Genomic DNA, 71909 nt, shown 5'->3' with positions numbered 1-71909 from the left:
GGATCAGAGGATGTGAGGATCAGAGTAGTAGGCAGCTGGGCTGGAAGGCTCTGATGTGGCATGCACGTGTCCAGCATTTTCCCAACAGGTTCCCACAGCCTGGGGACTGTTAGGAGCCATCATATGTGCTGCAGAAGGGGTGAGAAGCAGCGGCTGTGGGGGAAGCCCCATATCAGCCAAAATATGCATTTGGCTTCAGAGCCAAGAAGATAGGCCAGCACCAACTTGAATAATGCCCTGTGTCATCCTATCAAGGGTTTTCCTGGAAATCCTCCTCAGACTCCCAGACAGATTTAGTTGCTGTCATTGGTGTAGACTGACAGTAGGCAGGTTGATAAAAGTTGAACATTACATAAAGTTTCAGCCGTTCCAAAAGCATTTCTAAAATTAAGAACAAATACTGTGTGAAACATAGAGGCAAAGAATTTAAGAACTATTTAACTTGCTTTTGGCAGGCATGTGCTAAGCTATGGATGTACAGTGAGGGCAAACCCTTAATACCTGGTAATGGTTCCTAAAGCCAATGTTTATCTTTTACTTAGTTTAATTAATAGCTAATGACAGACACATGATGGTGGATAACTACTACCTGCCCTAATCTAAGTCAAAGCTTCACAAGGCTCTTCGTGGTGTGTCTGGCTCACTTGAAGAGGGTTATCAACAGCAATTCATCACCTCTGAAGTGGGGCTGATAGGCAGCAGAGACTGTTCTCAGAAGCTCAGCTCCTGGAGAGGGATGACGAAAGTTGGTTGTGCAGGAGCAGCCCCGAGCTCTGCAGCAGTGCTCAGGAGGCGTTTCAGAGACCAAAGTCCCTGCTCTCCTGCTGAGGGGCTGCTGTAAGATACAGGGCTATAGCACAGCAGAGCCTGTGTCCAGGATGAATGCAGGGAGAAGGGACCACTTTCCTGCTCTTCTGAATGGGATAGCAGGGACTTTGGGAGAACATTCACTGTTCTGGACTCATCTTTTGTTTCATGTTTAGCAACCAGAGGTCTTGACTTTTTGACCCTTTGTTGGTCTTCTAAGGACTCGACCACAAGAATAAGTAATAGCCAGCTGTTCAGAGACCATGATGGCAAGAAGAATAATATACAAGGTCCAAAATGGTACACTTCCTAAACTGAACTTGTCAGGATGTGAGATGGGATAGCAGTTTACTGCTGCCAGTAGTCTTGAAAGGCACAAAGCTGCTTCAGAGCTTAATGCAGCCCTCTCCATTGTTGATGCATGAAAGCATGAGATATTTAAGGAGTAAATAAATAAGGAGTATTGGAATTCATTAATCGGCTAACATGGAAATTTTGGTGATAACTAATGTTAATTTATAGAGGTAGAGGGATCTCTCAATAATCAGATCATAACACTGTTATAACACTCATCACAACCCTGTTGTTTGTATTTGTTTAAAAAATGCCTCCTGTTATACTCCTCTGTTAAAATGATGAGGGAAAAATGAAAAACTGTATTTTTTTCTTTGGTGTTCTTTATTGTCACAGTCTCCATGGTAAGCATTTTGCATGTGAATCATCTCTGTATAATTTTGTTATTAATATTGTTGCTGTTACTGTTTAATTTCTTATCTCATTGTTTCCAGCAAATTGTTCTTACCTCAGGCTGTTATCTTCAACTTTTGTGCCTCCAATTCTCAATTCCATCCTGCCACAGTGTTAAGTGGGAGGGGAAGTGGGATCAAGAGAGAGAAGTTGTTTGAGAAAGTCTTGGTGGGGATATTGATTTGGGGAATACCATTTCTAAACCATGGCACTGAACAAGCGTTCTCCCAAGCTGTGCTCAAAATAGTAGTGCTCCCCATGCACAACTGGTCCAAATAATTTATTTCCCTTAATCATGAGATTGAACTCTTCTTGTTACTGGAGTCTCTCAGGCAGACTTCATGTCTTCTTGTTAAGAGAAAAAAACATGAAGTAAGGATCATTTTACACCCCAAAAGTAGCAGAAGGCTTCTGTTGAGCTGTCCTGTTTATTTGAGTGATTTGTCCACATTCCCACACCAAATAAAGCTGCTCTATAATAATGTTAGTTATGGGCTCTGTGTGGTGTTAGACAGGAAGATTGTTTCGTGGAAAAAATCCAAAGATATGCACCATGCTCTCTAGCCACCTCTGTTAACTCCTGCACTGTTTTATCTCCTGATCTCTTGGAAGCAGATGGTTGGAAACACAGAGACTTAGTCTGAAACCTTCTGACCATGGCAGCTTCCAGTGGTGTGGGAAGCTTTCTGTGATACCATGGATTGTCTTTCTGTGGTGACTGCAGCTAGAAGATGCTCTACCAACCTTCCCATTTCCACCAGTAGTTTCCAATGCCATGTTCCCACTTTTCTGCTACATTTTTTGGAGGAAAGCACACACTGAACCAAGCAGGGGAACAAACTGGGCTATATTATTACTTTTTTAACAGTATTTTGAGATGGCTCAGTTGTCTCAGTCCAGACCCAGGCAGAGCTGTACTCACTCAGCTGAGCCAGCTCTGTCCTGTGTTGTGGTAGCAGAGGTAGGCATCTGGGGGCTTGGGCAGGAGGAGAAATGGAGTGAGTTTCGCTGACAGTGGTGCAGCTGTGAGGAGAGTTAGCCACGGAAACATGTAGCACACTGAAAAGATCAGCTGGGTTTGCCACCTGTGAATGCTGCTTTGTGAAGGGAAATGAATCTGTCAGTGAGCAGAGGAATGGCTTTAGGAGACTGGAGAAACGCAAATTAATTGCTTCAGGAAAAATTCCTCAAGGCTTTCCTTTCTTTTTGAAATCGAGATACACCAAATGGGAGGCGTGGCACTTGGCGATATGTTTTAGGGGTGATTACAGTGATGTTAGGTTGATGGTTGGACTAGCTGATCTGGGGGATCCCTTCCAGCCTTGATGATTCTGTGATTCTAAGCTTGCACAAGTAACTGCATACATACAAGCTTACAGACAGCACTGTCTAGTAGTACATCTTTGTGCAAGGGGAAGGTGTGAGGCTTACCTGAGCCTGCATACCTGTGCTTGCTTAACCCAGACATCTTTTCACACATTGGCAAGGAAGATTGTGAGGTAGAGTACAGCTTCATCTAGAGCCCACTCCTGGAGAAATTAGCATTGGCAGTCCATCTAACCTTCAGGCTTATCTCCACGTGGGACTGAGCTGACAAATGACACAATCACACTTTTGCTGCATTTTTTTTCAGTGGTAATTTAACCCCTCCCTTTTTCTTTATCTGATAGTCCTGGAAAGTGATCGATCTCTCAGGAATGTGATGGTCGCTGGGAGTGCTCAGGGCTGCATTTTGGATACAGAAAGCAGGGAAACTGAGGCAACTAGAGTATGACAGATTACTGTGGTCTAAGTTACAGCTACCACCTTAAGAGGCAGTATCTGTGGGCCCAAGATAAGATAGATGTAGGCCCAAAATAAGATAGATGTAGCCTGACAAGTTAGACATGGGACACAGGTAACCTCCTGCTAGTTCTTTGATTTGTCTGTGTGGGTGAAGTTGTTCTATCATAATTTACAGATGTCATATGTGACCTGCTATATATCTCAGGTCTTCTACACTCTGGGTCCCCATCATGTGCCTGTAGCTATTAACTTCAGTTCTAAAGTGCTGAAGAGCTGTAACAGGCATTTTGTCATTTCTGTGACACAAGTGTCTGAAAGCCTGGGCCCCGAAGTTGTTTATTTATAGGTTGCTAGGCATGTTTGGCTCCCGTTTCCAAAGCAGGCACTCCTCCATCACAGTTGTGGCCATTGCAATCCATGCTTAACTCACACAGTTTGGGTTTTCTGCTCTCCTGTATCATCCCTTAATAGAAGACTTAAGGTGGCAGAACAAGAATCATCTTCTCCAGTAGAGGAGAACTGCAAACAGAGGGCTTTTTATCATACAGGAGAAGGAATTGTGAGGGCAGACCCGGCCATCAGGAGACCCAGCAGAGATGGCCCCAGCCATGGCACTGTTCCCTGCTGGCATACTGCCATGCCTTAACAGGGTTATACAAGAGAAAGGTGTAGGTGGTTCCTGCTGCAAGAGCCAGACTTATCACCTTGCTGTGTGCTTATAAAAGCACAGCTCTGGGGACTTAGGCATTGCAGAACTGATGGCTGGTGAAAAATGCAGACTTTTTTCCAGGATATGAAGTCTTGCACAGTATTAACTGACCATTCAGATAATGTGAAATCATAGTTTAAAATCATTGAAGCATATAGATAGAAGTGGTTTAATTTATTTCAAAATAAAATGTACTGAAGGGTGACAAGAATCCCCAGTAAAACACTAAAACCTCCAGCAGAGGCCTGAGGATTGTTAAATCATGCCCACAGGTGAGGGGAGTGCTAGGCTGAAGAGCTCCTGCTGGGAGCATAACTTCACTGTGGAGAGCTACCTGCCTCTGGTCTGACAGGAAAAGAGCTGGGATCAAATGTGAACAATTCAGTGACTCCCTCCCAGATTCATCTTTCAGACCACCCTAAACTTTTACTTGAGAGTCCTCAGGCTAAGTGTCAATAGCTCAAGGACAACAAATGACTAAGTTTTGCTGGGCAGTGACTTCCAAATTATGAAACTGATTTCTCTGGAACCAATTCCTAAAGTCTTAGCAAGTGCCTAAGATCCTGGGCCAGAAAGGATATAAATGTGTGTGAATGCTCATTGGCTGAAACCTGCCATAAGCATGTCCAGTTCTCAGTGCTGAAAACAGCTTTTTGAGTCTTCCTGGGACTGCTGGATCATGGGCCCAAAAACTAAGTCAGGGAGCTGATCCCAGCGGGGCAGTGGGATAGGCCAGGATCCAGGTACTAAAAATATAGTGGCATCCTTGTCCTGCAAACAGAAAGTCTTTCCTCCCACCCACTTGGTACCGCTTTGGTGCTGGGTGAGCCTTACGTGGGGAATGAGGACGCCGCTGTCTGCAGGGACACAGGGCCAGCAGTGACGAGGATGCAGAAGGAGGACATCCCTGCAGAGAGCCATGGCTGCCAGTCTAGTAAGTGTGTGGCGTTTTTTTCTATTAAATCCCTATTTATTGTGTTTTAAAGGATGAGCTCAGGCAAGACTATGTTATAGAGAGACTCCTCGAGGCAGCTCAGGTAAACTGTATGATTTAAAACTTCTGCTTTTAGTGTCTTTTTTTAAGATTCTCCTGACTTAGCAAATAGATCACATTTTTTAATGTAAGTGTGACTGAGATTTGTTTAAACTAGAAAATGCTTGGAAATTCAGGTTTTGATTATTATTTTTCCTCTTCAAATTAAGCGTGGGCTATTAATGGCAACACAGAAGTTCTTGTGTGATGCAGTTTAAGCTGGATGCTATAAACCATTTTAACATAGAGGATCACATTCACCTATATACAAAGGCACTAAAGTGATAGGAAATAAAATTTAAATCCTGCTTCAGACCTAAACATTTTCATTAAAATTATTGTAGTATGTGTCTAAGCCAAACTAATCTTGCAAAAAATGGTTTAGTGTATTTAGTACAGAATATTTACATGATAACAGATAAACTGAATGCATCATTTTGCTAGCTATTAAAAATACTTAATGATTCCAGTTGGAGCACTCAGCTGTAAGAGTTGCTTTCCATTTCAGTGAACTTTATGCTGTGGAGAGGAAAGAAATGATTTCTCCACATGGCTGAGCATCAGGTTTCTTTGAGCATGAAAGCGGGCTTGTAAAGGATAGGTGTTTATGCTTGCTTGTTTCCATCGGGAGTGTTCTCTGACATGCAAATGACCTGCCATCCGCTAGCAGGCTTTAAGCAGATCTCCTTTAAAACCTTCTGCTGCAAGCCCACGTCACTCAGACCAACATGTGCACGGATTAGCTTTGTTTTAGCAGGCAGAGTCATCGTTTCTTTAGTGCTGCGCTGCTACAGCTGGGTGAAAAGCACTGAGTGGCAAAAGGGAAAAACTATTAAAGTTATCTGTGGATCACAGGTTCTCTTGCCCTTTTCCCTCTCTGAATCCACCAGGGATGATTTCCACCTGAAAGTTGACTTGGAGCAACTCTTTTTCTGAAGTAGTCTTTAGAGTGTATAAATATCTGGAAGGTTTTGTCTTGTTTTGCTTCAGCAGTGCTCTCTGTCTAAAATAATGAATATGTTTAAAAAGTGAGGATGTCTCTACACTTTCAGGTAAGCTGAATAGTGCTTTGGGCTCCATGGGTTGTACATGGTGCCTGAGGTGATTCACTCAGCCAAAAAACAGACACAATTTTGAAAAAAAAAAATTATTTCAGCCTAGCGGGGGAAGTAGTTTGTGGGTAAGAATGAGCAGCCAAGACCAGGATGAGGCAGCATTTATCTAAGACATCTGATAATATTTAGCTAAAAGATGTCTGGCAGACGACATGTTAAAACTGACCACAGTGTAATCTGGAGCGAAGAGAGAGGCAAGAGAGGAAAGCCAAAAGGAAGAGCAGGAGGTACAAGGGCAGTCAGGAGTTTCACCCAAGATGTCTGATACACTCATTTTTGGGCAGCTACACGTCCCTGCTTCATGGAGTCTCTGAAGTATAACATGATATACCTGGGGAGCACATGGAGCCACTGCAGAGTGCCCTACACCGCAGTCACACCTTTTTTACAACAAATATGTCATGCCACCATTTATCTATGCAAAAATGACTGAGTGGATGTTCTGAGGGGCAACTAATGTTGCAGTACACTTCTGAAAGAAAATCTATCCAGGAGAGCATTGCATAGTAAAACAGCAGGCTTCCATAAATAATTAGGAAGATAAATCTTTGTCTTTTGTCTTTCTCACAGTGACTGGAATGTACCTCGCTCCCTTCAGTGGTTACAACTCATGCAGCACTAAACCCAAAAGGTATGCTTTTTTACATGCCTGATGTACACCCCTACACCCACCAGCATTGCTCATAAATATCCTTTTCTTTCAAAGATGCCATGACCCACTGGCAAAACCTGGAGACTCACCAAGTATTTGCTTGAAATAGCAATCTATTGTTAAAAAGAGGAGCTCTTCACAAAAGACACATCTGATATTTCCAAGGAATGAGTGGTGAACTGGAAAGTGTCTGCTGTGAGCACGATGGAAGAAAGGGTTCAGAGTAATATTTTGTAGGCAGGAAGAAGTTTCAGCAGAGGCCTTACTCCACTAAAAAAGGAGCTGCTGATAGAAGTCAACCTAAACCAGGCACTCTATTTATTACCATTGTTAGCAGTTTTTATAATAATAGCAGTAATTGTAACAGTAATGACAGCACTAGTTGACCAGTGTGTGTTGGGCTGCCCGCAGCAGGGAAGTGAAGATGTGAGGTGATGGAGGACGAGCCCTAGACCACTCTCATTGTCTTGTGATTTGTGTGTGTATACTCTCAAAATAAGTGGTACCAAGAAGAGGAATTTTGACAATGGTTGCCAGTTATCATGGGGAAAAAAAAAAAATCTCTTCTTTCTTATCTTTGCATGTCTCCACCTATGATGCCACCACTGGTTGTTCTTTCTAAGTACCTACAACACAGCTGGCCAGATGTTCTTCTCCACTTTTCTAAGTACCACAACACAGGTTGAGAGGAAAACCTTGCAAGAGTTTTATTCCAAATCAGCCTGGCACGCTATAGAAATGCACATAGCAGGTGTTCATGTTGTCTAACCCCTACTTGTGCTGCCTCCAGCCCACTTTCTGGAGGCCTCCACTGACTGCAGAAGGACTCATGAAGTTTAATCTGTGGATTGAGCTAAAGATCTGAGTCAGGCATGAGCAAAAAAGGCTGACACAGTTCAGGAAGGCTGTTGAATAAGAATAAGATAGCATTTTGTCAGGACATCTGTCAGAAATTGTATGTCTACAGCTGATCTTGCCCAGGGGCAGAAGATCCAGCTTTGTTTTCCTGTGACTCTGTGGTGTTCAGTGAGTCCTATGGTCAGGAGGAGGAAAGCTGGAGGAAATAACACAGAACCTGAATTTCTCAGGGAGTTGTAACAGCTTAGAAAAAAAATATAATGAAAAAAATAGCTTTGGGGAAATGTGAAGAATAGCAGAAATTTAAATTTTGAAACCTGCCTGAGGCATCACTTCTGGAAAAATCAAGCTGATATAGCAAGTAGTGGCTTGATGGGAGGTTATCCTTACATCTCTGTGATGTCCATTTTCACTAGAAGATGGTGCTAAGTGAAGTGGGGAGTGCATATTTTTTGGTACAAAATTGCCTTTATGATAGACCCCTCATGAGAGGCTTTGGCAAACCTTGCCCTTGTGCCTGGCACATACTGTACTGAACAGAGCTTATAAAGTCACAGGTAAGATTTTTTGCCTTCACCTCAGCTATTTGTAAGCAGAGTTGGCCTAACATACAGCAATTTGAATGAATTAGAAGGTTTAAAATGTTTCCCATCCCTTTATCCTCTACTGCTCTGTCTTTCTGCTTGTGAAACTATTTTTATGGCCAGATCCTTATCTGCCCTCTTTAAAAACCTTGGTGCAAGGGGTCAGATCAGTAAGCACTCAGGTCTGCAGAAGTTTATCTGATTGTGGCATCGGTCAATGTCTCATCTCTGAAGTTGCCATTGAAATTGTGTTATCCAGGGTTGTTTGCAGATTGGAGAATGTAACAAAGTCTGACTGATTAAAACATAGATAGCCTGGGCAATATGGACAGTTTGGTAACTATTCAGAGATTGTGCACAATTCTTCAGCCTGACCAGAAGCAGGGGGTTATCATTCAGAGACCTATGGTGTTACTAGGTGAAGTGTCTCATATGGTGCAGCTCTACTGCTAATAGCCATTTCACTGCTGGAAGGAAGCCAGACCTGTCCTCATTTCTGAGAAGAGGTTCATCTTCTGGATCAGAGACATTTGCTCATGCACTGGAGAAACAGGGAAAGGGAGAGAAATATTTACTGAGCTCTGATGTTTGGCACCTGTAGAATGTGGATATTTTCACCTGGAATATAAGGCAGAATACTCACGCTTTTTACCACCTTGCATTTGGGGCTTGATTAAGAAACTTTGGAAAATTTTCACTGACTTCAGGAGAGTTTGGATCATGTCCCAAAGCTATACAACAGCCTGGACGAGTAAGAAGATAAATTGACTCTTTCTCCTGGAGAGATCCAGTAAAAGAGTTCAAGAAAAATATTTAAGATTCTGTGGCATTTAGGAAGTTTTGGGGGTTTTGTTGCTCATGTTGTTTGGTTGGGTTTTGATTCCCCATAGCAACTCATAGTCTAATGCCTGGATTATTTAATGTTACATTTTTCCTCCTGTTTTGATTTGTAAGGAGGACAGCCCTCAGGGCCTTTGGCTGCAGGGCCCATCAGGCAGCTGAAATGGAGCAGCAGGAGCTCCTGCAGAGAAATGCAGTCCACAACTGGGCTGTCCGCCAGGGCTCCTGAAGGGCCAGGAAAGCAGGAAGCCCTGGGGCAGGATGGGGTCCCAGATGTCCCCTCCCCAGAGCCACGCTGGACAGATGCTGCCATGAGGGGCAGAGGGTGACCAGCATCTGGTGCAGCAGCACGAGGTAACAGGGTGACTCCTGAGCCCACAGACTCACAGGGGAGTTGCAGACCCATGGCAGCCCTTGTGACTGTCCCAGGAGCTGGTGAGCAAATCACGGGAAAGGCAGAGGTTTGGGCTAACGAGAGCTGTGATTTGTTTTAGTCTGGACCTGGTCCAAAATCAGTCTTTATAATCTGGGTTGCGTTCAGGCTGAACTGAGCTTTGCTTTTCCAGTTTTTAGAAAGCCCAAAGAGCAGCCTCCTACTGTGAAAGCCCTATGAGCCAAGCTGCTGATGTGAAACAAGTCTCACATTTGTTTCCTTTCACATCTTTTGGTTTAGAAACACACAGATGCAGTTAACACACACCCTAAAAATAACATCCTCAGAACAGTTGGAAAATCAAGTTTTTTACATTTTAATGATTGCCTTTAAGCAGCCTGCTTTATGATCTTACCTTAGAACTGGCAACACATAACTGATCAGCCTTAAAAAAAAAAAAAAAAAGAGTTTTCACACCTTGCTACTTTAAAGATAAAATGCCTTTTATCGGCTATTCTACTAATTAGCTGCCATGACTTCCCAGTCTCTTGGTAGAGGCTCTTTTTAAGGTATGTCAATATAACCAACAATAATTATGGTCTTTTATTCAAAGTATGTTGATTAGGGATAGGCAAACATAGTGGCGCTGCTTTCTCCCCACTAACAGCCACCTTCAGCTGTGCCACTTCAAATATCAGATCTGTTGTGCCACCCTCCTGCCTGGGCAGAAGCTGCCAGGAGGGCTGAGGGTGGGGACACTACTTGGTAGAGCTGAAGTGGCCTGGAGGATGGAGCAGGTGGTCATTGCTGCAGCCCTGTTACAGAACTCTCTGCCACTAAAGCACAGTGGAAAGCTCAGAGAAAATCACACAGCATAGCTCACCACCTGGGATACAGTGGATTGATAAACCTTTCTCAGAGGTGGAGAGTGTTATGCAACTGCCATGATGCCCCTTACAGCTCTCCTCTTTCTCACAGGATAGCTCTTCAGATTGAGTGAGGTAAAAATAAACATAATTCCAGTAAAGAAAAAAGCCATCTAAGTATAAATTAAAGGAGCCAAAACCTCCCTAGCTGTGGCTAAGCTAGTCTCTAAGCATCTCCATCATCTAGATGTTGCCACCAAGAGTAAGCCCAGGTCTTGTGCTCTCCCTCTTACAGATGGCTTTGCTCATGCAGTATCAAGCAGTGGCTGGGCTAATAGCTAGAGTGGTTATTGAGGGAATACACACAACCTCAATGAGGAGGAACAAATCACCTGGAACGCACCCTTGGATGCCCATTTTAAAATAAACATTTCCAGCCTCAGTTCTTTGGCAGTCCACAACAGAACCAGCCTAATGCCATAGCCTCAGGATTTGTCAACTTGGATAACACTTAACATCAGCCTATTCTTATGCTGCAAGCTGTTTGATTATCCCTAGCTAACACAATTATCTGTGCTCATATTTTCCATGCAGTCTCAATACAACACTCAGACGTTTCAAACTGGTAGTTTAATTAAATGTGGCAATTGGGGTTATTTCAGTTCCAGGAGTATGTGAGGCAAAGATGGTAAGGATAAACACAGCACTTGCGCTTCCAGGGGAGTGGGGAGATTCTGTTCTGTGGGAATATGAAGCTTTCAGAGGACTGACCTTCATCAGCATTTGAATCCTCTAGAAATCATGGTTCTTTTATGTCTTTCAAGTTGGACATTCCAAGATGGAATCCATCAAGATTACTTGTGGAAACCTGGTCTTACACATGCAAGCAGAATTGGAGATCCAGCTAATCCTCTGTGCTTAAGAGGTATTTTTACTTTGTTTAGCTATCCTCTGTGGAGCCAGGAGTGCCAAGACAGCACGCAGCACGGCTCCCTTTCTGCTGACCTGTGTCACCAGCAATGGGCATTTTCTGGGCATGGGTGTGTTTGTCTATCAGTAATACATGCTCAGCCTCACTACAGGCTGGACCCATGCACACAGAGCTGCAGCAGCCTCACCTGCATCCTAAAGGTCATGAAGTACAGCTAACCCTAGCACCCTGAACTTGACGGAGATCCTTGCTGAGGCACTTTTCCAGCTTTCCAGAGATAAAGACTGTGTCCCAAGAGGATGTCCTCTACAAGCCTCATTATCAGCTTTCACAATGTCTCATGCAACTTGTGGAAAAGCATCTGGCTACTCCTGACTTTGTATCTTTTCTAGGAGAACAGTCCACCACTTTACTGAATTTTGGCTTATATGGGAATGGAATGATGGTGGCTTGCCAGTTGTACTTAAATCACTCCTACCACCAGACAGACTTGGAGATAAAGTAAGGAATGAATTTATTCAGGAATCCAAAGATCAGCATTACAATCTCCTTATTTAGAGGCAGCTGTGCATAAAGTAAAGAAAACTTACAGCTGCAGACTGATTATTCTGTTATCTGCTTAATCCTGTTGAAATGCTCTCAGCATGCTTACATGCCTTTCAGCTTGAAACTTGTCTTTAAGCAAGACCTAGTCCACAGTATGTATTTCATTGAAGGGATGTTTATTCAGGGGTGTGCATGTCCTTGCACACCTCTTTTCTCCCCTGGGCTATTTTGGTCCTCCTCACACCTCTCCCACTCATGCCATTGTCTGAGCTGGGAAGCTTTGGTGCCTGATGGATTGGTGGGTTCTTCTGCCCAAACAAAATATCTTGCTGCTTACCTTAGTGCATGCTGACTGTGAAGAAGAGCTTCTCCTGAAAGGCAGAGCAAGATTCAGACCTCTTGTTATTAATTTTTTATGTAGTGAAAATACCAGCTAGTATATATGAATAAGCTAAAAATCATAAGTAGTAGATATAAGCAGGGATAATACATGTAGTTAATTAGATCTTGACTGTATTGAGACAAGGATTAATAGCAATCAAATTATTTCAGGGTGAAAATGACCTGAACATGCTTGTAATGAACTATGCCCATGCAATACCCCAAGATGACATCCTCTTCCTTCAAAGGCGTCGATGTACGGAATGAGATACTGCTGGAAAACATTAAACCCAAAAGTAATTTATCATACTCCATTCTATTAACACAATTTTATTTTTCATCTGCTCTCCAAAATCCAGGTTTCACATTAGCCAATGCATCAAGCAATCCCTGTGTTTAATTTTCATTATGGGACAGTGGTGAAAATCCTCACTTACGAAGTTTCAAAATTGGTTGCTGATGGCAAAAGTTTTAACTTCTTTTGGAAGGACTGTAGATATCTTTGCAATGGCCACGAGAACAGGAGGAATAATTTTCGGTCACTTGACATTAACATGATCACATCTCTGTGAAAAATGATTTTGACTTAGAAAATAACTGTTGTTTTTCCACAAGCAATGCTAGCTGGACAGTGTTATACAGAATGGTTGACCTCAATAAGAGTCTGGCATTCATATCTACAGAGCTACCAAGAAAAAGCTGAGAAATTCAAGTGGTTGACATGTTTGAAAAGGAGCAGAACTGCTGTAATCACACTGAGAAGTGATGCAAGTAATTTTTCATCATGGCAGCAAAGGTCCCACATGTAAAAGGCTTCTCAATTCAGTCCTTAGCACAACTGTGCCAGAAAAGGTACTTTGAGAGCTGTGTTTCTGGGGTCCCCTGGCCTTTCCTTCCTACTCCTTCTCTTCTTTCTCCTCTTAGTCTTCATCCCCCTTCTCCTCATCATCACTATAATCATCAATATCTGTTAATGGTCAATATCTGGTTTTCTTAATATTTGAATTCCAGGAGGCAAAGTTGTCTCCAGAGCCCTTCCTGACACAAAAGATCAAGACCGGAGCAGGATCAGGGTCAGAGAGTCCACAGGTCTGGGATCCAGTCTTGCTTTAGGATTTGTTGAGGTGATATGCAGAACTGAATGCTCTTAATGCATTTCAGCATGCAAGGCAGAGAGAGCAACTTCTTTTTCTTTCTACTTGTTCATCTTCCTTAGTTCTAGACTCTTCAATGCAAGGAGGTCTTTCTTTTCATATTTCTTTAAATTTGGCAACTATTGAATCTCTTCAGGCCCAAGAACAATTTCAAAGTACAGGTGAAGCCCATGGCTCATGCAGAGACTCAGAAAAACACCTTCTCAATACACTCTAGCAGAAGAGCAGATTCTTCCTAAAAGACGGAAAGAAGCACTGCTGTCTGCCGAGCAGGAGCCAAGTTTAGCATGATCACGGATCAAAGAGAGCTGCAAACCTCTCGTCTCCATCTCGGCAGGGTGCTGTCCAGAATGTTTAATATTTGTGCCCAAAAATTCAGTGGCAGATTTGTTTACAGAAGAGTTTTCCAAGAGGTGCTTGGGTTGCGCTCAGCAGCTGCCCTTGTTGCTGTAGCTGGGCATACCTGACAGGTCTGGGTGATTTATCGATTTCAACTGCTCCCTGCAGCCCTCCTGCTTGAGAGACAGGGGCTGCTCCAGCACGGCAAGGAGCCATGAAACAACAGCTGCAACAGATGGCCACAGCTCCTGCCCTGGTTTGCACACCCTGCCAAAACAGGGCCAGACACGCACACTTGTGCGGGCCAGATAGGTGAGGAATATCACAAGGACATTTGTCGATGGCAAACAAAAAGAAAGTGCTGTAGGGAAATAAAGGAGGTGAGGGGAATGAGGAGAAGGTGAGAAAGAGCAGATGTTTTGAGGGAACATCTATTAGTCCTTGAGAGGAAAGAAGTTGTGGCAAGGACGCTAAGGAAGCAGCAATTCAAAGGATTACCTTGCAGGTTTCATGGCTTGAGTGGAAAGAGAAGGTTGGAAGACCACACTGCTGACCCTGCAGATGTCTGGGGTGGAAAAGAAGCAGTGGAGACAGGTGGTGAGCCAGCCATAACAGGTAAGAGGAAAAGAGGTGGTGGAATTATGGAATGAAATGCATAGAAAATTATGGTAATGTACAAGATGGTCTAGTATTACACTGGATGATGATTTTGCGAGGTATGCATACGGGCAGCATTAGAAGAAGGTCAGCAAATTCGTCAGGATATATGCAAAAAACAGAACTCAGAGTTTGCATAAAAAACCCTCTTATCTCACTGTCCTCCAGTCACACTGAATGTAAATGCATCTTTTTTAAGCATAAAAAAGGCACTGTGGGTTTTTCCCCTATAATTGGAAAATTAAAGCACTATTTGTGCATTTTGATTGGTGTGTAAAAGTGTACCTAGTCTTGGCTGAGAAGGCCATATCTTGATCTTCAAGATCGATGATCTTGATGGTCTCTTCCAACCTAGTCATTCTGTGAATTCTTGAATTCTGTGAAAGCCTATGTAGAAGAGACGCCATGTTTGCTCAGCATGCTTTGATTTTGATTTCTGCACCCCAACAGCTTAATAGCTGAACATGTCTGTCAAGTCTTTCAAATTAATGTATATCCATAGAGGTGATAAAGTGTCTTTGAATTGTTTTGGGAAAATCTGAGCAGCCCCAATGATGTCAGAAGTAGCTATTGTTTAACTGAGGTGCCATAAAGAGCTGTCCTACTGGACATGTCATGTTCTCTTTAAATCTTTACCATAAAATTAATGGCAGTTTTAATATATGCAACTTTTTGATCCACCAGTGAAATCACTATGAGCCCTCACAAAAGGTATCACTGAAACAAATGAAGTATGAATTCAACCATCTTCAGAGTTTTTATATTATGGAGAAGAAAATGAGTGACCCAACATAAAGAGAAAAGAAACATTTGAAGTTTACTGTAGTCACACAGAGGATCTGGGTAAGGGGCAGTGGCAGGTTGGACATTAATCTCAGCACTTGAATCCAGACTAATCTAGGCTCTAGAGTGAAATTCTTCTCACTGTGCTAAATAGCCTAAGAGGTACACATTAGCTCCAGGCTGCACTTTTTTCAGCAATGCTCTAGCAAAGATTGAGTTACCTGATGATTGTGTCTCCAGGGGAAGGGTATATTCTGTAACAGCAACAACTGGTCTTTATAAACACAACTTTTTAATATCACTGGACTTGTTTCAAATTGCATGTGATGGCCCTCTTCAGGTTAACCTGACCCACCAGGCTTGCATTAGGGCAATGTCAAAAAAGGGGATTATTGCCCTACTCAACAATCTGCAGGCACAATCCAAGGCTTAAACAGTTTTGTGCATGATTATATATTTATCACCATTTCCAGCTGCATTATCCAAGTTTTTATTTGCATGCTGTTTTGGGAAGTGCCTTTGAAGGTAGTAGAATGCCATACAATTTTATATCTGAAGTCCTACTTTATATAGCCTAAGAACAGCTTATGATTGCAATGTGGCAATGGGTGCAGACAGGATGATTTAGAGATGCTGAAGCACCTCTATTCAGGACCATGTACTCCTCACTCAGCATGAAACTTGAGTTAGATGTGGGGAAAGAGTTATCATGCCTAGTCTTGGGACATTTTGTTGGGAAATGGGCTCCTGACAGAAAGATCCTTTTACTGACTGTGGAGAGGTGGAAAACTCAAAGTCCACTGAGGGCTCTTTCTTTTAATCATCTCAGTGTATTGTTCAGATCTTGTTCTTGAGCAATGATCTCTCTCATAGTTTCCCCTACAAGTGGGAAACCTGAGCCCCTGGGAGCTTAATTTGATTTTTTTTCCAAAGTGCTTGGCACTTGCACCACCTCTGTCTGTCACTGGGACTTGCATTTACTTGCCAGGTTGGATAACATGGACGTGAGTGTCATGTCCAAGGTCACACCATGAATTAATGTCAGAGCTGGGATTATTATTACTTATTATGGGCAGGCTGGTGATTACACCTATGCTTAAGGCAATCTACAGTTTCCATTACAAAAGTCTGCTTTTGTGTTTGTGCGTGCCAAAATAAAACTGCTTAGTCTAAAATTCCTGATCCATACAAGCAGCCTCACACTTGGCAGCAGGCAAAGCCAGCTGGCCTCTTGATTTCTTCATTTTGCCCATGGCAACTCCTGACTCCTGCTGCTGGGGTCACAGCACTGTACTTCTCTGAGATAAGAGTTACCTCAGGAGAAAATTCCTCTCTTCTAAAAGGAGTCCTGAAAAAATTTTTTGCACATATACTCGCTGGTAGAGTTAGAGTGGGGTAAAGGCATTAGTTCAAACAGACGGGTAAGCGGGCAAATGTGGCACCAAAATTCAGTATTACTGAGACTGATTATCTCATCTGCTTTGAACTCAGGAAATCACTTGGATCCTTTTGTCACTATAACACACAAAAGGTTTTATTGTTGTTAAGTGAAGCCTGCTTAGCTTTGTAAGGACTTATTTTGGTGGATTTTGATGACTGAAGTTTTGGATGAAGAAGCCTTAGCACGATCCAAAAACAGCAGCTAAAGCATACTGAATGATTATTTCAGCCAAAATGGGAAAGGGCAGAGATGAAGCCATGAAACAGCTGCTAAGAGCAGTGGCCTTTTGTGAGCTCTGATATTTGCTGGGCAGACAAGTGGAGGAGTGAAGAAGAAATTATTTCTGCTTTTCCAACTTTGGTTGTACTCTGAAAATATACCCAGAGTCCCTCTGGTTTAAGAGTCACCACCCAGTTCTCTCTTCACTCAGGGCATTTGTCAGTGCTGTGTCATCAGGTCTGCAAAGTGAACCCTGAGACATGGGGCCCTTAAATAGGCACAGAAAGTCAGCCTGGGGACTGGATTCATCTCCCTCCGTGTAAGTGGGACACAGGATGGAGAGGGGGAGAAATGGAAAACCTCCCTAGGTTTTCCATGCAAAGTTTGGTTTTAGAGGTTTTGGAGAGAGTTGGGTGTCTGAATTTTCAAACTCAGGCTCACCTTCATCATTTACCCAAATGTGGCATTGTTTGTGCAAGGGGAAGGACTCATGCCTCTGCTCTGAGTGCTGACAGCCACCAGGCCCAAGGGGTACAAGCTGCAGAACTGGGCATGGGACAGAACAAACACCTAAAGTGTTTGGGATCAGAAACAGCAGGAAATTCAGGGAAAGAAAAGAAAAAGAAATCCATCAAGGTCATTAAATATCATTTGCTTCTGTCTCAGAGAGTTCCCAACCCAAAACCTGTGGGAATTCAGACAACTGTTCTGGGATATATATATATATTCACAAGCACAAACTACTAGGTGGAGGCAAAAAAAAATAGGCTAGGTTAACTTACATCTCACACAGCAGAGGAATTTTTGTGGCACACTACACAAAGCAAGGACATCTCATGCTGTGTGAGGCACAGTTGACATAAATTCAGTAATCAGAAGTTAGCTGATGACAAAATTTATATGAAGGAAAGTCTGGTGTGAGCCATCTTCCCTCACCAAGTAGTCAGCAGCAGGAGATAGGCACCTCCAGCCCCCAGAGAAAGCACACAGATAACTGGCCAGCTCCATTTGCCAGCTTTTGGTGGCAAAACCCGTGAGAGGTGGACTGCTGATGAGAGCATCCATGGAAAACATGCAGGCCACAGGGCTCTGAGTGTTTCAACCTGCTCTCAAGCCTGAGCATATCTTTGCAGCAATGACATCTTCTTGGAGCTTCAGCTCAAAACACAGGGCAGAGAGGAAATCAGGCAGAGATGAGGCCCTTGGAAACCACCATGCTTTGCTGTTTCATACAAAAGCACCTACATCTCACCTGTGCTCCACAGTCTGGGCACAACAGTGTCAATGAGAACAGCTGCCCACCAGGAGGGAGGTGGGGTTGGGATCCTCCAGGTACTCGCACAGGTGTGGGGGGCTGGGTGTGGAGTTTTATGTCTAGTTTGGAAGGCACTGGTATGACCTGTGAAGGGCTAGAAGAAGCCAACAGGCTGATGTCTTGCTAACACAGCTGAATCCCGTTCATAACAGCAAATGCTAATCCTGTCTTTCTCACGGTGAAAACATGAATGTGAAGGGTTTGCAAAATATTTACTACCAGCACAATCTCTACAGGTGCCCTCTTCCCCTCTGGCTCTTCTGCTGTTTCTGGCAGTCAGTATCATATGTATAGAACCCACATCTACATCCCCCAAATTAAATTAAAGGCTCAAAAACATCATAACACAGTTTTAATCACTGTGCTACCTACCATGAACACAAATGTCAAAACAGCAAGGGCAGATTCCCATGAATATCTGTTAGTAGAGCTCTTATTTTAGTAAATTCACTACCAGTGCAAGCTGGTTAGATTTTGGTTTGTTAAACCTATCCTGAACATTTACACTCTTCTTGGATGCCACATTGGCATCTTCTGTGACTTGCAGAGAGTGGCAGGGTGAATCCTGATTGCAAGGAGTTAGTCGTAAAACCTTTAACCTCACTGCAATGGATGGCTAATGGCACCTTGGTATTGTTTCCAAGGGAGCTGTGCTTTACAGCTTGCAGCATTTGATTTCCATTTCTAAAGCACATTTGGACTCAATGATCTTAAAGGTCTTTTCCAATCATTCCACTAAATGATTCAGTGATTCTAAAGCAGCTCTTCTTGTACACACACATCCCATTGCCTTGGAGTAGGAAACTGGTTGAAATTCTTGCTTTGCTTCTTGCCTGTGCCTCAGTAATGGAAGCAGCAGGGCTGGCTCTGGGGCTACAGCCCCATGGAAATGGCAAGGGGACTCCTTGTGCCAAGCAATGCCATCACTGCTGTAGGATGGAGAGCCTCAACCCCCATCCCTTTTCATAAAGGCTAAATTCCAACACCACTGTATGGCTGAGACACCTGGAGATATCTGCTTCTGACAACATCCACAGGAATACCTCTCCTCTACTGTTAGCCTGCCACCCCTCTGTACCTTGGAAGTGCTGGTCCCCTAAGTGTGTGGGCATTTCCCTGCCTGGCTCAAGGAAGTGACTCAGCTGTTACCTGCTGCCAGGAGCACAGGATCAAGGCCTGACATGTTGCTAATGATTTAGCCTTCCGGCAGCATCCTTTTTCAAGGAGTCCTGGTGAGGGTCCTCGAGGGTAAAACAACACCCAAAATGAAACTGGGACAGTGTAACTAGCAGCACAACTTGGGGTGACCAGCTTTAGAGAACATTTGCTCTTTCTGAGGGAAAAGCAGGAAAGTTTGCATTAGCAGATCTGTAATCCACCTTCTCAAGTTTTTAGATTAAGTGTTCTGGAAGGCAACATTTACCCCAAGCTGGTCCCTGGTTGCTGGATGTACACCAGATCCAGAAATGTTCTGCAATTAGGCTGAATTATCTTAATCTTTAGGGGATTAAAGATGTCATTAGTGCCCAGAACACCCTGGACTGGGGCAGGTGACAACCATAGTTTATCCAGGTTGTTTCTACAACAACAGCTGGACCTTTGAATCATGCAAACAAAAAAAAAATTGGCTAACATGAAAAGGTTGAGGCTTTCCAGAGCTGTCCAAACATATGTCTTAACTACCCCATTTTTGCTGCTTAAACAGCTTTTCATAACTGTTTATTGTTCTGGAAAATGTGAAAGGGCTGTTGACATGGTAGCTAAAGAAATAGGAGGCAAAAGGCCACTAAATCTAGGATGAACAATGCTTTCCCCAGGAATCTGCAGGATGTTTCTCTTATCTCCTTAACCAAAATCTCTAGGCTATGCACCTCATCCATGGTGCTTGGAAGCTAGGGATTTCTGCAGGGATAAAAGGAGATGTGTGAAAGTCATTTTCTGCCAGAGGCTTGACTCAGGCTGTCAAATCATGTTGCTTGGCAGAGGCTGAGGACATGCTGTTGCGAGCTTTTTAGTGGTAGAATGAATGCCTCAGATGCCAACTTCTCATTGGTTTGGAGTTAAAATCATAAAACCTGACTGAGCTCCACGTCAAGCCATTAATCAATTTGTCATGCCAAAAAGCCTGGCACATAGTTTGTGTTAGTATCCTGTCTCTGCAGCTTGACCTACACTTGCTGTCCGAACTGCTCAGGGATGAGGTGGGAGGTGATGCTCTCTCCTAAGGGCTATTGCTCAACCAGGACTCTGAAGAAAAGAGAGAGAAGTGGGAGATGAAGGGAATGAGATGTTCTTCAGGACCATGGAAGTAATAAATAAATCAGCAAAGGAATTGAATCCAGCAGTCAAGTACTGCTGCTTCAGCCAGGGGAAGGAGCGATCAGTAACCTCAGTTCAACAGCATGGCACTTCTTCAGATGAGTTTGTTGCTGTGGAAAGGAGAGTCATTTGCCTACACACAGAGTCTGCCTGATGTTATTTCTTTACCACCCCATCTTACAGAGAGGTTTTCCTTTTCGTCCCCTTAAAACAGTTCAACTTTGTACCAAGGACCATGTCTCTGCTACAACTTTCTCTGCAGAAATACATTGAAATGCAGGCAGACCCAGTATTGGCATGGAGGAGGGCAGGTTGTAACTCCAGCTCTACACTAAGCCTTGCTCAGACAGGTTTTCCTCCCCAGCCAGTGAGACTGTCCCCATGGGAGTTACTAGAAGAGGGTTTTTTTTTTTTCCACCTCAAACATCTTGCGCTTTTTTTTTTTTTTTATATATACAAGTGTCCCCTTCACCCGGCATCACACTTATCTTGCAGCAGAAAGCCCGGAGCAGAAAGTTCACCTGAGCTACAGTCCTTCTGCTAACACAGACTTAGTTTGTGATCTCAGACTAATCCCTAAAGCTGCTGTCTTTTGTAGTGAGGTAGCACTACAGCTTCCTGCACAAGGAGGTGCAGGGCAAAAACAAGGCAGGACACAAGACACAAACCACCCTGAAACAGGGCTGCACATCTGGGGTGGACAGACGGACAGATGAAGGAGTGTTGGAGTTTGTTACATCAACAGAGCAGTCAGCACTTCTTAAGGTGTTTCTGTCAATCCCAAAGGCCTGACAAATAATCTGATTGATAACCTAGAGTTGCTCATATCCCAGACAAAATATTGAGCCCTGGAATATCGCCATCTCCTTGGGGTGCCTTGCAGCACCTCCTGAAGGCACTCCCAAACACAGCAAAGGGATGGGCTGGCACTACTCAAGGGCACAACAGCTTTTTTCATCGGGGCCCTCATGCAGCTCTAGCTGTGATGCCTTAAAAGGCTGGTTAGCACAGAAATGCTGCAGCCCTTATCTCCTGCCCATGGCTGCTGCTTTGGAGATATTATATTTATAGCTCCCCTGAAGCGTGGATGCCCAACTGTCTAATTACGAAACATATAGTTTGGGCAATCCAATAAAGGGGCAAGTCTGTCCTGTCTTCTCTCCTTCACAGACTCATGAGCAGAGGCAGCACTGAGCTGCAGCAAGGTAAGATAGTGCCTTGTTTTGGTTTTCACTGTCTTTTGAGCCCTTTTCTCCTTTCCACCTGCCATTTGCCATCACTTCTCGGGGCTCTGCATAGACCTCTTGAGGGGAGTGCTGCTTTCTCAGGGGAAGAGTGGACTTCAAGATGTTTGTTCCTCTCTTGTGGCCAGGGCACACACAGAGAGTTTCCCTTTGTATTCCCAGTCTGCTGTTGGGAACCAGGTGCTAACTAACAGCTGCTTTTTAGTTTCTTCACTAATAATACAATGTCATGTTTTCATGTTCTTAAGGAACACAGCCGTATCTTACTATAGACACTTCCTTGGTTTGAATAGCAAACTGAATTACTTCAGGCAGAAAGCTTTTAATTAGGTTTTGGAGGTTTTTTCTCCTCTGTCAGCATTTTCTTCTTTATGTTGAATGTTTGGAAAATGAATACATAGTGGGGAAAAACATGGACAGACAGAAGGAACATTTTACTTTTTTCTATTCTTTCAGACCATTTTCTAGGGGCCATTAAAGAAAAAAAAAAGGAAAATCACAGGTGACACTTGCTGGTTTCATGTTTTAAACAATTACTTGTTATGGATTACAGCAGCTGAGGGAAAAGGGAAAAGAAAGCAAAGCACTGAATCATAACTGTGTGTCAAAGCAGGAATTCATCAAAACTAGACTGTAAAATAGCATTAGCAATAACTGCAAAATGCCAATTATCAGGATATTGTTACATTAAATTACTTTTTACCTCATCTCATGAGAGCATTAATTTTCAAATGGAGCCAATAAAAGAACACCTCTTAGGGAAAATAAGATTATTTGTGTATGTGTGTACATTTGTTTGGATGCATTTGCAGATAATTTTTTATTATAAGTATTCCTATAACCAAAGGCTTTTAAATCCAAGGATTACAAAATATGACACAAAGATAATTCATTTACTCTAAGCCTAAAAGCTAAAGCCATCACACATTGCACTAGAGTTTGTTTACTATTCCAGTATTCAAAAACTTAAATGAAAGAAAGGTTTTTTCAGATGCTGAGTCATTCCCAGGCTTTGGCAGGATCTCAGGCCCTGGTACCCTGAGGAGCAGGACTCGTGCTCGTTAGACCTGACCCAAAGCCAGTGCTTGTAGGAAAGGACAGTCCACTTCAAGGTGTTTGAGATTGAGGTCAGATCCTATGTGAGGATTTCAAAGGCAGGGGGTCAGATGATTACTTGGTCTAAAGCTGCTGGAGAGACACTGACTTAAGATGAGAGGTAGATGTTTACATTGGTGCAACTGGTGCAGCACTTTGGGCTGGTCCCAGGGCTGTCTCTTGGGCTCTGCCATGGCAACATGTGCCTGGCAGTGCTCCTGCAAGAAGTGCAGACCTGGGCTGTGCCCAGGCCATAACACACTCATGGCCTCTGAAATCAAGTGAACATATCTAAAACATGTCCTAGGGATAGAATTTGCTCTTAGGCCATGCCTAGGGGGGACAGCTCTACACGTCTGGTCAACAGAAGCATAGGTGACTGAATCTCAGTGTCCTATTTGATTTATTTAATTATAAAGACATGGCCTCTGAGGTCACCCCCATGTGTCCAACCTCACCTGTGACGGGCACTTGCTGCCACGGTTGATGTCCTCAGGTAATATGTCATGTCTGGCTTAGCTTTTCAAGGTTATGCTGGTGTGGGCTGTGACAGTCAGTGAGGATAGTGCTGAGACAACATGCTTAGGGACAAGTTTGCTCCACCTTTCATGTCAAGAACAGCACATAACTTAAGTGGAATAATAAAGTGATGTAAAACACCAAATTATCTGCACATGCACTTACCTTATCTTGGGACTTACTGTCCCCACATGGATGCCTTGGAAGGCTGAACATCTCCAGACACTGCAGGCAGCACCTCAGCACCTCCACATACCTCCCTGCTCTCCAGCTATAACCATCTTGCCACTGTGGTCTGGGCAGATCTGCACAGAGCTCCAACCCTCTGCTCCTCAGCACTGGGGAGATGAGTTTCCTGTTACGTGGTGCCCAAAGGCAGATTGTCCCACCAGAGAATGCAGCGTTTTAGAGGGACACCAGTGGGACTTGGCAACTGCCTTGCCTCTTCTGTGTATTACAAGATCTTGCTATTAAGCTAAAGTGATGTGCTTTCACAGTAAATTGTGCAATAAAGAAATCATGTACAAAACTAGTAATTTTTAGTAGTCTCACTTCTCACATACTAGAAATTTTCTTGTGTCCTCAAATTCTTTGTCTATCTTCCAAGCCTCAGGCTAGAACAATAAAAGTGAGAAAATTGTCCTGGTTGGGCACTTAGTGTTAAGATATTGCAGCCACTGATGTATTGAGGGTGTTCTCTTTTAAAAACAAGCAGCAGAAGCAGCATTCCAATCATGTACAGCAAAGCATCAGCTTTTTAAAAAAACTGTGTTGGCCAAAAGTCTTTAGCTGGAACAAAATGCAGGAACATACATACGAATGCTGCGATTTTTTAATGGGATTTGAATTTAAAAGTGAAATTAAACAAAAAGACCCAAAGCGTGTTTAGAAAGTGAAGCCATTCTAAAGGCAGTCTCCAACAATAATACTTTGTTCTCACCTAGCATTTAAAAATATGATTAGTCGATGAATGGCTTTATTTTTTCCTTGCAAACAGCAAGCTATCAGAACAAGGCAGACCTTTGACTGCAGCTGGCAAGAGGCTGTGAGGGGGCAGCTTCATTCAAACACTTCTTTAATACAGAAAATGTAAAAGGCTATTTTACAATGAAGAAAACCAGAGAAAGGAAGTGGATGTGAATACTGACTTGGGAGTGAAATCCTGGCCCCACAGATGTCAATGGGAGTTCTCTCAGATGCATCCACAGATTATTTTAACAAAACTCAGAACTTTCTTTTTCCTCCTAATTTTAATAGCGTCAAATTTGTGTAGATTCATACCACAAAAGTGCATTTGCAATTTTTTCTTACCATTTTTCCTTCTTTGTGGCTATGTGTTGTCTAAACAAACCACAGACACTTCTGACACAGTTGTTTTTCACTGAGATGATTTATTACTGACTGCAATATTTTATCTTTGGCTTTATATCAGTGAGTACAGTTTCATGCTGATAAATCTCAGACTGTTTCACAATGTTCCTCGTCTAATGCTGATCAACTTTGAGAAGCATAGGTCATATTGCACAGAGTCCTAGTTTTTCTGAATGCAGCTGGAGCAATTTTGCCTGGTTTTGCTCAACTCCTTCTGACAAACATGGAAAGAGGGACTACCACAGACATTTCAAAGGGACCCATCAACTTCATAAAACTCAAAATGTTCCTGCTGCAGGTTGATTTACTGGCTACTGTTAAGACATGCTTACCAAGAATAAGTGAAACTGAAAGAGCTAGAAGAAAAAGCATTTTCCCTCAATTTAATTTCATATTTTCAGTAATATTTTTATGAAGCCACTTATACAGGCCCTCTTTTATAATATTCTTTCTTCTTCCTATAATACCTGTGGAACTCCCATATCACAACAAATTACAGTAAAATTTTCTTTTAAAATGAAAATAAGTACTTTGTCATGAGAATAAAATGGGCACATAAGTGGGGACAGAAGCTGTCTCATACACTCCAGAAACAAAGCTTGTGGGCTTTCAGATTAGCATATTCCCTGTCAAAATGAACAGATTTTCACCAAAGTCTTCCTAGGAATTTGCATGCTTTCTGTAGAAGGGAAGCATTGACACCATTGACTAGTGCTCCTTTTTTGGTAGTCTGTGGCTAGGGAAGCAAAGCCCAGCATGCCTAGAGATTACCATATGAAAACAGAAATACCTGCAAGCCATAGATGCCATCACACAGAAGCCAATTATTCTGTTATTTATGCCATTTTTTCGATGCTTGGTATCCTAATTCCCTATGCATGGTTTCCATTGCAACACATCTCCCAGCCTCCAGCGTTGGTATAGAAGGCAGCAGGACATTCAGGGGCTTAGTACACTAATTATAATACAAAGAGAGAGATACAGCAGGGCACTTTTGGTACAGAACAACATCAGAGAGGAAGTTCTCAGAGCAAACTCCACTGTACTTTTCGACTCTACCACATAAGTCCACCTCAGGAATTTGTGTGAGCACAGGTTAGACACATTATGTGTTATGTGCTCACATGGCCTGCATTTCACCTTCGAGTATTTCTTCTCTCAACAGAAGGGAGGAGAAAAATAGCACATCTCCCTAATTCAGAACAAAGAAGTAAGGGTGTTCTAGGGACCAGATCTGAGGGCAGCCATCTGCTTTTTTGCCCTGTGTTCACTAATGCAAATGTCGGGTGGATCTGCACCTTACTAAAGGAAATAGCAAACAGCTCTGGGTCCAGGGCATGCTCACAGAGAAAGGCAGCAGGAGCAGCAGTGTGGGCATGGCTGTGGAAGTGCTGTAGGCACTCAGGCAGAGCACTCTGTCTTCCTCTGCCCTCCCCTGCAAGTGAAGTTTCCACTGCCTCTCCAGCACTCTGCGTGCTGCCAGACAAGCCAGCCCCTTCTCCATATTTTTTGATGGACACCCAAGTGTTAGAAACTCTTCCTTGCAAATTAGGAGTCTGGGTTCCTGGAAATCCTTCTGGGTATAAGAGAGTCAGCATCATTGTGGACTGGCTCTTCAGGGACAGACAGATGGGCAGTGCTCTATCATGTAAGGAATTTACATTACAGCAACCCAGCCAGGACTCACTGGACTTTATGGTTAGACATTAGGGATAAGCAAAAGGACTAGCACTGCTTCATAACATGAGTTCTGACTCCTCTCTAATGATTCATAAGAATTACTTTTCTTTCAGCAAGAGACACTTCAAGACAAGCCATTATTACAAGTTGTTCTTTCATTTTACTCTAAACATTTGAATTTCATTCACATTAAGACAGTAACTCCACTAGACAGCCATGTGAATATAAACTTGGCAGGGACAAACACAATCCATATGCCTATCAGGCTGACAGTGGATGGTATATTTTTTCAGTTCTGTGTGAAATGGTAGACATGAAATTCACATCAGCAACCAAATGATCACTTTAATCCTCTTATTTAAAGGGTCTGAGCACTTATAGGGTTCAAAGTAAGCACAGGCCTAAGAGGATCAACAGCAAGGACTCTACTTCAAAGTGCACAATCTAAGCTCATATACTCAATCATAATATATGTCTGAGCCTACATCTCAGACCCTCTCAGTTTATCTGTAGTATATACAAACAGTAGTTGGGAAGAAAAATAATTGCTTCCATGCAGAAGGATCTTTCTTCAAAACAGAACACCCCCAATCATGGTCAGACTGGAGAGGGTGACTGTTTCTACTTACAATCAAAATATTGTGAGTCTGAAGTTATTTGGGAAGTGATTCTTTTGAGTATTAGGCAAGTTGAAGGGTTTGGACAACGATAGGACCAACAGAAAACCAACCCTTGAGGAAGAGATGGCTGTAACAGAGGAGGTTAATGATCTCTTTTTTTTGCTCCTGTGTTCATTATAAGGAACTTGGAGAGCTTCCTGCAGCAGAATGCTTCCTTATGGGTATCATCAGAGGATCTATTTTAAGCTGAAATGTCTGTAGAAGAAGTATGGAGCAAATAAACAAAATGAATAGAAAGAAAATGTTTGAACCAGGTGGTATTCATCCAGCAGATATAAGGGAACTGAAGGATGAATTAGCTGAAATAATAATAGTCCATGGTCTCTTATTTAAAACAGACTTAGAACTGAGCACCTGAATGTATCCAACACAGCATCAGCCTTTTAAAATGCTTCCAAGAGCAAACAGGAGGAATAGAGCCTGGTAAGACTGACAAATTTAGGAGAAATCATTATGTAGGGTAGAGAAGTGGGGTAAATATGATACATGGGGAGAAATTCAATATAGCTTGGTAAGGAGAAATCATGTTCTACAAATCTATCAGGTTTCTGTGAGATAATAAACAGCATGGAGATACAAGAGATCATTGATTGACAGCATCTGCGTATTTGTCCTTTTCCATGTATTCACTAAGGGCCCTCACCACAAAACCTTAAAAACACTTAAGCAGTAATAAGATAAGAGGGAAGATATTTACATGTATCACATAAAATCAATTGAAAAATAGGTTTTACAGTAAAGAGATTAATAGGAGATTATTAGTGGAAACTCTTCTAAGGCTGAGAAACTGGATGAGAGAAAAGGATCTTAGCCAACAGGATGAGTGGGCACTAGAACAGCATCTCAAGCTGAATGTAGATGAGCATAAAACAGTGAACATGGGGAGGAAATGCAACTTTAGCTATAAAGTAATGTTTCTGAGATGTCTAGCTGGATGTGAAATTTAGAGGTTATCTAGGTTTACACCAAAACCCCAAAACAACAGGACACAATCAGCCAAAATGCAAACTGAAGGTTAAAAGTTTTGGCCACATCATGTAAAAAATTAAATTTTCATATTGAAAAAGTTTGAGGAAAAATGATAAAACACAAGAAGTAGCTTTCATACAGACTGAACAGGTTGACAGGCACTCCCTGGCCTAGGAGGGATGGCTGAGGGGAGATATGATAAAGATTGACAAAGACATGAACAGTCTGGAGCATATGAATAAAGATCAGTTTCTCATTATATCTCCAAAGGTAAGACCTAGGAGGTCTCAGATGAAACTCCTGGGTAATATGTTCAAAATTGACACAAAGAAGATGGTTCTTCAGCAACACAGGGTAGAACTACCTGTTACTGGAAGCTGTGGATTTCCTTTCAGGCAGTCAGGAGGGAACTGCAAGTTCATGAAAGTGATATTCAGTATGGATACTGCCTCCAGGTTGAGAAATCCCCAAGCCAAAAGTTGCTGGAGGCTGGCAGAGTATTATGAAGAGATATCATTAAATTCTCTTCTCACTTACTTCCCAAGACATTTCCCAAGAGCAGCATAACAAATTGGAGGAACCCTGCTTTCAGTGATTCTCATATTGCTGTGGTGTGATCTGAATAGCTACAAAATGACAAGTTCTGCCTGACCCTATTCATACTTTGCAGGCATGAATGTTAGACTAAAAATTTTAGTATAAACCTTCCTTCCTTCCTTCCTTCCTTCCTGCCTTCCTTCCTGCCTGCATCCCTCCCTCTTTGGAGGTTGTGGAGTCCTAATGTTAATCCTTAAGGGCAAATTAGACAAAGATCTGCCAGGAATGACTTAGACATTGTCACTTCTGCCGTGGAAATTAGTTAGATAAGTTCTTAAGATATTTGCCAACTGCTCAGTTTCACAAAACAAACTGTGCACTTCTTCTATCCTCCCTTCGCTCTCAGAATCGTCTTAAAGGTGCAGAACTTAATATCCAGCGTTAACAGAACAGACAATTGCGGATATAAGCCTCATAAAGTCGCCCCAGGACAGATGTCTTGGCTCAGAAGTTCCTGAGGCTGGCTGATAAAGTGAAATGGTAGTCTCAAATGTTGCTCTTGGTTATTTCCAGAGGGTGATAACAGCTATCAGGAGTGCAGGCAGAAAAAGTGCTAAGGGGAGCAGTAGCAAATTATACACACAGAAGTGAGATTTTGGAGAAGAAGCCATGGGCAATGGGGCAGTGAGAGGGGGAAAGTCTGTGGAAAGGGGATTTTGCCTTTTTCCTCAGGGAAAATGCTGACTGTGCTGCTGGGAACACCACAGGGAATGGGAGCTATTTTTTACAGAATAGCAAGTCTCTGGTGTTGTCAGAAACACAGAGTGATTAGTTTCTTGGAACAATCACAGTGTGTTTGTTTCATGCATCTGGAACAGGGAATGATAAATCATGATTATACTAAAATTAATAAATCCTAAATTAGGGGGTAGTATTTGCCAGCTCAGAAGACCAGCAATTACTGCAACCTCTGCAGTAATTTGACATCCCAGATTCCATCTGCAGGGGTAGGAAACCCAAAAGGCTCTTTCCATCTGTCATATTCATGGCAGTCAAGTTGAATCCAGAGGAAAGAAGAGAAGCAAGAACTCCTCTGCATAGGTCCCTGCACTATTATCATTTAGAGTAATATGAAGACCCCTCACCTGTTGTTGGGGGTTGTCTCTCTATCCCAAAGCATTTCCAAAAACATGCCACCAAGATCTCTACCCTTGGTTGCAGATGAACAAACTATGGAGCTGAGGGATTTAGAGAACACTTGGAAGCCAAAGAAGTGTGAAAATGGCAAAGACCAAAATATTTTACTCTAGCTTCCTTAAAAGTAGAGGCACCATCCCTTCCTTAGTGAGGGGAAAGGATGAGAAAGAATGGTAGAGATAGTAAGTGAAAACCCTATACTCCAGCAGAATTGTTGTCATCCACTCCTTGTTTTAGTCTTCGTTATGTCTTCACACAGTTTCACAGCTGGGTGAGGGCTGTTCAGGGTGGCTGCCCCACATGGTAGAGGCAGCTACTGCTTGGGGAGTTGTTTGATGGGCTGCATTGATCCTGCAATGGCCTGTATGGCTTTTGTTTAATCCATGAGGTCCTGGGATAGATTTCTGACAATGCTGCTTTTTCAGTGGAGGACCTGTCAGCCTTGTGACATGGTTCCTCAGCTTTCCAAGCTTTTGGAAACTCATCTGTCAATAGGAGGGTGTTTCCTTAGCAGATACCATTCCTTTATGCCCTGGGCTGATCCTTGAAACTTTCTCCGGTGTTCTGTCTTCTTCTGTGATCAAATTGTGTTCCTCTGCACATCAGTGGTAAAAGCTGTTTGTCTACTCAGCTGGGAGAGAGGAAAGCAGCAGAAAAAGGGACACAGCTGTCTCTCTGCCTGGGTCACCCATTGCAAGCCCTCTCTTGTATCTGTTGTTCACAGAGAGAACGGCATGGGAACAATTGAACAGAAAGTGACAGAGCACATTTTGACAGGTGTCTCACTGCCATATTCACTTTGGGACACCTCTTTCAGGAGAGAGATTTCTCTGAATGAAACTGGGGCTAACTGGATCGAAGGTCCTGACTAACTTAAAAAAATTAATGAAATCTTTGTCCAAACTGACCATAATGGTCTAGAATGCTTTTTGTCTCTGTCCCAGACCATGCTATTACAGAGACACGCTTGTATTTGGGTCTCAACTATCTCTCTTATCACATAGCATCACATTATCCTTCTAAAGATAACTTTTCCTATGAAAAACAGAAGTTCTCTGATGCTACTGAACCATGGCTCCTTTCTCTAAATTACAGAAGAAAATTGTTTGACAGTGCATGTGAAAACTATTCAAACATATTAAGAAATTAACATGGATTTTTTTTTTTTTTTTACAGATTAGATTGGAGTTTCTAAACCACTAATATTTCCACATTGATTTAGGCTAAACATTAATAATATAAGTCTTTCATGATTCCAAAGCAGACAGACTTTCTCTATCTGTCTTGGCTGGGGAGGTTTTAATGGATTGTCAAAAGATGTCCATAATTCCCTCATCAGAATATGTGAAACACAGGTACTTCTTACCTGATATGTCTTTCTACTTGAGGTTCGAGTCTTCTAGGGGAAGAAAGGAAAATCAGAATATTGCAAAAAGCCTTGTGACTTGGAAACTGAATTGGGAAAGAAAATACATGCTGAAATACATCTTTTTATCCTTTGCAAACTCCTTACAATCTTGGAGAAAATGCATATCTGTGAGTATTTTATAAGAATGAAATTTCAGGATGATTTAGTATTGCCTAGCTGTTATTTTAGATTTAACGAACTAAAATGCAACATCTGCACTAGTCTACACTCCTTCCTAAATAGTAGTGCCAAAAATAGCAGCTCTCCTAAATGCACCCTGTCATATTCAATTGAAGCTTGTGTTACACAGATTCAAGTATCAAAAAGGGGATTAGCTGAATTCTGATAAAGTAACTTAACAGTTTCCAGGAGTAAGGAATCAGCCAGTAGCTTAGCCATTTTCAAACCTAAAAGTGTATGTTTTCCCCTCCCCTGATCTCTCACAGACATTGTATTTCTCTGTGTCTCAAACTAGAGGAAACAAAAATATTCCACTTCCAGCTGTCTCTTTCCAGTACTTTTCTTTGTTCATTCTTTTCAGCCAGAAAAGGAGATAACTGCTGAAATTATAGTTATTCCAGCATCAGCCCAGTAGCTGAAGTGAGACCTATGAAGGTTTAATAAAATCATTGAGAAGTCCTGCTATAAAAATGGTACTATTTCCACCTTTTTTCCCCATATGGAGGTACAGCATTCTACACATAGAATTAACCTGTTAAACACTCAGACCACTGAAGAACAAGCAATATATGTAATGTAAATGCTATATACATGAAGAAAAGATAAACCATAGGATAAGTTTCTGAATCACTGCACTGTACTTGCATTTCCACTCTTGGTTTAGGCCCCCTATTAGAAGCACTGCCCCCATTTTCATTGCACTGACTCCTCTGAAGCCTTGAAGGTGACTGATCTCTGCTGGGTTCTTCAGAGAACCAATGAAATAAAAATAATAAAAAAAATCTATCTATCTATCTATCTATCTATCTATCTATCTATCTATCTATCTATCTATTTCTATACATATATATATAAAAAGAAGAAGTGGGTTTACATAATAAATTTGTTAGTGAAAGGGCCTCTGCCCTTTCCTCCCCATTTCTGAAAATTAATGAAATCTGTGGCTCTCCCACCCACCCACACCTGTTGGATTAGATTCTGGTGGGAAAAAGGCTGGGGCAGGCTGCCAACCACTGACGAATATTTACTTGCCAGAAAAATGTGGAGTGAGTGGTCCTGAAGGAGGGCAAGAGGTCTGACATTCCCTGTACCTTCCCTAGTGGTGTTTGATGGAGTGCATACACCTCATCATGGGATGAGGGAAGATGCTGCCTGGTAACCTTCCTCACCCCTTTCACAGCTCCACACAGTCTTGGTGTGGCTGCTGAGTGTCAAGTCCCGTAGTGAGCCCACAAATCAATGGGTTTTAAATCGGCAGATGCTCTTCTGCCTTCAAGGAGTCAGAGGTGTTATAGTAAATTAGACAAAAATTACCTACCTTCCTTAAGTCAACCCAGACCTGCAACAGATAAACTAAATCATTTCAGCTGGAGCCAGCATATATTTAAACTTGTGTTTGTGGAAAATACTTGTCTTGTATGACCACAGGGATCATCAAAAAATCTCTGTCAGACTTGCTGCAGTAACTGTCAATAGACAGATGGGGAAATAAAAATATCATGGAAATTGAAAAAAAAAACAAATTAACACATTCAGAATATTTAGTTTGTTTAGAAAAGTTTGGAATCAAATAGCCCAATTCTAATCACCTTCAAGACCTGTTTCCTTTTTTAGGTACACTATTAAATCAGAGCTGAGGTAAGAACAGTAACTAAGATGCAAATAAGTTACTATTGTTGCCACTGTGCAATAGTTTAACCTAAAAGAGAGAAACTATTACTCCTATTATATTTATGCTCTAGCTAGTCCTTTATATATTTCCTAGCAAACTTCACATGCCTTTGGCTGTCCTGAGCTTTTTACAGATAGTGAAGCTAAGGAATTACATGTTGTGTTCAAGGGCATCCAGGAAGTCACTGATGGGACTGGGAACCCAACCAGTAGCTCTCCCAAGATATAGGTGCAGCTCCAAGGTAACTCATGGGTTCAATGAAATCTTTGCACTCTCTGGTTTAATTAATTTTACAATGCCACTGCAAATTCAAGGGAAGAAGTCTGTGACTCCCCATGTGGCTGGGGAGTGCAGCAGCTTTGATTTAAGTAAGATTTAATTGCCATGGCATTCTTAATCCTGTATGCCCATTGTCAGTCCTCCAGGGCATGGTGGTTGTATTTTGAAAACTCAACAGCAGAGGCTGGATCAGCTGATAAACAGATCATTGCTGGTCATCAAAATAACTCACATCTGTAAAGGAGAATTGACTTCTGATAGAAAAACTAGGAATGGCTCTTCCCCACCATTTTATTCTGTGCTTTTCTAGATTTGGAGTAGCACTGAGATCAACTAACACATTTTAGCTCCATTCCAAATCTGACTATATTTGGGTGCATAAGAGGACAGCAAGTACAGGGCAGGGTTCTGGCACAAGTTTGTTTTGCAGGAAAAACCCTTATCTAACTGATGAGCACATCTACACCACCGCTCAGGCACGTGCCAGAGCCCAGTACCCAAAACTGGACTAGCCAGCATCTTCTGGATGCAAAACAGCAGCAAGACTCTCTCAGGATAATGGGCTTTACATATTTATCCTTCTGGTTTTCCTTAAGGTGGAAAGCATTCATATTAAAGCACCTCCCTTTGGGAAGCACCAGCCATTACTGAAGAATACCCCGTAATGCTTCCCCAGCCTACCCCTCAAGCTGCAGAGAGCAGACATCTCCCATGTGCTTCTGATCCAAATTCTTCCCTCTGGGAGGTTTCCCAGGACCCTCACTGTTTTGATTAGCAGAATGTGTTTCTGCTAGAATGGTTGATAAATGAAATTGGATTTTGTAGCAGAAAAAGCAGTTCCTGATTATAGTAGGATAAATAGTTCCCCCTCTTCTTACCATGTGCACACTGGCAAGGCTCTTGACTGGGTACTGAGCATGTGCTGAGACAATCTGTTCCTTTGGCTTTCTCTTACAAAGAGATGGTTGGGTTTGGTTTCATCGATTTCCCCTGCTTTTGTTCATTTTCCTCCTGATTATGGGGAAGCTTGGCAAGAAAGAAGGGTGGAGAGAAACTAGACTGGGGTCTAAATGCCCATAAAGAAATGCCTGCACACCTGGTCTTTGTAAAAATGTGCACCTCTCCACAAAACAGAAGAGAGACAGGTTGTTTCACTCTTCTTTGGCAAGAGGACACTCAGTAGGCAAAATGACCAAAGCAAAAAGAGCCTCATACCAATTTGAACCAAGGACTTTATTCTCTCAGCCAGGTGAAGAGCCGTACAAAGGTTTTGGCTCTAGTTGCTGTAAAACATCTCCTTCTGTAAAGAGTGAGCTCTCGGATTTAGCAAAGCCATGTTATTAATAAGCATCAGGGGTTTAGAGAAACAAAGGCTGGAGGAGGGGAGAAGGAGCCTTATTTTAGGAAGGGGGCCAAGAAAGACAAGATGTTTAGGAGGGGGAAGTATTGACACCCTTGGAATAGAGAAAGTGTCGAATGCCAGCTGCAGAGCGCCTCAAAGAATGAGAGTCTCCGATGCTTTTGTCTCCTTATATGGTAAAATGATAGCGAGGGGTTTCACTAGGCTGGGGAAGGCAGCAGCCTCTTTCCACACCACACTGACTGCAGAGCTGGAATCGGCAGAGCCGCTCTTTGCAGGGCTAGAAAGCCCCAGCTGGCTGTACAGCTCTCCTCTGCACAGGCCAGTGTGCTCTTTGCACGTTTGTTAATGGATGTGAGCCCCTGTCCCCGGTCCAGGAGGTGGCATTAACTGCCCGCTACTGCTCTGTAAGTAAATATCCCTTTTCCCCCCTTCCCTCCCACTACCCACAGAACATATCTTTGGAGATGTCGCTTTAAACAAAGGGTGCAGAGAGGACGAGAGGGTTATTTAATATCCCAATGTGTTGTTGGGGAAGGATGCGAGGGGAGAGATTGCTTGTCCCCCTTTCTCCTGAGCGCACGGGGAGGGGTGTGAAGAGGACAGAAAGACAGATTTCTTATCACAGCAATTACGGCTGCATGTCCGTCAGTAGTGTGACACATCAGCGAGCTGATGAGGCGCTGGCTCTTTTCATGTGTAACTCTTTTTAATGACTGTATTGTGCTGCTTGTGTGTAATCCACGGGGGAGGTGATAAAAAGTAGAAGATGGGGTCTTAGATTCCTTACACCTCCGTGCACTCCTGCCGCCCAGCTCAACAAAGGAGCATTTTTGTACTGTAGCAAGAGCAGATGCACATGAAACAAAGGTAGCCTCTCCTCTTTGCAGGCAAATAGTGTGCACAGATTGTGTATTGGAAAAACGGGGAGCCATCAGCATCGTATTGCTTCTTTTGATGTGGAGAGAATAAATTAGAATACAAATCCCAATTAATAGCTCTGCTTTCCTTCTTTTTGTGCTTCTCTCTGTGCGCATGGGTGTGCAGCCACAATAACCCAGCCCTTACTGTACGCTAACGTGGATTTCTCTGTGTACATAATAAAGGAAATACTAACTTTCATTGTCTGCACTGACACTGCTGTTCCAAACTTTTTACTCTCCCCAAGGGATATGGCTTTTATTTAGCTGACCAAATACCTGCATATTTCAGCTTTGCTGTGTGCGGACACACGCAGCTTTGCCGAGTACACAAGACATGGTTATAAAAATATATATACCAGCAAGTCAGTCAGTCTATGATTGCCACTCCCTTGAGTCCAATCTAGAAGTATATTAACTAAGATTGCTAATTGACATTGGGATTCCCAGGGTCAGTAGCTGTAACATTTATCGATGGCTATGCATATTTGTATATTGTCTTGAATAGGAATTGTTCTAAAAGAGACAAACATAAGGCTGTGTTATTAGATATACAAATGCATCCAAATGTGAAATAATGCTACTCTTAAGGTTGTCTCTGGGTTTCTGCTATGAACCCTATTTTCATCAGTTCATTAATTTATGGGACTCCCAGCTTTCTGGCCAAAGTCTTCTGTGCCTTTTATCAGCCAGATGATAAACTTTGAACATGATTGCTTCAGGCATTTCGATATGGAAGACAGAAAAAAAAAATCTGAATTTGTATATTTTACAAAAATTCATGTCTATTTTGTGCACCTGAAGACATAATAGGGAAAAGATGGATTCTAAAGGTTGCTTTTTCAATAGAATCTTACTATTCTTGGTCACACATGGAATTTTTTTAAAAAATATGAGTTGCTGTGTTGAAAACTCAGTTCCTGACACACCATAGCATTACTATCAAAATCTGACTAGAGCACCAATAAAACTGTCTTTTACCCTGGCCATAGGGTAAAAAGATCTCTGGCTTGTGAACTAACATGTGGTTGAGGTGAGTGGGGCAGCAGAAAAGACATTAAATGATGTTGAGGAATCAAATTTATAAAAGTTACCTGGGGCTCCCACCTGACATCTCCATCTGACAAACACACCTGAGGCTAGGGGGTGGACCAGTTCTTATGGTCTTTTGAAAAAGCCCAAGATGGCTAAAGTACTGAGATAAAATATAGTTATTTTTGGTTCTCACCATTCTGCCAAATGTGCTTCCATGGAAATCAGCAGTGCTACATATACAAGGACCAAATAGTCACTTCCAGGTGGTTTGGATTCACAGGAAAATATCACTAGTTTTTGTGAAATCACTGTTATCTCACAGCAGCGGCTATATTGTGTCAGATATTGTTTGTCTTATGAAGTTCCTACCATGTAGAGAATGTAATGGTAATTCTCAACTGAAGAACTCAGGTATAAGTGATGATCTGTTTCCCACTTCTTAACGAAGTCTAGGGATAGCACTTTCCCTGAAATCACATCTTTCCTGTCCATACAAACATCAGCTCTCCCAGATGGCACACCTCGCATTAGAAAAGAGATCAGACAACTCTTTGATCACACACAACACAGTCTGGAGGATTCATCATGCTTTGAACATCATAAGCCGAATAAACCAAAACCAAACCAACCAAAAAAGCCCACCCAAAACAAAACAAACAAAAAACCCCCAAAAAACATTGTTGACAAAGTACAACTCCTATAACCGTAAAGGTTAATGACAGTTTCTGCTACACTGCACTGCAAATTCAAGCTTTGGTCCCAAAAGAAAGGGATGAGGAGGGCTGCAAAGACCTCTATTCATGAGAGACTCCTGCCTCAGTTCTCCAGGGCATTGAGCTCTGAGCCTCAGAGCTGAGAAATGTATTACCTGCTGATGTCCTCACCTCTGCCTTGCCTCATCTCACAGGGGCCAGGATATTCAGAGTTAAGGGAAGGCCAGATAAGTGTTAGCACCATCAGCCACAGGCAAAGCCTGTTGCTGCTGGCCAGCATGCTCACAGCCTTTCAAGGTCCCCATGGGCCGAGAACATTCAGGTCTAAGTGTCATTCATGTTTTTCTTATGGGTAAATCTGTCCTGAGGATCTCTGGACAAACTCTGAATGGTGTAGTGTTGTAGGCAATCATCTTTCCTCACTTGGGCACTGCTTCAGAGACTGGGGGAATCTCATAATTTGCATTTTTAGACTGATTAATTCTAATGGTGTAGTTTTAATATTTAATTTACATATGCACAGTTATTTGTGATGCAGATTCACCCCAAGTGAGAGTGTGAGATGGCAGGGTAATGACAGGTTTCATGAAAGTAAATCTTGGATACATTGACAGCCACTGAAGCATTAACATTTCAACAATATTAATTAGCTATATATAGACAGAATTTGATTATAAATCACTAGAGCCTTCTCCTAAGGATGAACAGCAAAATACTCATGCCAGGTGAAAAAGTTAATTTTGTTCTTTTTCACATATCAGTCTATATTATATTGTCTATATATATTATCTTATATATATTATCTTATATATTATAATATATAATATATAATATATAATAATATAATATATATTTCTTATATATATATTATAGTCTATATTATATTGATTAGGTCAACTAGGATGCTGAATGGTTACTGTACATATAATGATATGCCATAAGAGGTGAGCATAACACTGATATAAGCATATTCACCACTCCCTTTTACAGGAAGTTTTTGAATTTAAAGTCTCAGATATATCAACCACTGCAGAGAAAGGTCTAAGGTATCACTCTGATGGTGTGAGTTAGTTCTAGACCCTCAGCAAGCGTAAGTGCAAGGGCTCAAAACCCACCACTGTTATTTCACTTCATCTTACATAATAAAAGCAGCAAATTGCATAAAGCCATTAAATATTTGCAAGCATTTACACAGATGTGTTTTGTGGTTGCTTTGAAGTATCCTTGAGATTTAGAGCAGAAATGTCTTCAGAGACCAGGATCTCACCTTTGATGAATTCCACCTCTCCATACTATTCTGGGCAGCTCTCCATGGTGGATTCAACACCTTCCTTCTTCAGTTGGAAATAATCTTGCCCATAAAAAAATCACCTATGTCCATGTCACCAGGCTCTCTGTGTCTTGCTGCTTTCTTCTGTGCCTCTCATGCACCACAGGTACTTTGGCTCAACCTTAGTAGATGTTCTCCTTGCTTTCTGTGTCCAGCCTCCAGCTGCAACCCCCCCAAAACTGGGCCTAACTGGTTTCACCCAAGTGCAATCAATCTGGTTTGCTAAGATGTGCCCAGCTGAATGGGTCCCCCCAAGGTTTATGCAGCCTCCTTTGTCACGTTTTGGAAGGCCACAGGCATGGCAGCTGAGCAGGGAAGTTTGGATGCCTCTCAGCCCTGAGACATTCACTGCCACAGCAGTTTTATACAGCAGCTGTAACACCTGCATTAACTGATTCCCCAAACCAGGTTTGCCAATTTTCTCAGACACAAGGGGGCTTTGTGGTCTTACCTCTGTAAACAGAACCAGAGCTGTGCTGCTAGAGGCCAGAACAAATAACAAAGCATTCTTCTTCCACATAATCATCCCAACTTCTCTTCTGTACTTTCTTTAAAGAAGGAAACACAGGCTATTGGGGACGCTGTTCTGGTTTTGTGCCCTGGGTAGTAACAGGCAAGATTTAAAAAATACAGAAAAATTTGGAAATGTGACTGCATGGTAGCACATGGCATTTTTGGGCATTTTCACCTTTAAAGTCTAATTTCTCTGAGATTATCAGTGTTCCTATCAATAAGAGAAAACAATCCTTTTCTAGAAAAACCAACTTTTGTTAGAGGTTAGGGTCTGCAGACATTTAGCTTATACACTACTTTTGCAGGATAGTGCCAGAAATAATAATAAAGTTTATTAATCTTATACTATTTTTCTCCTCTATCATTTTCTGTTATCTGCCTAAATGCTCTTATTATAAATATAAATTTTTATGCTTAACAGGATCAAGTACTTGACCTTTCCTTTGAGCAAGCATTTGCTTATTTTGCAAGAGAAAGATAGAGGACAGCAATTTCAAAAGGCATTAAAATACAAAAAAACCTTTCTACTTGAGCTGTGCTCCTCCTTGCTGTGGCAGATTTAAGTCATACTCCACGTTATTTCAATACACTTCTTTTGTAACTGAACTGTGTGCAGGGATATGGGTAAGACCATAGACTCTCTAGTCACTTCAATATCAGCCTGAAATAACCATAGAGAAAACTCTGTGGGGTACACTTTCAAAGTGTCAGTGCTCAGTTCTTTTATGGTGTTTGGAGATATTAACACTGGTTCCTGCTCTACCACTGCTGGAGTGGCTCTAGACTGGAGCAGATTTTTATTGACTGTCAAACACAATAAACAACACAGAAACCACAAGTGGAGGTTCCTTGTCCGCTGGGATTACTTTAGCCAGATGCGTGAGGAACCTTGCCACACATAGAAACATTTTCTATTTTGTTTTTTTTTCATTATTTATATTCTGCTAAGGAATACAATCTTAACCAGCACACTATCCACATTCCTGTTCATGAGAGACTGACTGTACAATCCAGACAGAAACCAGGTATGCTTTGGTTATCTGCATATGTTAATGCAGTCTGTTTGGTCAGAAAATTGCTCCAAAGAGATTTAAAAAAAACTCTAAAAAAGAGATCAGAATACTAGACTATATGCAAAATAATCAGCCATTTCCAAGGAAGGTGAGTCCTTGGAAAAATCCAAATGTAATTTTGAAGAATATCGTAAGGTAACTTTATTAAAAATTATTTTTTCTTTAAATAGCTTTTAAAATTCAGCATCTAAAGGCATGATGACTGGGATATTTTACTAGGGGTCAATTTTTTATTGCTTTTTGTTATTATTACTATTATTTTCAAATATTAAACCAAATTTTCCTGGCTTTTGATTAAGAGCTTCTAGGACATCTGTGAACATCTACTCTGAGCTTAAGAAACAGCAATAAACGCCTCTGTAACTGAGTACTTTTAATATCCCAACCTTGATGCAGACACTGGTAAAGCACTGGGTTTGTTAACAGGGCTATTCTGGGAGAGAAATGATATATCATAAGGGTCTTGTTTTCTTGAAGACAGAAAGATGTGCCGAATTATTTTTGTTGTGCTTACTTCAGGATTGCTCTTCCATAGCAGCAGCAAGAATAAAAGGCTTCTGCTTTCTTCTCAGCTTAAAAATTTAAAAGACAAGGAGCACAGCCATATCTGCCTAAACATCCCTGTCTCATTTACAAGCTAAGAATAAACCACTTGTCCCTCACAGCCTGGTTAGCCTTTGCATTGACCACCTTTAGTGCAAGGCAGCAAATGTGGCTCCATGGAGGGAGACCTGCCTTTTGTGCATCAGCTGGCTTGGCTCCCCACAGCCAGGAGCTGCTGCTCAAGGCTCACAGCTCCAAGCAGCTCAAAGCATCAACACTTGTCCTGTGGCAAACAACGCCTCCAAGCACTCAGGTTCCCTTTGCTCCCTTGTGGCAGTGTTTGTGGGCACCCAGTGAAGAGGGTAAGATGCACCTGGACAGCCAAACAAAGAAGGCTACCAGCCCTGAATGTGTTTTCATAAATCTAAACACACAGGAGAGCTTTGGGTAGTCGTGGTGTACTTCTGCATCAGCTAACTTTTTCACAATGGGGTTCAGGTGAATTCTGACCCTACATAATTTTCCCCCACCCCCCACCTCTCATCAGTACTACAAGAAGATGGTAATTTCTTATCTTTCTAATGTAAATTAAAAAGAAATAAAATTATTTTGCCCTCTTTTCCCCATGCATGGCCTTATGGTCTGGTTTGGAAAGATGCTTAGGTCTTCCAAGGTGATTTCCTGTTGCTGCAACAAGATGATGGATGATGAATGTGGTAAGAGCAGCTAAACTGCAGGAAAAAAATCACCTTTTTCCAGAAAGACTAGCATAGCTTGAACTGTCATTTCATGGTTGTAGATAAATCTTTTCATTTTAGCCTATGAAGCATTAACATAAATTGTTTCCAAATGCTTTAGACCTGCATGGCTCATGTCATTGGAGTTGCCAGACACAAATCTTCCTTCCTCAGGGGAAGAAAAATAAACAGATAGAAAATTCTCCATGTGTACTCTTCTTCTGGAAGAATAGCCAGGTGGGAAAAATGTCTGTACATCTTGAAGGCAGATTTTGTTTCCTGTGCAGGTGGCTAACACAACATACTAACCCAGGGGCACAGGTAGAGAGAGTCCCAGCACTACTGACATAAATAAGCCAAAATCAAGTCCCCTTTGGCATCTACAGGGGCTGAATTCTGTGTCCCCAGCTGCTGTTACAACAAGAGATCAGAACTTCACTGAATACACTAAACATGCTTTAGTAGCATACACTACATGCTTTAGATAGTTTCCCTTGGCCTCTTTCTCGCTCTTGTGCCTGTGCATCTGCACCTCTCAAGGCTCAACCCTCCCCAAGAAGAGTTGAAATAAGAGATGGACAAAACAGCATCTTTAGGCTTGCAGACATAGCTGCAGAAGCAGGCAAGGTCTGCCTTTTCAGCAGTCAATAGTGTCATGAGATGGAGGAACACTGGATAATTTCTTAATGACATGGTAAGCCCTAATATTTATGCGGTAATATGACAACTTTAGGAATTGACAGTAAAATGAGACTGAGCCAATGGGGAAAGAAGAAAGAAGCATAGATTTTGAGTCAGTCTACTAACTTTTTGGTAATTTTCCTGCCAATTCTTACTTCCTGTGAGACACAGTGTGGGTAGTATTAACATTTGGCATAAGCGTAGCTTCTCTTTTGGGCATGCAACAGAAAGCTCTTTCCCTTTTGGAAACTTGTTATGTCTGATGCTGTTGGAGGGAGACTGAATGGCAGAAAAAAATCAATTTCTCCATCATGATTATGTTGAGAGCAATCTGAAAAAGCATAAGTATAGAATGACTACAGTGATAAAATCCAAAGACCTTTTACCACAAAGAGCTGTAATAATGATGAGCCTCTGTCCCACAATGCTTTACCGTCAGCGAGTATTAAACACAAGAGAAAGAAATAGATCAATGGCAAGGTGTTTGAATTGCAATTTGTGTCCATCCATGGCTGAGCAAGTCTCCTGTTTTGTTTTGGGTTTTTTTTCCTTTAAAGTCCAAAACAGTGCATAAAGCCTGCACCAAGCTAAACATGAGGGGATTTTATATAACAGGAATTAATGGACTGGCAAAGTAAGGGACCATGTGTACAGAGTGACAGGCAAAAATATTGCTCAGTATGATTTTACATTTCTGCATTGTAAGACAACAGTGAAATGATTTGTTTGAAATTACTTCTAGTATTTAGCAGAAGGACCCATTATTACCTCACATTTAATTCTCTCTGGAGCAGAAAAAAACCCTGTACAATATGCTTAAAATAATACATATTAAATCATGAAATTCAGTCCAAGGCCTGGATTTAAACAGCCTGGAATTTTGGGATGCTTCACACTTAATTCCAGCTTACTGAATGAAACCACATGAACCTGAATTCCTAACTTTAAGAGATATTGGATCCAAAATTGGTCCCAGATCCAATAAAAGATTCACATAACCAGAGCCAAAATGCAGATCTTCTCTTTCAGTTTCCTAAATCTCTAGAGCTATTCCTCAAATCTCATCCAGAGCAGCCCCTGCAGTGTCTTTATAGAGCAGAGTGCATTCTTAAATCTGTTTGAGATGTAGAAACGAGGACTGCCTCTCCCTGTTCAGAGGAGGGTGACAATCCCCTGGGTCAACCTTAGAGAACATTTAACAAAACTAGATCCCTTTCAGGATAGGAGGGAAGTGCCCACATATTTCCTGAAATAGTGGCAGCAATAACTGCTGAATTATTTTGAATTGTTGAATTATTGCATTATTATATAAATTATATAATATTTATATGATATTATATAATTTATATAAATATTATATAAATTATTAAATACATATATTACATAATGCTTGCCTCTGCTCCTGTGAAATGCACCCAGAAGACAATACAGCATTCAAGAGGGAAAATCCTGTGACCAAGAGACAAGAACATCCACCTCTAAGGGAACAGTCCTTCTTCTAGTCCCAATGCACTTCTGTATTTTACATTTAGCAGCTTCAGATGAAGGGTATAAACCTGTAATGGAATCACACTCTATAGTTTTTGCTTTTACACATCGTGACTGCAGAGAAATTTTTCACTCTTCCGTATCACACATCTAATTTTAAATCGGGGCTAGAAAGAAGTAATTCCGAAGAAGGGTGACAAATGCAAGTTCATGAGTGGTTTCTGCTCACATTTTATCTTAGCAATAATGCACATTAAATGGGCAACAAAGTCCTATAATTTGGAAAAAAAAATACCTAGTATAGTCTGGTTAAAAGTATAGATTTCTTTACTAAAGACAGACTATTTGAACAAAAGCTATCACTCCTCTCAGACTTTGTCATATGTCTACACTTATAACTCAGTGTACTTTGGTCTGACTCCGTTCATTTTAGCTGAGATTACTCCAGAAGGAATTTAAGTCCTGATTAGTTCTTTCCTGGGAAAGTCCAAACCTATTGTGTGGTTAGGGGTGTCAACAGGCTCAAAACAGAGAGGAAAATCCATGATAATCTTTTAAATGTTCTGGTAAAGACTGCGGGTGTACTTCAAGAGAAGACTAACTTGCTGGAAGTAATTGTTAAGGAAATATCCCTTTGTATTGTACCTCTTCTTCTTGCCTTCTACTTCCATTGCTAGCTGCTGCTGGTGGAAATGGGCTAGAGGGGAGCTTCGGGTAGTCACTGCACTTCTCTCTCCAGTACTTCTTATCAGTCATATCTAAGTCTTCTTATCAGTCCTGTGATCCTCTCTACTCCTTAAGGACAAAGAGCACCCTACATACTCCCAGTTCCCCTCTGGGATAAGAAAGTTAATTAGCTCCTAGATCATCTTTAAGGCCAAAGCAGCTGCACTGGGTTGTCAGAAGCACAGGCGACCAGCTGCCAGCATTTGTGCTTCCTCCAAGCACATTTTAGGGTTTGTTAGTTTGTCTCTCTTCTTCAGTAGTTACTTGGAATTCATAAGACTTTCCAGCAGTTGAGACACCACTTACCTACTTCACACGTATAAAAGCACTCACACTTCAGCCTGTGGTAGTCACCACAAAATTCAGCAGTGGATTGACCATAAAAAAAAAAAAAAAAAAAAAAAAAAAAAAAAAAAAAAAAAAGCTTTCTAGTCATCAAAATAAAGTTTTCCTATTCAGAGAGCCCTGAAACCTTAATCATATCCCAGCTAGATAGAATGAAAGATAGTAATAAAAACTGAAATCCTGGAGAACTCAGGATTTCAGAATGCCCTATGGGTGGCTCCCACTGCCAGAGGGAGAGGATAAAGTCCAGGAATCAGCCACCTGTGCCAAGAAAACTAAGCAAGTAACATATTGTTTAAAACCGAGAGCTGAAGTTGGTGAAAGGACTGCAGCTGCTGTAAATGTCACTGGTGCATGAAAGACAGAGGTAGCCACTTAAGCTATCAGTACTCAAAACATTTAAGGATTTATAGATCAGATGTGGCTTAAAGAGGAGATGCAGCCTGGCAGGCAGTGAAGATCATGCAGTCCAGGTGGCATGTACTTTCTGCTTGGGAAATTCCCTTCCCTAAGCAGGCAGCTATGCCCTGCTCCAGCTGTAACTTCCAAACAGATTTCAGGTGCAACACATGCTGCAAGCCTCAGGTTAGGAAAGAAGGTGATAACTGTAATGAAACCCAAAATAAATTATCCCAGGCAATAATAAATATTCATCAAAGGCATTTCTGTCATCTTTGCTCATGTGTGCATCCAGAAAATGATAAAGATGTAACAAAACCTGAGGAGCAAGCATCAATTGTCCCTAATTCAGACAAGCTGAAACATCATATACAGTTTATTCTACTTGCTTTTCCCCCTTCCATAATCATTGTTTGATATTTGTCTGAGCCAGGACACTTGGGAGCCCACTCTCATCTGTGTCCCAGTACACTACAGCTGCTGGATAACTCCTTCAGTTGCATCAGGGGAGAATCAGATACACAGTCACTGACCCTACACCTCCCATGCCCATAGTTCCATGCATGAGCAGAGATGGAGAGCTGGTGTCTGCCTGTGGGGGAATGATGGCCAGACACTGGCTTACTGAGAGTGCAGAGAAGGAAGGTGTAGACGCACATAACTGTGGTGCCTGAAAGGCTGTGCATGACTGAAGTCTACTAGCAATGTAAACCTTCCTCTTGCCTTATGCAGAAGATGTTGCTTCTGAATATTAGCTGCTCATCCTCTTAATGGACTGGACTCCCTCCATCCCCTAGAGAAAGACCTTCTTATTGCAGACCTATAGGTCAGATTCCATGTACAAATCCCATGAGAATTTTTCAGATTCAGGGTTTACACCTTCCTCTCATCTCAAACGCTAGGTCTGGCCAAAGATGGATCAAGAGATGGCTAATCTACATGGGCTGCACTAAAAATTTCATTGCCCTGTTTCTTCTTATTGTGTTCATTTCTTTGACTGAAAGTTGGATTAAAACTGAGGTACAATGTGCTAAACAAGAATTGATAAACCTTTCCTGGGGGATTGGGTTAAGTGTAGCTCAGTCTGACATGTTCCTGTCTTTCTGGCAGGATAGCTGGACTCCAGACACCATGACTGAACGCTTTGATTGCCACTACTGCAAAGAGTCTCTATTTGGTAAGAAGTACATCCTGAAGGAGGACAGCCCCTACTGTGTGAAATGTTATGAAAATCTTTATTCCAACACCTGCGAGGAATGCAAAAATCCTATTGGCGCTGACTGCAAGGTATGTCAGATTTGTGTCTTATAACAGAGATTGTGACAGAGCAGCCTGGATACAGAGCTGTGAGATCTGAAAGAATCCAGCCTAGCAGCTACACAGGGGTTTCGTCTGATGGGACAGCATGTTTTCTGGCCCCCTGTATCTGTTTGGTATCATTTCATTTGTCTTTACCAGGCATGGTAATAGAAATGCACTCCTGAAAAGCACAGAAGGATCTGATGCTCTGATGTAAGAAATCTCTTTAATTCATTGGGAAAACCTTTCCTCAGGGCCAGCTGGGATCTGAAAGGGTGACAGAAGCTGGTTGTGCCTACTTTTGGGTCAGAGGAAGCCAAGCCACTGCTGACTTTGTAGTGACCACTCTTCTGTGGTCATCAAGAGACAAGACACGCTCAAGCCAAGGTGCCAATTTGGAGGTCACAGAAATCTAGCTAATGCTGGCCCAAGCAATAAATCAGATAGAGTCAGAAAAATTAGCCTTTTAAATACAGACAGATGATAGTGGAGTCTAATTAAAGAATGGGATGGACAGAGCAGAGGCCTTTCTTGCTTGAGTTACATGGCAGCACCTGCCTGGTACAGATTAGTTGTGACTACCTGTATTTCTTTTAAATTAATGAGAACTACTGGAGTTCATGCCAATTTCAAACTGCCTAAATGAAAACAGAGGAACCATCCAGTGGAGTGTCTGTTATACAGCTACAAACATACTTCATCAGATATACATCCTCCTCGCATAAAATTGACCTGTTCAAAGTTGGGCAAGAGGTTCACTGACAGTGAGATTGCAGTAGAAATGCAATTTGTATTGCATGGCCATAGGATCCTTCATTTTCCCAAGGATATCTGATTTTTGATTTCTCACTGATCTGATCTGTACCTCTAGAAAGACAAACTAATTCCCATTAGTGATACTTCCACTCAATTGCCAGTTCAGAGATGCAAAAATATATGCTTACTGAGATTGGAAAAAATAAATGTCTCATACCTTTCAAATTGATCTACAACACCCCATTGGCAATTCAATAGCAAAGTGCCTTTCAGAAGCCTTAAAAAGGTAAAAAATGTTTCACCACCAAGACAGGGAACTGGCAATAATCTGTAAGAAGGTATAAAATTGCCAGCTTTCCTACAGCTCATAAATATTCAGGTTAGAGATGAGATACAGCTGGCCTGGCCTGACCTGAAAAAGCAAAATATTCCTGCCTCCTTCCAGAATATGCTTTTGTTTTAAGGTCTCTTTCTAATCCCCTGAGAAGATATTTCCATGTGCTGATAGTCAAGAATTTAAAAACTTGGACCAGCTTCAACAAGTCTCAGTCAAAGTATTCAGGAATTAATCAGGCTGAACTTTTCAACCCGCTTTTATGTATTTAGGGAGTGTGGGTGTTATCCAGTATACTGTTTTTCTTTACTTTTAAGTGAGACACACTCTAATATCAGATAGAAAAAAAAAAAAGAAAAAAGCCCCAACTGCCTGCAATCTAAGAATATTATATCTATGTAAAGAAGCAGAATTATATGTGGAAAACACAACTAAGAGATAGAAAATAAAGATTTCTTAAAGAGCTATAAAGTGTGCCAGAAACAAATGTGTCCTTTCTGTTTCTCTGACTGCTGTTTGTGCCTGTCCATGCTTTATGGTATAGCTTTTGAAGCTATCGACCAATTTTAAGCAAATTCTGACATATGGATGGATTTTTTCAAGTTTTCTGAAAAAAACCCAAGTCTGGGTAGAAAAAGTGATCTGTGAATGTTCTTACTGAGAAAAAAACTAGAGTAGTTTTTCAATAACAGCAATAGACACTAGAGAACACATTTGAGAGAGCCCTTATGAGTGCTTCAGCCACAAGATAAGTTTCAGATAAAGTGTGTGCACTGTATGACTGAGCATAATCTAGGCTGAGCATAAATGAAACAGTTACAAAAAAAAATCAGGCTTCTCCTCATTAAACTGTATGAGTATATAGGTATATAAACACATAAGAAATACACACACATGTATATGTATGCATTTTTACATAAATCTTTTTACACATTCCGTTTACTTTTTCACTTGATTGTATTATATTTGGGAACGAAACTAGTGTGCTTACTGTGTGTACAAAATGGACTCCAATTTGTTTGTATTCTCGACATAACCTAAAAATGTAAAATTTGGAATAAAAAACCCAGTGGAGTGACAGTGTCATGAGAAAAAGTCACATCCAGGCCTCTGCATCTGGCAGTGGTGTCCACACTTACATCCACATTACAGCCTGGAAAGTCCCACATAGTTCTCATATCAGATTCTCCTTCACAAGTCCCTTCTTGGCCACTGTTCTTTCTCTACACTGAGAAAAGCTGCACTGAGAACTAGATGTTCTTAATTTCCTTCTTTCTCACCCTCCCAATTACAATCAAACCTCCTGTAACTGACAAGGTAACACCAAAGTGAAGCCACAGGTGCTGAGAAGAGGACACTTGTAACACTCAAATTCTGTCAGCACTGGACTCTGAGAGGATGAAATTGATGCTGGATTTTCACATTGTGTTTTAGCTATAGCACAAAGAGCCCACAAGACAACAATGCTGTATAGAAACTTACCTTGAGTTCAAGTCAGGGCAGAATTTTCTTCACCATCTTTCTAGTTTCTAAGGTGATTTGTGGGTAACTATGAACATAACTGAGTAATAGCTAATTTGTTCTTTACTGTAAAAGAACAAATATTTTCCACTAAAAACTCCTGGAATGACAATATATGTCTGAATGACACCTTTGAGCATAGGTCATTTCATTAACTGTAAACAACTCCAGTTGATGCTTACAAAACTTTCACAGACAAATCAAAAACTTCATATACTGAAGGAGTCATCAGCAGGCAATATGAAAACACAAAGCCATTTCTCTCACACCCATTACACATTATCCATATGCCAATGGGTTATAGGAGAAATTTACTTTTTCTAGAAAAATCGGCATTTTATTGGTTAAGTCCCTGGTGAATGCTCACCACGCCTGCAGTTTCATGCTTATTTCTAGAAATCCATACATCTTCTTCCCATTTGCTTCACTGCTGAATGGTTATTTTTGGTTGACTTTGGCTTTTTTAATACTTTCCTTGCAGATCCTATGGTATAGAAACCATTGCAAACACAGGAAATACCTGCAGTAATCCTTTGTTAAATTCAGTCCACAAGTTGGCCTTGGCAGGCAGAAGGGGGTGAAAACTCTCTCTATGAAATGTGAAAATTAAATTATGAGTGGATTGTGAGATACGGCTACTGTGTCAGCACTCAGGTCAAAAATGGTTCAAAAGGGTCATTCTCACACATAAACTAAACAAGAATATAAAACCTACAGTAATGAGGACCAGGGAAGGAAAAAAATAATTTTTTTATATTTTTTAATATTTAAACTCTGTCCCAACATGCAACACTTTTTTAGCTCATTACTGAATCTCAGGGTAGTAGTTGTAAAGTGAAATGGTAGAAGAGGTGGATACCTTAATATCTATTCATACGTATAAGGGGCTGAGTATAGCACAATATTGCTTGCTTTTACCTTTTCTCTACATACTTTTATAGGTATATGCCAGTCTAACATACATAAGTGTTGCTACATGGTGTGTGTAGCTAAAATCGGCACGATATTTAGTTGGTATAGCCCATTTCCTACTTTCAACCTTCTGAAAAGACCACTGTGGCAGGCAAAAATCCATAAAAAACATTTACAGTTACAGTTCTGGTAATAAGCTCTCTAAACTCCTTTTTCCTACTGGATTCCTGCTGAAAGGCCATTCAGGAGAAATGGTACTGTATAATGGCTTCAGTTTGCTTTGTCTTAAAAGCTTGAGGAGAGGAAAATATAAATGCAGGGTGTGAGGAGCCCAAGCTTAACGCAGTTAACTGGTAACCCTAGTCTAAGAGGGTCTTCTGGGTTTTTTAAAAAACACTCTTTTATAAGTAGCATGCAGTCTCACCCTAGAGGCCAAATAAACCATGCTGGAGCGAAACTCTACAGAGCCATGGAGAAGCTGTGTGGAGAACTTGATCTTGCCAATGTTAACAGTTATCTTGTCAAAGTTTTCTTTGTGGGTGTCATAATGAAAGTAAGCGAAAATACAACAGGAAAGAGTTGCATATCCCTTGTACCTTCTGCTGGAACAGATTTATTTGGGTTACAATCAGTTAACATAAACTAGAATTCACATGCCTAGACTAAATCTGATGTTCTTTCAGCTTAACAGAGGAGCAACCTGACATTCAGAAAGCTTTAAGTCAGTTTTTGCACATGCTTTCCCAGAGTAGACTTTGCTCCAGATCAATACATCAACAGCTTGTGAACAAGCCAAAGGCTCCAGTGAAATATACAACATGCTGAAATAGGCCAAACCTCCTTTTTAGTGACCTAAGAACACTCATGGTGCATAAATGGTTTCACCAGTACCTTGGACATCCTTGTTTTCAGATGTGACAGATTCAGAGAGAGAAAGCAATATCCATTTCACCAGTCTAATATTCTACCGTCAAAGCCAGACATCTTAGACTCTCTCTACATTCAATGACAATAGTTGTTATAGTAATCTAAAGTAGCTAAAGATTATTCAATCCACTTTTTGTCTTGGGTACTTTTTGTTGATGTTCTGCTTCTGAACTTCATCCTGATGAAATATCTGCTACTGTCACTTACCCAGCTACTGCCTATAAAATCTTGTCATCATAACAGACTCAGAGGTCAAATCTTTTATCATTGACACCTAATATTTGTCTTCATTACTCCTTTTCTAAAAGGCATGCACCTTCTGCAGGGCATAATTTCATTGATAAAATAAGCATACATCAGCACATGAATTTTGAATATTAAAAAATAACTTGCTGAAAATTGCAAAACCAGGAAATGACAGCTAGTGAGGAAAAAATGATCGAATGCATCATGTTACAAGAGAAAGAAAATCAAATCTGTTGTTCTACTTTCTAAAAGGCAAAATTCAGTTCCTTTGGAAAGCACTGTGTATTTTTCTATTGAAAATATAATTTGAGACCAGATTTAGGCTATTTGACTTTACCTAAAGAGAAGAAAAAATATGTAAGCAACTTCCAAAGAAGATTGGTTTGAATTTGCTATTAGAAAAGATTAAAATTTTATAGTCAGAAATTTGTGTCATTTCAAAAGGATTTAGCTGAAATGAATAGATGAGCTGAATAAACAACAGTCTGAAAGCTGTAAAGTGGAAGTCTTAGATATTCTATCAGAGTACAATCTCAGAGATGAAAGACACATTGGGTATCAATAGTCACTCGCAATGATTCAAAAAAATTAGGTGAGTAGCACAGATGTAGACAGAAATGCTTAATTGTATGGTCAAATTCTTACAGAAATTACTAGAGTTTAACAAGCTGAGCTAGATGAAACTATTTCAGTGTTTCCTGCTAGCTGTTCATGAGCACAAGGCTCCCAAACACACAGCGTTATTTTGGTTAACCTAAATCTGTGGTATATTTTGTTTGCTCTGGGTAAAGATTGTACATTTGGAGTTACCTGTGACTGCACTGACTGACATAGTACAGCTTGTGCCAGATCAGGTATGAACCCTTTGTGATGATTCACGCAACTGAAAAACTGGAATTCATTATTCTAGCACTTGCTCTTTTCCTTCAGCTAACCCAATTAGTTTATTGCTGGCAATAAATACACAGTAGATCTTGAGCTAGAAACTGAGAACTTATTTCAGATGAGTTTTTATACTCCCTATTCATGATGATTCTAGCCTTTCACACTTCCAAACCAAACCAGAGCCTCTGTATTTTGGGGTAGACACTGTTTCTTGTAATCATCCAAGCTCTATTTTGTGTGAAGTTTAAAGACACTGTTCAAGTATTATATGAACAGGTCACCTTAATTTAAATTTTATAAAGCACAATCCACCCTTTTAGGTCACAATTTTGAACTTTTAAATAATAAAAGGAACCATGGTGAAAAGTATTTTAAATAATAATATGCCCACACTAATCCCTTGACCTGTACTCTGGATGCAGGTACAATGTGGTCTTGTATCCTTCAGTAAAAGCCACATCTGAAAAATAGGTAAACCAAAACACAAGTGTCATTAAAAATTTGTTGAAGTGAAAGAAACCCCAGAGATCAGACTCTTTCCACTTTTGGTGTAAATCTGTCGAAAAAATACCAGAACGCAATTAGGAAAAATTATTTCTGTTCAGGAGTAAATATCTATGGAATGAACTAGAAATCAACAATACTAAGGCAAATAGGGGAATTCTATCATACCTATCAGTTTAAGAAGTTTTAATCCAGCTTTTAATCCAGAGAATAAAGTGGGTCTTTATTCTCAAAGGAAATACCTAAGTGAAATTAGCTGCTCCTCTGTCACATACAAAAAGGTTACCTTGAACTGAAAAAGGGTTGATACTTGATAGTTGTCATGAGCTGCTCTTGATTATCACAGCAAAATAAGTTCACCTTCATCAGAACATTTTGTTTTCTTCAAATTAGCCCCAGCTCCTGGCTGGAACTCAGATTTGGATGTGTTTGCATTCTCTGAGCTTCCAGTTGTGCAAACCATTCATTCCACTTACTCTGTGGTTTTGGATTTCTGCAGGATCTGTCTTACAAGGACCGCCACTGGCATGAAGCCTGCTTCCACTGCTTCCAGTGCAAGAATTCTTTGGTGGACAAACCTTTTGCTGCAAAAGAGGAACACCTACTTTGTACTGACTGCTACTCCAACGAATACTCTTCCAAATGTAATGAGTGCAAGAAGACTATTATGCCAGGTTAGGATGTTCACTTTTTGGACTAAATATCAAGCCCAAACTCAGGAACATTTGTGAGAAATGTTTCTCCTTGACTATCTCTAAGTCATGCTAACTGTGTAAAAAAACCGATGAGGGTGCATTCTAGGCCATTTCCATGACCAGAACATATAAAATTCATAATGGCTCATGGAAGAACTGTCTTTCACATGATATTTTTTTCTAATTATTCTAAATTTAGCTTCTCTCAGACAGACGAAAAATTGATGAAAGTGCCTCTGAGGTCCTCCTTGAGCACAACTATATGAAGAAACAGGAAAGAGCTATTTTAGTTTTCAACATGAAACATGAAGTTATAGCAATAGATTGCTAAAACCTGTCCTTTCATGTGAATACTATAGCATTCTGTGATGATTTGAGGGTTTTGAAGTTGAAGTGCTATCAGTGCAGAAATAAAATATTAAAAGGCAATTTGAAGAATCCTCATATGACACACTCCATAATGATTACTAGGCACTTAGTCAGCTAGTTCTGACATTGGTCATCTCAGATAAAAAGAGAAAACCACAACATTTTTCTCCTGGGGTGTAAAAATGAAGGCTTGATGATGAAATAGGACAACAATATTTAGAAGCAGATGACCCTATCTATTCATGACCGAGTTTAGGAATCTCCTATTATTCCATGTGCACCCATTTTGCTGACACAGCAATAAAAACTGACATGCTTTAGAACAGCCAGTGCTAGTTTTAAAGCTGGAACTACATGACACAGAAAGTTCACTCACATCCCAGAAAGGCAATTGTATCCAGGGCTGCATCCAAAGCAGCAGGTCAAGGGAGGTCATGCTGCCCCATAACTTTGCTCTTGAACCATTCCACCTGAAGTGCTGCATCCAGCTCCGGGAACCCCAGTACAAGAAGAACTTGGAACTGTTGGAGGAGGTCTAGAGGAGGTCCACAAAGAGGGCTAGAGCAGTTCCCTTATAAAGACAAGTTGAGAGAGTTGGGATTGTTCAGTCTGAAGAAGAGAAGGCTCTGGGGAAACCTGATTGCAGCCTTTCAGTACTGAAAGTGGACCCTTAATAAAGATGGGGACAAACTTTTCAGCAGGGGCTGTTGCAATAGAGCAAAATGTAACAGTTTCAAAGTAAATGAGGGTTGATTTAGATTAGATACAAGGAATAAGTTTTCTACAATGAGGGTGTAAGGTAAAACACTGGAACAGGTTGCCCAGAGAGGTGGTGTATTTCCCATGCCTGGAAAAATTCAAGGTCAGTTTGCATGGGGTTCTGAGCAACTTCATCGAGTTGAAGATCTCCCTGCTTACTGAGAGGGCTTGGACTAGATGATCTTTAAAGGTTCCTTTCAACCAAAACTATTCTATGAGTCTGTGATTCTATAATTATATGTGTATATTTTTTAATACTGTTCGTTGGATTCACTGCCATTTTCAGTGATTTACTGGAAGGATCTCTTTTTTGTCTATTATAACAGCTTTTCTTTGATATGAAGTAATGGAGGCTGGATTCAGAGACACAGAATTCCTTCTTCTCTTATATCCCAAAAGAGAATAAATTTATTTTTGTAAGCTTTACAACTACCCACTGGTCTCTAGCTGCTTACCCAAGATAGCTGAGATGTCACCACACTGGAAGAGCACTACTCTCAGCATTTTGTTCCTGCTTACACAGCACACTGTGGTAGTAACAGGAGCTACAGCAGAGGAGCATGGTCACCAGTGGAAGCATAATTCATTTTGAAAGAACCAGCAAGTGCTTGGATAGCCTGTGTGGAGATTGTTAGTGCTAAACTTGACCTTTGCTTTGAGCCACTAAATGTAAAATGTAGATTTAATGAAGATTTATCATGACGTGCCCATTTAAGTGATTACAAGCTTGGTCTTTCAGTCCTTCTGCAAACTCAACTCATGCTGACATCAGTCTAGCAGCTAAGAAAACAGAGGTCTCCCTGTTCTGAGTTTCAGTGACAACATCATCCCAAAGAAACCAGAGCCGAAAATGTGAAAATAAAATTCTAGACTATTATAAAAGATTATCCACATCTCCTTTTTCCAGGATATTATTCTTTCAAGGACTGATTTATTTGCTCCTTGCCATGCTATAGGAAGTTATCAGCATGGAGAGGGTACAATTTGTATAAGGTGACTATTGATAAAATGGAGCAGAAATATTGAAGAATGTAAGCATCAGAAAGAAAGATAATTGACATTTCAGCTACTACTGATGCAAGTCAATTTAAAAAAAAACAAACCACCAAATAAATCCTGAAGTATGCCTCTCAGCAGAATTTAATGAGATCATAAAAGAAGAAAAATATGCAACTAGTAAATAAAGATTATTTAATGCTTGAGAAGAGAAAAAAAGCAAAACTTCACCCTGCAGTAACAAGGGTGTGCAGAATTGGCATCAAAGGCCTAAGTGTGGTGCTTCATCATTAGCCAACTCAATCAGCTTGTCAATTTGACTTTGTGTCTACTATTACAGGCTCCAAAAGTGATGCAGAACTGTAGGAACAAAATTTGTTTGTTTATCCTTCTGGCCAGTATCAAATATTCTGACTTAAACTGGTACATAGGAAATGATAACTTGTGCAAAGAAATTTATCCATATAACAATAGGGCACCTCCAATTTCCTGGAAGGGCCGCGTCTGCCTGCCATACCATGGAGTGAATCTGCAAAGAACACTATCTGAGCCCTAAAACTTTATTCTAGGGAAATGCATTTATTTCCAAACTACCATATCACTTTTCTGCTTTTCAAGAAAGGATTGTTTAAATTCCACATTTCAACCATAATTTCAATTCAGCTGAAAACAAAGAGAAAGCTTCTTTTTTACTGAAAGGTTCAAGAGAGAAAAAAAACATTTAGGATAGATGTTGCTGAGCTGGAAACAATTGCAAACTTATAATACACCTCAATGAGAACAAGAAAAAGGCCCCTGAGAAGATACGAAATAATCCATTGTCTCAGACAGTGACTATATTTCATTGGGAAAGGGAGGCAAGATGGTTGCCAGGAATTGCCTGCCCCATCCCTGGCAGTGTTCAAGGCCAGGTTGGATCAGGCTCTGAGAACCTGGTCTAATGAAAGGTGTCCCTGTCGATGGCAGGGAGTTTAAAACTAGATGATCTTTAAGGTGTCTTCTAGCCCAAATCATTCTGTGAGTCTGTAATTAACCAGGTACCTTGCTGCTATTTGAAAAAGAAACAAAACAGATGTGGCATGAATGAGGTCTAATCTTTAATGAGGAATGGCCTTCCTACACTCAGCACGAACAGCAGCTTATATTGGTGTCTGTCCAATTTGCTTGAATCTTCCAGTGCATTGGAATTCATTATTTGCCTAATAATACCACAAAAAGCTGTTCTAGGCTGTAGCTGTTTGCAATAAAGGTTTCTCTTCTTTTCAGGAGAAGAATCACTTGCTCCCCAAAAGCCTAAAGTGGTACCAGCTGTCATGCAAAGCTGGTAGCCTCTAGCTCATAGCTGCAATGCTCCTGGACTGACAGCCAGCTGCCAGGCAAACAAGAGCTATGAACTGCATCTATCTCATCCAGAAGTTCAACTGATGCTCTGGTCTCATTACAGGTACTCGGAAAATGGAATACAAGGGCAACAGCTGGCATGAGACCTGCTTTATCTGCTACCACTGCCAACAGCCTATTGGGACAAAGAGCTTCATCCCCAAGGACAATCAAAACTTTTGTGTACCCTGCTATGAAAAGCAGTTTGCTATGCAATGTGTCCAGTGCAAGAAGGTAGTGCTCTTATTTTGCTTATGTGAAACCTGAAGGATTGAAATCCATCCCATTTTATATCCAAGTAGGCAGAATGTGTATGTGTAAAAGTATCAAGAGTTAACTGGTTTTAAGAGATGATATAATTACAGTTCCACTTACTTGTAAGAGAAAACTCCCTGACAAATCTGGAGAAGCAGAAAGTTAATACTTCATCTAAAATACTAAATAAACCAGTCTTACCCGAAGAAAGTAACAGGGAAGTTGAAACACATCAGGTAATTCCTCCACCATGAAGAAAGGGACAGTGATGAAACAAACTCTAGTACATGCATACGAAAAGCAACATACAAAGAGTTGCTTGAAAAACAGAGTACAATTGAGTGAGATTTTACAATATATGCAGAATAAAGTACTTTTAGCATGGAGCTTCTTTTTATAAATAAGGAAATTACAATAAAACCCTTGCATAATTTTCTACAGGTCAACTCCAAGCAAAATTATAATCTTGCTGTTGCTGAGTCTTCTTCCCCTTCTCCCATTCACTAAAATCTCATCACCCTTCCTTTTTACCAAATCAAAATACAAACCTGCCACTCTTAAGAAAACACTTTCTTGTCTTTTTTTCCTAAACCAGGCTATCACCACAGGAGGTGTCACCTACCGGGAGCAGCCGTGGCATAAGGAGTGCTTTGTGTGTACTGCATGCAAGAAGCAGTTGTCTGGACAGCGCTTTACCTCCAGGGATGAGTTTGCATACTGCTTGAGCTGCTTCTGCAACCTCTACTCCAAAAAGTGTGCTGGATGCACAAACCCAATCAGTGGTAGGTCTCTCATGGATGGTGCCTTTACATTTCGTGGAGGTTTTGTGTAGTTGCTACTAAAGGCAAAACTAAAAAAAAAGTCTGACTTGGTACAAGAGATGCCCAACTAAATTTTTTTAATAGAACTTCAGCTAGTAATTTTTGAGGTTAAGTAAAAGACAATTACTGCTAAGAGACATTTTTCCCTTTTTGCTTTTTTCTTCTGTACAACTTCAATACATCTGATGATAACTGCCATAGCCTCGAACTCTGGAATGCTTTCTTACTAACCTGCTTCTTTTCCTGAGGCATTCTTCCTTCAGAACTATAAATCAAGTCATGACACCTGACAGACTTCTTTTTTAATTATCTAAATGCACCTCTACAAAACATAAATTAACATACTCAGGCACCATAAAACATTCTGTAAAAAACTACCAGAAATCTGTTCAGAGGTAGGTGCTTTGCTTTTCTTCTGCTGTATGTTGCAGAGCCATCCCTTGGAAATTAATTTCTGCCATTATCACTAGGGATAACAGCCTTGCTCATTAACTTTGCTGAAAGCAACAGAAGTATCTGAGGATGAAAATATTAGTCACTACAGAATAAGGGTGGCAAAATTAGCACAGCAACAAACAGACTTGTCACAATGACACTTTTTCACTGCTTTATGTCAGACCTCCATGTCAGTCTGCATGACCTGATGGCTGACCTGCAATTCTTTTCTTGTAACAGAACAATTTTGCTTTTCAAACAGGACTCGGAGGAACCAAGTACATCTCTTTTGAAGAACGGCAGTGGCATAATGATTGCTTTAACTGTAAGAAGTGCTCCCTTTCATTGGTGGGTCGTGGCTTCCTCACAGAAAGGGATGATATCCTTTGCCCTGAATGTGGAAAGGATATTTAAAGCTCAAACTAAGAGGTGAGGAAGAAGGGAGGAAAGCTGTGCTTGCAATATATAGTCTGAAACACATGGACGTTTGGAGCTAGCTTTGCCACTCTGTGTCTCACTGTACTATTAATATTTCTTAACCTTTTTTTTATACTCTCCAAATTTGGAGGGAAAACAACTTGAAAACTTCTAATAGCAGTGTCTGTGTTTAAGATACCAATAACAAAAACTAATGCAAAACCCATGATGTAAAACTATTTGGCCGTTTTTGATATAACATACTATTTTTAAGGGTTTGGGGTTTTTTGCCTAAAAAATGTTCCAGTTACAAGCAAGTGATACAGTTCAAGGAATTACAACGGCCACACACAATACATTCATAGGTGGATATTCAGGGTGAAGCCTTCAAGCCCACTGAAATCAATGGCAAAGGCCATTCAATTCCAATAAGGCTGGTGTAACCCCAGTGTTCTTGAGCTACGTGACTAGTGTGTGCTGTCAAGTCTGTAGAAAGGTTGAAAAACTAGAGTGTGTTTCAATGTACATGGATTTGTGACATGCCATAAAGAGATAATGATGAAACAGTGGAAGTGGAAGTGCTTCGTAACAGGTACCTATTTTATTGCATGTCTAGCTGATCATCATGTGAAGTACAAGTTCTGATTGAAAGTGTCAGTATTACAGTTAGTTGACATTACACTGTACATTGTATTTTTCAAAATAAAATTGTCTAAAACCAAACTGTGATTGTTGCTTAATTGTATTTACATAATATTTACAAAAAATGTTTTCACATTCTAAAGAAATACAGTGCATAGGAACACAAACCAATTTACACCAAATTTTTGGGGGTGTGAAGTTTAGACAATTCTCAGAAGGGCCCTGCTGTACAACATAGTCTTTTTCTAATTGAAGTCAGTGGGAAAACTATCAGCAAAAATGAACAAGTGTGTGAAAACACACACTGAACTGACTGCAGCTGATAAAAATGTGTTCACAGGCTCTAAACTGAAGCCCAAAATATTTTTCTTCTCAGCAAGCAAGGAGGTCAAGACAACTAAAGTGTATCTTTACTAAAGTCAGAAGTTTAACTTCTATAGCAGGGCATGCTTTTTGTTCTCTGTTGGGATACATATTACCTCCCTTTGTTGTAGCATAATTTCTGCTACGTTTGCCACAGCAGCTACTATCAGCAACAGCATGCTGGCAGGACAGTACCGTCAAAAAGAGAAAAATACAAAGGAAGATAAAACTGCAAGAAATATGGCCATGTTAAGCAATGTACAATCCCAGTACACTTTCCAGATGGAAATAATTTGTGTTCAGAAAAAGGAGGAAAGAAATGTGTCACACCTCCAACAGGAATCTTCAGACGTGAAATTAAGATTTAGGAATATACTTACTCTGTGTGCTACTGGGTAGGGAAAGTTTGCTCCTAGTTTCTGCCACCACGCTTGAGTTTGTCTCTTTGTACCAAGTGCAAAGTGCTTACAGGTCATTCTCCTCTCATTAATTCAACAATCTAAATAGATGTATCAGATCAGATTTCGTTTATTGCACCCCATTCAAAGAACTTGGCTGGCTGACATTTTTGAAGTGTACACTGTGCTAATCAGAACTCAGTGAATGACTAAAATCTATCCCTTGGTGATTTCATTATATGACCAAAGCTGTAGCAAGTACTCACAAAAATCTCTCTCTATCCACACTTCCATAAGGAGGGCAAACACCTCACTCTCTCCTCAGGGTCTGCCAATCCCCCAGCACACTGCAGCTCTGCTCCAGTACTTGGCAGATAAAAGGAAGATTCCTTTGAGCTAAAGTGGAGTGCCCCTGTAGTTGGCACTGATGAGAAGCCACATCTTGAGTCACGTGCTCAGTTTTAGGCCCCTCACTACAAGCAAGGAGGACAGAGGTGCTGGAGTGCATCTAGAGAAGGGCAATGGACCTGGTGAAGGGGCTGAAGCTGGGAGTTGCTTAGCCTGGAGAAAAGAAGGCTGAGGTGAGACCTTACTGCTCTGTACACCTGCCTGAAAGATCATAGCAAGGTGGGGCTTGGCCTCTTCTCTCAGGCAGCTTGTGATAAGGGAAGTTCAGGCCAGGTATTAAGAAAATTTTCTTTACTGGACATGGTAAAACAGTGCAACAGGCTACCAGGGAATGGTGGAATCACCCACCATCTCTGGAAGTATTCAAAAAACACACAGACATGGTGCTTTGTGATACAACTTACTGTGCATGTGGAATTCAGTTGAAGGTTGGACTTGATGATCTTGGAAGTCTTTCCCAACCTTGATGATTCTAAGAAGGCAGTAGGAGCAGCACAGCTTGCACCTTCCCTCCCAAACGCTACAAGAGATGGCAAAATGGCCCCAGCTTTGGGGAAAGCTAGGTGAAACATGACAAGGCTGAAAAGCATCCCAGCCTGGAAACAGGACTGCTACCACACAACAGCAGCATCATACTATTACTCCAGTGCAGTTCTGCATATCCCTCCTTAACACAGACCAACACACACATGCTCCTAGCAACTGGAACTACACAAAATACACACTAGACTCCAGACCACTGACAAGAAGCCAACTACAAAACAGAATTCCTATCAGACTGCTACACAAGTGCAAAAAACGACACTTCACATGATTCTTAACTGCTGCTACAGCTCCAAAACAGCTACTGACCCTTTACCCTTTAAGTGCTGATCACTTCAAGTCACTGAAATATAACCGGATAAAATGAACAAGCCTAACTACACCACACAAAAAAGGCAGCACTGTTTCATTAGCTTTTAATTTAATTTATTTAAATAGGATAAGGCTACTTAAAAGACAAGTCTTTACATACAAAATGTACATTACGTTAAAGTTTGCTGTACTCAAGTACAAAAACTGCACAAGTGTTTAGTAAAAGGGAAACAGCACACCATTTAAAAACACACATTCTTATCATTTTACAGCATTTGAGAAGTGCCTTTTACATCATGACAGTGAATGAAGAACTTCTGTAAAGAAAAGAACCAAGCTACAGTTTTTGGTTTCAATATAAACCAGTGTTAAAAATGTAAACAAGCTTTCAGATCTCTACCGAGCTTCTTTTACTGGGTTAACTAAGTGGATTTAGAAGTTGATTCTTTTTTTTTGTTTTACCAAGTCTGGGAGCACTGTTATTATTCTTATTTACCATCCATATCTAAAACTGATCTAAACTGGCTTCACCCTGAGCCAATGAGTTTTAATAAAAATGTTTCCATCAACTTAATTGGATTTTTGCTCTGTGAGGCACTATTAATAATCCAGATGAAACACCAAATTTCACAGAAAACAAAAAATCCATCTTAAATTATCAAAGGAAAGGAAAACAGGTTTGTGGGTTATTTTCTAGAGTGCAATTACATGTGTTAATGCTCTCAAGGTACTTTTGTTTTCCTGTCCATGTCCCTCTCCAACTGTCTGTAAGCTGAGAAAGCACTGGTCTGCATTCCACTGGATTTCCTGATATTTTTTAATCATGATTGTAACCAGGAAAACAATCAAATTTGCTACATTGGCGCATTTTTACACTTATGCATGTATAAAATACGCCTGTGTACTTAAAGGAACATGGCACTAATCCATTCACTACTTCCTCTCCAAGTTTCATATCAAACAGTCTTGTCACGTATTTCCATCTGTGCATTCCTTGTTTCACATATCAAGAGAAACTTCAATTTGAAGTAATGCTGTTAAAATAGTTCATCTCTTATTACCAACCTAACTTGCACTGCAAATTCTACACTCCTGTGCAACAAAAAGGAAAAAAAAATCTGTAGACAATCTTATCAGCAGAATGGTCAAGTTTCTCATGTAAATTAGTTATTTTTTTAAAGCCAAGAAGGCTTAGGGATGACTTTAAATTTCAATCTGGAATAGACGTGGAATAAAACTGAACCTTAGTGAAACAATGTGTGAATCACAGTGATATGGAGGAGATGAACTATAATAATCTTGAAAACTAAGAGTGGAGGGTTTAGTAGAGTGTATTATCACCACCTTTTAAAGAAGTAATTTACTACTTGGTGTACAAGAGTGGATACTTTTAAGGTGACTGGTGATAGAGACTCCAGCTTTACAACAGGGAGCTGTTAAATGTGTTAAAACTTCACAGCAATCTGAATCTCTGTAAGTCTGTAAATCTTAAAATAATTTTATTTAAACTGTTTAAATATGACCTATCTATTTGAAAATATGGAAGTAATATTTATGTTTCAAGCACCGTTAGCTACTTCATGGCCATGTAACATGCTGGATTTTCTTCTTTGCTTCCGAAGGCTTTAGGTCATTCTGGAATATAAAGAAATATATCATTATTCTCAAAGATACTGTGCAAACAGGAGTCAGTCATCAATCTGGTACTGTTACAGTATTCAGCTACAGGCTACTACAACAGCTTTCTATTGCCATCTTGTGGAGAAAGCTAAATATCACAGAACTTCTCTGGTGAAGATAAAAATAGAGCAAATGAATCTAACTACCTGCAAATCATACCTGTGTTTTGGCTTTCAGCAACCTACAATTAAATGTTCTCAAATATTCAAAAATTTCTTTCAGTTATGCAGCTTAGAAACAGGTATATATTGGAGTTTCAAAACATACTTTTGAAGTTATTTCAGGTTCTCTTCTCAAAATATTTGTTAAATGGAATTGTATTTAAAAAAAAATCAAATACATAACTAGGAAACCAATTTACTTTTGTCAAATAGTAAAATTATTTAAAAAAGAAAAAGAAAATTTGGTCTTCCTTTGTAATGATCTGGATAAAAAGAAGAGAAACAATTGCCCAAGCCTCAGATGAACTCATCTGTCAAGTCCCCCAGCCCAAAGAAGCCTGTAAAAATCAAGAAAGGCCAAAGCAAAGCACGGCAGATGAAATGGTGAAATAATTCCCTTTCACCATCTATAATAATAATTTTTAAAAATCTGAGAAATTAGAGCTCTAATAGGTCAGATAAGCAGAGTGAAAACAGTTTTCAAGAACATACTGCAACACACTGGATCAGGGACCACAATCTACAGATCTCTCTTCTCTTTAAGACTTTCAGTGTCAGTTTATTTACAGGAATCCTGTGGACTGCAACCACTGAAAGGTTTAAGGGAATTAGACCCAAAAGATTATAGGGAGAGTTCTGTGCTAGTAAGTAAAGTCAAGGAACAGTCACTTGCTTGGATACACAATTGTCTTCACTGTCATTACACTAAAAATAGATCAGGCTTTACAGTCATCTGCCAAGCACACTGATTCTTGCTGACAGCATCAGTTACTATTCAATAGCACATTCTTTAATTTCACATGGTAGAGTAACATCCACAGAACACGCTTGCCTAACTTCACACACCTATCCAGCATCAACCAAGGCATGTCTGAACCCATGGGTATTACCTGGAGCAACCTAAACTGAGGCTAATATAGAAAGTCAAATGTCAGAGGTCACTGCTTCTGAGTGTCAGTCATACAGTGGTGCTTAAAATTGTCATTGTGTCTGTGGAACATTTAAATTAAATACAAAGAAGATTTGAGGTATATACCAAACAAGTTTCAAAAGCTCTATAGGTTCAGATCTGACCAATATTTGGAAGAGTTCTAAATACTGAAAGAAGTTAGTAATAGTGGTAGTAGGAAACACACCTCTCAAGCATAAATTGCATTCAGAGCTTCACCCATGACTCTTTAAAAACTGCTAAGGCTGTCTTTTACAACCGCCATGTGTTTTGGTACTCAAGTTTAACAGAATTCTGATGGAATGTACTAACCCAAGCAGTAGAACATTACCTGCATTCTTTCTTTAAACGGTTTTTTAAGACATTAATATTTTAATTAATATTAATATCAATATTTTTATGAATAATAATATTTTATTGCATATCATGAGGCAATACTGAGAAAACAAAGTTCAGTGTCATGCCTTGGGAAAATTCTAATCAATGTAACTGCATATTGTATATCTAAAGCTCCCTCTGCAGTTCAACTGAGAACAGATGCTTCTATTTCTTCCTTTAAAGCTCAGATTTATTCCAAGATATTTTCATATTCTAGTGGAAATGTGAAAACTCCTTCATTTGTATCATGAAGAAAGACAACACAAGTGTTAAAACCTATCTCTATATTGTGGCATGTTTTTAAGAGATGGTCCATTGCTCCTTACTGACAAGCCCTGTGATCACACCATTGTCAAAACTAACCACTGTTCTTTGTTCCCATCCGGGCAGCAACACTCAGCACCATTACCTACACAGAAGCTTCCTATTGACAAGTACAAATTTCTTACATTCTGATATTTCCCAAACTAGCTACACTTTTGTCTGTTTCTAAATACTCTCCCATTACTCCAACACAAAATCGTTCTGAAAACTCTTGCAAGGCTCTAGCTTTGGCTCCTGTAGATCTCAATTTAAAAAAAAAAAAAAGCTGCAAAACAAGATACTGGGCAAACATACCGGCAAATCAGACTCCTCTTTTGGAACAGACCTCTTTAACTTCACAACAGTAGTTCCTGCTATTGGAGACAAAGGGTAAACCTTCAGACCAGTCAACACACTGCTGTCAGTCATTGAAATATTGTTCTGCTGAGCCTCATTATTCCTTATTCCCAGTTTAGCGTCCTCTGACAAACTGGAAGCTGAAATGTATGTGGAGGTATTTGAAGGAACTGATAGTCTTCTAACTGTGTTGGTGGTGCTCCCAGCCGGAGGAGGCTTCAGGCGATCAGCAGGTCCATTCTCAGTCTTCTTCACCTTTATGCTTGTACTTGTTGAATTGCCATCAAATACAATTAATGGCCGTTTCCTTAAACCTTCCACTGTTGCAACACTGGAAATACAAACCATAAAATTCTCAGCAACATAGGTTAGGTGATCAAAAAACACCATACCCATGACATGAGTAGCAAAAATTAATTTTATCCTACCTAAAGTAAATATATATCCCAAAATATTAATATTAAACTCTGAGATGCTCCAAACTCAAGTAAAAATAAATATACTTATATACAACTTACATATACTTAAATAAAAAGCAATAAGTCACTTCCAAAATACAAAGGTGCAGGGGGCTGTGTGAGGACCAGAGCTCCTCAGGAAGAGTTGTGTAAGGAACTAAGCAGACAATTACAGCTGTACAACCAAAGGCACTATGCTTCTATTACTGTAGCTATTCTAGAGTAACTACAGAGATAATAAGTGTTGAGTATTTCAAAAGATAAGCACTTAAGAAAGAGTGCCTTACCTACAGGAACAGCATCTCATATTCTGCTACTTCTAAATTTCCCTGTTTGCACTCTTATCCAAAATCATAATGTTAAGGTAAGTGCAAAGGATTGCTAGCCCAGGAATAAAAACATTAAGCAAAAAACCCACACCTTTTTAAAATAAGTTTTCTTTGAACAGGAACCCTAAGTGGATTTAATAACATTTTTTCTAACATTAGCTTAAATAATTTTTTGTAACATTTATAACATTCAATAATATTAGTTTGTGCCTTTAAGTCTATGTGTAATCAGAATTATCAGAAAACATCTTGACTGAAAAAAATTAAAGTGCAAAGTTAACATAACTCACACTATACGAATTCAGAGTTTTTAAAATGCAATGCTCAAGAATGACAAAGAGAAAGTGTATGGAAAGTGCAGATTTAACAAATAAAAAACCCAAACCACCATTAAGAAATATAATATTCCTGTTCAAAAACTTCAGTTTTCAGTTTTGATAAAAAGCTCTTTTGCACCTATTTCAGCACACTAAGAGTTTCCTACCCAAACACTAACTTCATGCTTCCATCCTCAAGTCCACAGACGTAAACAAACTGAAGTACTACAAACTCTTATGTACATGGAAAATAAACCTGACAAAAGACAGCTTGGTGTTTTAGTTTCTGCTACAATTAAAAAAAAAAACTAAAAAACACCTAAAAAACTCCAAATCACTTGACAGAATTTGTTTAGCTGTTCACAGCTAGAAACCTCAGAAAATCTAAAAGAGACTCAAGATATCAACAAGCTGTAATTGAAAAAATACAGGAATTTCCATCCACCTTTCCTTAGGATTTACTGCTGAACATACCAGAATACCACCCACACATAACACATGTCAAAGTTTTGGCCAGGGGGAAGGTTGAGTGAAGAGATTCAGTAAAACAAACTTTTGAAGAGGATTTTTCATTCTGAGCAAATATAAACTGGAAGATTTCTAAAAAGAGGCAGAATATTTCTTTCAGAAAGCAAATGTTAATTTTGAAACAGACACACAAAATTGCTGCAGCTTGCATCCCTCACTCTAGATGGAGTAGGCCACCCTTGTCCAGGAACAAGCATAGTTAAATATGCTTTTAGTACTTTCCTTAAACACTGCAACCATGATTATTAATTAGCAATTATATAGTGAAACAAAAAATATTTCCTTTCTCCTCACTATAAAGTACCTTGAAATCTACCAATAACTCACAACCTTATCAACAAATAACATATCAACACACACTGGGGGTTGAAGGAACAATACCAATTCCCTAGACCAATACAGACTGGGGGATTGAGAGCAGCCCTGCTGAGGACTTGGGGATAGTGGTGGATGAGAGGCTGGACACAAGCCTGCAATCTGTGCTTGCAGAAAGCCAAACATGTCCAAAGCAGCGTGGCCAGCAGGTCAAGGGAAGTGATTCTGCACCCCCTGCTCTCCCCTGGTGATCCCACCCAGAATGCTGCAACAGATGTGGAGCCTCTGGAGGAAAGGCATCGAGCAGCTCCAAAGGAGGGTCACAAAAATGATCATAAGGAAAGGCCTGAGATAGTTGAGGCTGCTCATCCTGGAAGAGAGAAGGCTCCAAGAAGACCCTACTGCAGCCTTTCAGTGCTAAAGGAGATGTATGAGAAACACAGTTCTGTGAAAAGAAGCACTATAAGCTACATGGCACTAGCAATATTTAGACGACAAAAGAAAAAAAATTATCTTCCCTTTTTTTCTATTTTTGCAGTAGTAGAACCTAATACTTCTGACACAGGCAAGCCAACATGGGATTCTCTGTAAACTGTAACAATATCCAAAAGCTGTACAAGCTTCATTAATCAAGCAAAGATTAAACTAAATGCTTTGTCCTAAATTGTCCAAGTCTGGCCCAATAACGCTAAATTACCTTTTATTCTCACTTTTCAAGTCATTTTGCTGTCTTTTCTTTTCCATCATTTTCCCCCATCTACTCTTTGGCAAGTCACGCTGAGGCAGGGGAATGGCATGTTGAATATAGAGATCAGTGAGCCCATCTTTGTCCATCTTTACATCATTTTCAACTAATATATTTTTCTGTGGGGAACAGAAAAAGAGTTGTTATTTTTATGACAAATTCAATGTTCAACCATCTGAGTGGCATAATTTCTTATTTCAAAATCCACTGTAAAATATTGTATTGGGCCAGGGTTCCAGAAGTAAACGGGTGGCTGGGGTGATCAGTTTGGAGAGGCCATGAACTGCTCAGTGCCAACAACAGCCTGGTCTCCTACCCTCCTACTGTCAACTTCCTTCATTTTCTGTGTGGATTACACTCAGCCTCTCCCTTCAGTGAGGCAATGGGAAACACGGGATGTTTTGGTCAGTGCGTAGTGGTTTCTTTTTCCACCACCTGCAAGTGCATTTCTGCACATGTTTACTCATGTGCCTCCTCTTGTGTGTCCTTTGGAGTCTCCTGCCCCCAAGTATCTGCTGGTCTTTGAAGTGCATTTGAGCACAAGTGGCATGAGCAACTCTGCTTCAGATTCTGGGGTGTGATGGGCTGCTTTCTTCAACAGTGTGAGAGACATATGGATCCAGCTGTGACCAGCACTGGGCAGTTATTCACCTTTGCCCACACAGGTCAACCCTGCAGCACCTCTCTCCCAAAAACACTGCAAGTTTTCCCATGGAAACTAGCAGCCAAAAAAGGAAAAAGTTAGGGTTATTATAGACATACTGTTGATGGCTGATGTTTTCATGAACTCTTAAACACACTTCCCTGAATGCAACTACAATACCAGAGCACTTTTTCACACTTCCAGAAAACAGACAACTAGAGTTTAATGCAAGTCAAACTTACAGATGTAGAGCTGTGCTTTCTTCCCCAGTTCCCATAGAATAATGGAGCTAAGTTTCATCCCAGTATAAGGAAGAACTTCCTTATGTTAAAGATGGCAGAGCACTGGAACAGACTGCCAGGGAGGTCGTGGAGTCTCCCTCTCTGAAGACATTCAAAACCCACCAGGTTGTGTTTCTGCTCTTGCTGATCCTCCCTTGGCAGGGGAGCTGGACAAGATCATCTCCAGAGGTCCCTACTAACCATAACTATTCTGTTAGTTACCAGTTAGAACAGTTTCCTTTTTAATTGTCTATTGGGTTGTGAACATCTCTTGGTACCTCATACCAAATTTATGGATTGAGAAAAAAAAACCCCACTAACATCCTATAAATTGAGATCACCAAGAGCAGGTCAAGCCTCTGCCACTACCCGTTCTGGCAACACTTCATGACTTCTGATGCTGGCCTGAAATCTGTCCATATAGGCTGCATGGAAAAAAACATATAAAAATTCTTTGAGCTTATACAAAACCCTGAAACTTTGATTACTATTGTTTCATGTGCCTGAAATTTTCAGCCAAGACAGTAACTAGTATTCCAAATATCATCTAAAGCTTTGATGGTCCTAAACTGTTTATAACTCACTTTCAAACTCCGTTATTATCTAAGTATCAATGCTTAAGCATTAAATTATTAGCCTGACTGATTACATAGGCTGCATTTCTTTAACTCATAGAATCACAGAATTATTAGGGTTGGAAGGGACCTCCGGAGGTGATCTAGTCCAACCGGCCTGACAAGGGAGGGTCACCTACAGCAGTTTATACAGGGTATGGACGTGGCAACTTCAACAGTGTAAAGCTCATCCTTCCACAGCCAGTTTTACTGTATGCAGACACTGTCTCGATTTGGGTAGACTGCTCTTTAGCAGCCTCGGTGTTCAAGCACAGCCCCTTTGCAAACACGGAGACATCTCCCGCGTCAGAGCCTCCTCTCTGCAAGTTCGCGGTGTCCAGAGCACCGACTTGGTGCCTGCTCTTCCCTGAGCGCCGTGACTCTCCTCGCCCCGCCTCAGGGGCCGCCGCTCCGCCCGGCCCGGCTCCCGGGACGCACCTGCTCCAGGGTGAGCCGCAGGAATTCCTCCGAGAGCAGCTCCGGGTGCAGCAGCATCAGCTCCGCCTCCGAGCGCCCAGACCCCTTCTCCTCCTCGCCACCTCCACCGCCCGCCCGGGCTTTCCCCTGCGCCGCCATCTTCTTCCCCCGGCGGCCCCTTCCCCGACTCCCACAATCCCGCGCGCGGAGGGAAACGCGTTTCCAGAGCAGCGGCGCGCCGCCGTGACGTCACGGCTGGAGCGGGCCTGGGACAGCGGGGACAGCGGGGACAGCGGGGCGGGATGGCGGGGCGGGATGGCGGGGCCGGGACAGCGGCAGGCTGGGGTGCGGCCTGCCGGGGCGGCACCGCTCCGCGGGACAGCCGGGTCAGGGGAAAAGCACAGAACCTCCTGAGTTGGAAGGGGCCCGCAAGGATCATCGAAGTCCAGGTTCTGACCCTACACCGGACAGCCCCAAGTATTACATCCCATGTCTGAGAGCGTTTTCCTGATGCGTGCTAAGCTCTGTCAGGCTTGGTGCTGTGACTGCTTCCCTGGGGAGCATGTTCCATGTCTGAACACCCTCTGGTGAAAAACCTTTTTCTGATATCCAGCTTAAATCTCCCCTGACACTGTTTCAGGCCATTCGCTTGGGTGCTGTCACTGGTCACCAGAGAGAAGAGATCGGGGTCTGTCCCTGCACTGCCCCTCATGGGGAACCCGTAGACTGTGTTTAGGTCTTCCCTCAGTCTCTTCTCCTCCAGGCTGAACAAACCAAGTGACACCAGCAACTCTTCACACGGCTTCCCCTCAAGGCCGTTCACCCTCATGGCCCTACTTTGGATGTTTTCCAATAGCTTTATGTATTTTTTTTTTATTGTGGTGCCCAGAACTGCCCCCAGCACTGGAGGTGAGACCACCCCTGTTCAGAGCAGAGCAGGACAATCCCCTCCCTTGCCCGGCTGGCCATCCTGTCCCTGATGCCCCCAGGACAGGCCTGGCCCTCCTGGCTCCAGGGCACTGCTGGCTCATGTTAAACTTGCTGACCCCCGGGTCCCTTTCCATGGCACTGCTCTCCAGCCTCTTTTTCCTCAGTCTCTCCATTTATCCAGGGTTGTCCTATCCCAGGTGCAGAATCCAGCATTCGTCCCTGTTGAACTTCATATAGCTGGTTATTGCACAGCTCTCTAATTTGTCTGAGTTTCTCTGCAAGGCTTCTCTGACCTTGAGGGGGTTATGTGTTGCTGATAAGGTGGGGTCAACCCGCAGCTGATAGCCCAGAACCGGGAGAGCATCTATTTTATTTTCATTCTGTCAGCATACAAGATTATGAACGCTTTGTGCTGCTGCTGCATGCCGGAAATTTGCTACGGAATTAAACATGATCTCCGTCGTGCCCATAGTTTCGACACCTACTGGGTAACGCTGCTTGATTGGCACCAACAAAAGTTGCTTTGTAATTCCAAAGCACAGTAGCTGCCTGCGTGTCGGAGGTTGTCACCAGCTTACAGGTTTAAAAGCAGAATAGGCAATTACAAATGGTTACACGTGTAAATAACCATGTTGTTACAACATAAAATTACAAAGTAATTTGAAATACTTGATACATTTTACAAAATTGCAAGGGACAGGCAACAATGAAACACAATAAAAGTACATCCACGTGGAAGGAGCTGCAGATACATATCACATTAGAGCTACATATATGCTTTATTTATATAAATGCTACATATATGCTTTATTTTATATATAAGTAAGTAGTAACATTATATCATATAGCTTCCTTAAAAGTGTCTTCTGGCACTTTGTTCCCTTGTGCTTTCTCTCTTCAGGGAAGTGACATCCAAGGGGGAGCAGGGACTGGGTGCCAGGGCTGCCCAAAGCCCCAACTTTATAGTTCTATGCCCAGTAAGCTCACAGCTATAGACTAATATGATTTTCGTTTTCTCTTTCATTTCTCAGTTTAGCCAATTATGCCACAAAATAAACTGAACTCAAGTAATCTTGTAAATGAATATAGCTTCTAGGGTGAATGTTCAGCCTGTATTTGGGTGCTAATTTCAATGAATGAAATTACTTTCTTATAAATTACATGGATCATCTCACTGTT

At 41.1% G+C, this 71909-nt stretch overlaps 2 protein-coding genes and 1 long non-coding RNA gene across 6 annotated transcripts; 1 reads left to right on the top strand and 2 right to left on the bottom strand.

Moving 5' to 3' along the window:
• The first annotated feature begins 21536 nt into the window (after positions 1–21536).
• On the top strand, positions 21537–59382 carry FHL2 (four and a half LIM domains 2). Of its 4 annotated transcripts, none has more exons than XM_066313706.1 (6): positions 21537–21659; positions 46264–46435; positions 53032–53206; positions 56796–56965; positions 57582–57768; positions 58505–59382. In XM_066313706.1, exons 2-6 carry the CDS (start codon positions 46280–46282, stop codon positions 58654–58656), a joined length of 840 nt encoding a protein of 279 aa, XP_066169803.1. In that variant the 5' UTR covers positions 21537–21659; positions 46264–46279; the 3' UTR covers positions 58657–59382. The 4 variants fall into 4 exon arrangements, with proteins under 4 accessions (XP_066169803.1, XP_066169801.1, XP_066169802.1 ...); XM_066313704.1 differs by having other exon boundaries at positions 46259–46435; XM_066313705.1 differs by lacking the exon at positions 21537–21659 and adding an exon at positions 34738–35052.
• On the bottom strand, positions 27140–38987 carry LOC136357977 (uncharacterized). Its single transcript, XR_010742982.1, has 3 exons — positions 38581–38987; positions 31113–31145; positions 27140–27238 (listed from the first exon to the last, which is right to left on the bottom strand). It is a non-coding gene; the product is annotated as an uncharacterized lncRNA (long non-coding RNA).
• Positions 59383–61417: 2035 nt separating the features above from the next.
• Positions 61418–69986, bottom strand: C2H2orf49 (chromosome 2 C2orf49 homolog). Its single transcript, XM_066313702.1, has 4 exons — positions 69822–69986; positions 67798–67964; positions 65112–65484; positions 61418–62960 (listed from the first exon to the last, which is right to left on the bottom strand). Exons 1-4 carry the CDS (start codon positions 69957–69959, stop codon positions 62904–62906), a joined length of 735 nt encoding a protein of 244 aa, XP_066169799.1. The 5' UTR covers positions 69960–69986; the 3' UTR covers positions 61418–62903.
• Positions 69987–71909: the final 1923 nt, after the last annotated feature.

Source organism: Sylvia atricapilla, chromosome 2 (genome assembly GCF_009819655.1).
Source record: "Sylvia atricapilla isolate bSylAtr1 chromosome 2, bSylAtr1.pri, whole genome shotgun sequence".
NCBI lineage: Eukaryota > Metazoa > Chordata > Aves > Passeriformes > Sylviidae > Sylvia > Sylvia atricapilla.
The sequence above is the reverse complement of the archived record's forward strand: the minus strand, read 5'-3'. Positions and strand labels throughout refer to the sequence as shown.

Coding starts and splice junctions, on each gene's coding strand:
- FHL2 (XM_066313706.1), top strand. CDS start 46,280: ATGACTGAACGCTTTGATTGCCACTACTGCAAAGAGTCTCTATTTGGT. Junction 53,207..56,795: donor CAAGAAGACTATTATGCCAG/GTTAGGATGTTC, acceptor GTCTCATTACAG/GTACTCGGAAAATGGAATAC. Junction 56,966..57,581: donor AATGTGTCCAGTGCAAGAAG/GTAGTGCTCTTA, acceptor TTCCTAAACCAG/GCTATCACCACAGGAGGTGT.
- C2H2orf49 (XM_066313702.1), bottom strand. CDS start 69,959: ATGGCGGCGCAGGGGAAAGCCCGGGCGGGCGGTGGAGGTGGCGAGGAG. Junction 67,965..69,821: donor TGCGGCTCACCCTGGAGCAG/GTGCGTCCCGGG, acceptor TGTTCCCCACAG/AAAAATATATTAGTTGAAAA. Junction 65,485..67,797: donor TTGAAAAGTGAGAATAAAAG/GTAATTTAGCGT, acceptor TTGTATTTCCAG/TGTTGCAACAGTGGAAGGTT.